This window comes from Diabrotica undecimpunctata, chromosome 7 (genome assembly GCF_040954645.1).
Source record: "Diabrotica undecimpunctata isolate CICGRU chromosome 7, icDiaUnde3, whole genome shotgun sequence".
Classification (NCBI taxonomy): Eukaryota; Metazoa; Arthropoda; class Insecta; order Coleoptera; family Chrysomelidae; genus Diabrotica; species Diabrotica undecimpunctata.
In genome coordinates this window covers 54,505,929-54,578,017 of record NC_092809.1, presented here as the reverse complement: position 1 = coordinate 54,578,017, position 72,089 = coordinate 54,505,929, and the positions used below count along the sequence as shown (strand labels likewise).

Here is a 72,089-nt window from a genome sequence, read left to right as displayed (position 1 = left end):
TTGTACTAGGTTCAGGTGTGAGCTCCGGTGACCTATGAAGGTCTCTCAATTCCTCTGCTTCATCCACTTCTTCGGAGGTGTTTTCAGATGTTAATAACTCCTCTTCCATATCTACTTCTATTTCTTGTAGGGATTTTCCTTTAAATTTAGCTGCCTGGCCCTTCTCCATCAGTAGTAAAATTTTTGTTATTTTTGCCGTTTGATAAACATCATCCGGTAGTCTGTAAGATTTTTTATGGACTTCTGACGTATGCCCCATAAAAGTAGACAGCTGCTCTAAATCGCTTTCCTTCATCTCAAATAATTGCGTTAAAGTGGCCATGTGTTTTCTAAGCCTTGTAGATGTCAATGCCTTAGGATTTTCTGCTTTACATGCCAAAGCATAATTTGACAATACTTTATACCCAATAATTGGTTTGTCATTATTTTTAACACTGGCGAAAAAATATCTGTTTTGCTGACTAATAAAATTATTCCTAGCATCGAGAATAATTTTAATATGTTCCTGTACATCGGGGCTTATTAAGACAGGGACGCCACGATCTCGTTTCCCTCTAATTACAATTCGTTTAAAGCTTTTCATCAGTAATTTTTCAGAAGGTAATAAAGCCTCCGAAAATTCCTCGTAGTTTTGTTGTTTGTCTTTTTCCGAGTTAAGGTAAGTATCTAAAAATAACCGTTGTAACTCTCCAGGTCTTTTCCTATTAAGTAGTATTAGTCTACAAAAAATTGTTTCTAATAATATCTTGTACGAATCCTTGTCGTTTAAATCCGATTTTAACTTTCTGGTAGTTATCTCTGCTTGCTTAGTAAGATAGTCCTTTAATAACTTGAGGTCTTTTGCAAGCGGAACAATGGTAATCTTGTTCCATTTTTGCATGTTTAAATGATTTGACGCTTCTGTTGAAATATCAAATTTCCAATTAGATTGTAAAAGCTGTATCATAGTTTTTAAGTCTGCTTCGACTTCAGCAGTGGCAACATTAGCATAAACACCCTTTTTCTTTAAAGCATATGTAATTGCGATATCGCAACACTGTTTTAGAGTTGTGCTTATATTCATCGCAAAAGTAGGCGATTCAAATATTTTTTTAGTTGAATCGTACTTGGCAATTATTTTAGTAGCTGTCACTAAATGGTCATAAAACTTTGGATTTAATGCGTCAAATAGTGTTTGAATAGTTGGTTCAATTTTTCTAACTTGAATTAAAATTTTTGCCAACTCTCTCATTTTTCGAGATGTAATATTTACAAAATGTTGTTCTCGATGTGTTTTAAGGTATCTGCCTCCAAATGCACAAATTAATGTATCTTTTTTAGCCATCATTGAGACTTCATCTAACCTCATAGTTGGAAACACTTTTGATTGTAGTTCGTTGTCGACCCCAAGTTTAAATAAAAGTTGACTTTTTATTGTCTTACTTTTGTTTAATCTTTTTTGACATACCTTTTTATGACGCCATAACTGCCTAGACACGTAAATCCCCAAACAAAATTCACATGGAATATAATTATCTTGATCACAAGGTATGTTCGATTTTTTCATGGGTTTAAAATGAACCTGCGAATTTAAATAATTTCCTTTTTTTCTAATTAGTCCAATTAATTCTTTTCTCTCCCTACTTTTGGTCGGTTTGGACAAAATCTCTTGAACTTCTATTTCCAAAGGGTGTGCAGTTACAAGATGTCTACTAAAATTTAAAACAAGATTTTCACAAAAATAACAATAATTCTTTAATCTGGTTTGTTTTGATTTAGTCGAAGTAGATGGGGCTGTACTTGTATCCATTTTTACTATTTGATTAATTTCACAATTACCTTCTACTACCGGAATGTGATTATGATTATTAACGTCATTATCTAAGATTAATTTGTTAATATTATGGATGTCTACATCTATTTCATCGGGAAAGTTTTGATTTTGTTTATCAACGTCTAGACCTTGGACCTTGAAAAATCATATTACATTAAAGACTGTTAACATAAAATTTCAACAGCTATGTTACCTGAAGCACTTGTGCTTTCTTAATACTTTGGCTTTCCTTGTGAGTTATTCTGTGTGACTTAGTCCAACTTTCCTAAAATTTAGAGTGTAAGTACTATGTGAAAATTATATATTTACCTGATTTACCTCTAAATTCTCGCTACTTTGATTACTTGGCGAATACGAAAGATCCTTTTCATAATCGTAGAATGAATCCTAAAATAATATTATGTTAAGATATTTGTAATGTAAATGTAAATTATATTTTTATTGTAATTTCGTATTATTTAATTAAATATTGTAAAAGAGGTTCATAAAAGAGTACAAGACAGAAGACAAGAAAAAAGAAGAAACCCAAGGATTTATTGTGAAAGAAGCACACTCTAAAGGTCGTGGCATATTATCATGCTCGTTGCATTTCCAGCACATAGCGTTTAGTTTCCGAAAAATATAATTTAAATGGTTTTAAATATGAACAACGCACACTGTCCGGAACATAGCGTTTTAGACACTTAACGTTTCCGTTCAGTATATTTGAAAACAATATTTTACTGATGCCGACGGCTACGTAACGAGTCATAACCGGTTGGTAAGGATAATGTGAATTAAATGTCCGTCGTTTTCCCCCTGTTGTTTATTTAGGTATTTATTTGATTTGGATAATTTTAATCAAGAGTATTTAAAAAAAATAATTGTCGAGGCTATTTTGTCATTTATGCATGTGTTTTTATTGCTTTGTGACAATTAATCGCGGAAGTGATAAACAATTAGGACTTTATGTAACAATAAAACACTAAAAACTTTGTTTTCAAAACTTCCACAAAATTTATTTTAAATTCTTATCACTACAGCTGTTTCGGCTGATTGCCTTTCTCAAGTGAGAAACTTTGCTTTCCCACTTGAGAAAGGCAATCAGCCGAAACAGCTGTAGTGATAAGAATTTAAAATAAATTTTGTGGAAGTTTTGAAAACAAAGTTTTCAGTGTTTTATTGTTACATAAAATGAATTTCCATCAAGTAACGGTCGAATCCATCAATTAATTAGGACTTTTGTACGGAAGTGAATCCTCTTCTTTTTAAAAATACTTTTGGTTTGATGTATGGCTTCGTTAAATGTAGTATTTTGTTTTTTAACTGAAGGTGAAATTAAATTTAAAACATATTTAAACTGAATCCTATTCATTCTAAAATATCCATAATATTTTTCATCGTCATCAATTAATTATCTGTATAAAGTCCAGTATTTACATTCCTTCTTCCTTTGTCTTAGCATTGGATGTACTTTAAACCTTATTTTTAACACAGTTTTTAATTCTTCATCGTTAAAAAGAAGAGCAACTGCACATAATTTTTGTCGAGAAAAGCGAGATCATATCTTTACCAAACCAAACCGAAAAGTTCTATGTATGAAAATGTGAACGAGCAGCCCAATTGCTGGAGTGGAAACGCTACGTGCCGGAAACTATACGTGCACGATAATATGCCGCGACCTTATAGTCAATGTTGTAAGCCCGATCCCGTACGAAAAAAAAAATCTGATTCAGTTTATTTGCTAGTATTCATTTGACTCTCGACCTGTACACATCGATACGAATTAGGCGAAAGTTTATAGTGGTGATTAAAAACGGGCTCCGGTCGCGTTTTTACCGTCATTATCGTGTATCAAGTGGATATACTATTTATAAACTATTTAAAAATTAAAATATACAGTTTTAACAATTAAAATGAGTGCTCCACCAGATTTATCGGTGAGTGTTCCTTTTTATACTGCTACTGTTAATGGTCAAATAATAAATACTCAATATCAGCAACAGCAAATTCAACCAGAATGCCCAAATGTCCTTTTTCCACAAAATTTACAACCAAATTCAGCACAAATTTTAAACAACCCACCAACAACAATATATTATGTTCCTAACCAAGTACTATCACAATCTTCCTCAAACTGTCAATACAATCCTAAAATAAATCCCACATTATCTTCACCTCAAAATAAAGCTTACGATTTGATTGAGATGACACGTACATTACAAAGTGAAGAATCTTCAGGGGACATCAGCGACATTGAGTCATCGGACATCCACGAATGGCAAACTATACAACATAGTAACAAAAAACGCAAAATTAATCCTCCGACACCAACAGAAAACAGTAAAGACACAGTAGTAACTAGCAATAAATTTCAGATTCTACAAAATGAAAACGAAAACGACAACAATAACAGTACAGAAAATACCAACGAAACTCCAGCAACCTGTAAACCCCCACCAATTTTTATATATGGTGTTACTGAATACAATAAAATGGTTAACAGCCTATCGGAAGTAACAAAAACAGAGACATTCTATTGTACAGCATTAAAGAACAACACAATAAAAATAAATTCCCGTGACTCAGAAACATACCGAAAACTGGTACACTATGAGGTGTCACACTATGAGGAAATAATGTATCAGACGGAAAAAATACAAGCTGCAGTAATCTGTATCAGTTCTCAACCATGGTCTTTTGACATTGCGGCAATGTACAGCCCTCCAAGGCAAAATATCACCACAGCAGAATATGAAGATTTCTTCAAACATCTATCAAACAAATTCGTAATTGGAGGTGACTGGAATGCCAAGCATACATACTGGGGATCAAGACTATGTACGACAAAGGGAAAAAATCTCAGACAAGCCATAGCTAACACAAACAGCTCTTACTTATCTACAGGGCAACCCACCTACTGGCCATCAGATCCAAACAAAATCCCAGATCTACTCGACTTCTTTATCCTCCATAACATGGCCTTAAATTATTTTGACATACAAGCATCCTGGGATCTGTCCACCGACCATACTCCCATAATTGTGACACTATCTACGCAAATTATAAAACGTTCGAATATCCCTAAGTTGACAACATCAAAAACCAACTGGAATATATTCGAGTCTTACATAAATGAAAATTTAAATTTAAATATAAGATTAAAGCAACCAGACGATATCGATAATGCTGTGCTTCTTCTCACCCAAACTATACATGCAGCCGCTGAAATAGCTACACCCCCTCAGAATGACAAAGAACCAAGTGACACCAACATACCTGTATATATAAAACGTCTTGTTGCACAAAAAAGAAGAGCCAGGCGCATATGGCAAAGAAGTCGCAATCCTATAGATAAAAATGAATACAATAGATTAACACGGCAACTTAAAACTGCCCTACAAGACGCGAGGAATGATACATTTGAACTATTCATCAACAGCCTGTCAAAAGAAGACCACAGCATCTGGAAAGCAACGAAATCATTCAAGACACCTACACAGCACATACCACCTCTAAGGAAAGCCGATGGAAGCTGGGGAAAAACTGAACAAGAAAAGGCATCAATCTTTGCTGAACATCTCTCACACGTTTTTGGTGCACCTGAACTTAATAACAATAATAACGAAGAACAAGTTAAAAACTTCTTAGACGCTCCATGCCCAATAATGCTACCAATCAAATGCTTTACTCCTAATAATGTCAAAGAACAAATTTCTAGATGCAATAACTACAAAGCACCAGGCTTTGACATGATCACTGGGCTAATATTAAAAAAATTACCGAGAAAAGCAATTGTCCTGCTAACAATGATATATAATAGTATCATAAGATTAGCCTACTACCCGATTAATTGGAAGTTCGCACAAATAATTATGATTAGTAAACCAAATAAACCACCAAATATTACTACTTCATATAGACCAATCAGCTTACTTCCAATAATGTCAAAAATCTTAGAAAGACTTCTGCTCCAAAGATTCTCAGAAGACATCGAAATTAATTCAGTGATCCCCACACACTAGTGTGGTTTCCGCGAAGCCCATTCAACTCTACAACAGTGTCATAGGATTGTTAAAAACATTAATGTATGCCTCGAAGAGAAAAAAATTTGCACTGCTGCCTTCCTGGACATAGAACAAGCCTTCGACCGTGTTTGGCATGATGGTCTCCTGTATAAACTTAAGTCATCCTTTCTCACTCCTCACTATCTACTCTTAAAATCATACCTCACAGAACGTCACTTTCAAGTCAGATTCCTTACAGAAACCTCTCATTACTATCCCATAAAATCCGGTGTCCCTCAAGGAAGTGTCCTGGGTCCCCTCCTGTACCTCATATACACTGCTGATATTCCAACAACAAATACGACCACAGTAGCCATGTTCGCAGATGACACCGCCATAATATCCATCGATGATGACCCCCAAGTAGCATCAGGAAACCTTCAAATACACATGAACCTACTACAAGACTGGATGAATAGATGGAAAATCAAAGTTAACCATACTAAGTCTAATCAAATTACATTCACCAACAGGAACATCATATGTCCAAGAATTAGACTGAACAACATATTACTACCAGTAAAAACAGAAGTCAAATACCTGGGAATGACACTTGATCAAAAGCTCACTTGGAAAGCACACATCTTGGCAAAAAAAATCCAAATCAACATGAAAATACGTCAAATGAATTGGTTAATAGGCCGAAAATCACAGTTATCTACAGATAATAAACTTCTCTTGTATAAGTGCATAATAAAGCCTATATGGACATATGGGGTGCAACTATGGGGCTGTGCAAAGCCTTCTAATACCAAAATCATTCAGAGGATCCAATCCAAAATACTCAGAATGATTTTCAATGCGCCGTGGTACGTTAGTAATAAAACACTACATGATGACTCTGGTATACCGTTCGTTGAAGACGAAATCAGCAGACTAACAAGAAATTATTTAGAACATCTGCCAGCCCACCCCAACGAGGAAGCAAGACAACTACACCTACAACCAGAAGTCAGACGAAGATTGAAGAGACAGTGGCCAACAGACTTTATTCACTAATTTTAATTTTAATTTTAATTTCCATTTCAATTCTAGTGTCAAATTATAATCCTACACTAATTTTATTTGTTAGTGTTAGTATTGGGAGTGTTATCAGTGGATAATTTCTCCTCTCATGTATTTGCAATACCCACATTTACTAATAGCTTGTAATAGCAGATTGTAAATTTGCAAAAAGTTTATTTGCTCATTCCTGTTCAAAGATATCCCCTTTAAATAAATGAGAAGGCTGCCGGAAGAAATTTTTGGGCAGAAATTGAAACAATTTTTTTAAACAAATTCAAAAGATTGCCTTCTTTGCCCCGGAAAATACGTTTTTATGTTTGGGTAATTTTAAATAAAAACGATTTCTCGTCATTTTTAAAAGTTTTAAAAATTTCTTAAAAAGTTGACAGTTTTCGGGTTATAAGCGATTTAAAATCTGAAAAATGCGAAAATACGCATTTTCGAGGCTTAAACACTCATGTAAATTATTATTTTTGAGGTTGCCAAGTGCCTAAATTGAAGTTTAAACATTCAGTTTCACGATTCTGGCGAATAATCGGGGTTTATTTCAATTTAGACCGTTGTTTTTTAATTGCTAATTATGCGAGTCCACTAGACGTTTAAGTAAAGACTTTTAAAATAATAATTTACATATGAGTTTTTAAGCCTCGAAAATGCGTATTCTCGCATTGTTCAGATTTTAAATTGCTTATAACTCGAAAGCTGTCAACCTTTAAGAAAAATAATGCTTATAACTCAAAAACTATCTACCTTTGAGAAAAATAAAAAGAGACCTTCTTCTGTTTAAAATGGCCCAAAAAAAACTAAAAAAATATTATCTGGAGTAAAAAAAGATAAGCTTTTGGCGCCCTTCTAATTTGTTTAAAGGGAACATTTTTGAACAGTAATCCGCAAAGAAACTGAATCAGAAATTTTTTCATACGGGAGTGGCCTCACAAAATGGACTGTAAGGATATGCTTTTCTAAAGACGAATAAGTTACGACCCTGAAGAGTGTAGGCGCAAAATTTCGGGCCAATGCTTTTTAAATGCATTCATTTTTTTCGAATCCTGAGAAAACTAATAAGCATTTTTTAAAAATTTAAACGCAGAATGAAAGATTACATTATTACCGAGGGCAGAAAGTCCCTGAAAACTTCTATAATATTTATTTTAGTCAGTTACAGGGGTGAAAAAAAAGAGACAATTAAGTGTGATTTTTAATTTCAGATATCTTATTCAAAAGAAACTTTTTGTTTATTCTGAGGGACTTTCGGCACTCGGCAATAATGTAGTCTTTCATTCTGCGTTTAAATTTTTCAAAAATGTTTATTAGTTTTCTCAGGATTCGAAAAAAATGATTGCATTTAAAAAGCATTGGCCTGAAATTTTGCGCCTACGCTCTGATCCAATATGATGACGATGTATAGAAAGACTATACATATTTGTTAAATTATATTAACAGCTTTAAGTTATTAATGTATTTTGAAATTGTACGTTCCAAACAAATAAATTTTAGTAAGGTTCTGAAACTATTGTCTTGTGGTATGTTTAAGTTAAGGGTTATGTTTATATGGGATTAGCCACAGTTGGTTTGTAATTATAAATACATTATTACCTAAAAAATACTGACTTTTCGATTTGCACTACGGAAATCGTTCACAAAGAAAGATTATATAAAATTAAAATAAATTTTATTGCGAACATTTTTTTAAAACACGTTTTTGGCTATGAATTTTGTAATTATTCTTTCAGCAATTTCTTATTATTAATTGGCATGTTTACGTAACAATAATTAATAGAATTAAGACTTTACAACTACAAAGAGTTGAATATAAAAAAATTAAAAATTTATTACTTATTACTAAGAACTATACAAAAATGTGTATAACATAAATGACAAATGTAAAAACATCCTGAAGTTATTATTGAATCAGGTCAAAAAATTTTGGTTTTATTTGGCGTAGAAAAAATATCTATACAAAAATAACAGAAAAAACTATTACAATTTTGTACTATAAAGTACAAAAAAACAATTTAAACAAGATTCCAATCAATAGGTACCAAACTAAAAATTATATTGTAATAAAAGTCCGGAATGTAAAATGTTAAATTAAATAGAATTTTGGCAAATGCAAGTAATTTTATTTAAGCGAAACTAAACAATTATTTGTTGTCGTTTGTTTGTGTTTATATAACTGCGGACACTAAATCCATTCGCCAATCTTACAATTTTTACTCATTTTTTCATTACTCATTGTTTCGTATACAATCTTATCCTAAATCTATTACTAGTATTGATCTCTAATAGTCTTTTTTTTAACGTTTCTAGTTTTTTTTTCTATTAGGTGCTTTTCAGTTATTTATATATAAAATAGATGATGAGGTCCTCAGAGTTAAATAATTATAATTAAGTGAAATTTAAAAGGAAAGCAAAGCTGCTTAACAAAATAGTTTAAAATATTTGTCTGTAATACCCAGAAGGGATGGCCTTACAAACCACACAAATTTTAAAAACATAAACATCAAAACTGTATTAAATTGTCTTTGCTGCCAATGCCAATAAGTTATAGAAAATGTCAAAATAGACAGAGTAGAAAACTTATAATTATAATTATAAAATGTATTTAACCATTGACCATGTCATTGTGATAACGACTTCTTGTCTGTAAGTGAAAACAGCAATAAGTATAAAATTAATTTTTCAAATTACAAATATAAATTTGTTTTTTTTTTCAACAAGCAAATAATTTAAATCGTTATGAGGAAATATCATTGTAGTTTAACAGGCAAAATGTGTTAAATATTTCAACAAAATTAAATAAAATTCGGTATCCTTTGGACTAGTGAGACATTATAGTACTAGTGTAATAAATGTCTCATAGAGAACCATTAGGTAAGCAATAATCTTAGTTATATTCCAGAGCATTAAACAGTTGAGTTATTTAATCGAAATTACTATTTAAAATCTAGCAGAACCAAGAAAAAAATATTCTGTGTAGTATCAGACAGCACAATAAATTGAAAATAAAAAATTATAATGTACTATTAGTGGATTATATTAGAATTTAAGGGAATTTTGAATGAAACATTTTTAAAATTCTAATTATGCCCGTACACATCTTATACAAGTATAATTGTAATATTTACCTCCAAAAGAAATTCCATTCCATTTATAGGGCTTGGAGGTGGACTCTCTTTTTTTATGAAGAGTCGATCGTTACTCTCGTGTTTTCCATTTCCTAAAAGTGCAAAGCATAAATTCATTCTCCTATGGTTGTGCGTGTTTGCAATATTTTTAACACAGAATTGTTAAAACAGATTTTGCAAAAAAAGTTAATTTTTAAACTAGGGATGTGTCTTTCGAAAAAACCTTACGATTATGTAAACAAATATATATTTAGTTTAAGTAGTTATTTAAAATTTTGGTAATTAGAAATATTACAGTAATAAAGACAGACTAAAATAAATCAAAATGAATTTTACCATAATAATACAAGTATTACTTACCTGTTGCTGCCAGCGCCAAAATTCGTTTCGTTCGATCACTCATGATTTTTCACAATTCTCTGAGAAAAAGTACCTGCTATATTAAATATAAAACTAAACTAGAATATATCTATTAAATCCGAGAACCCTAAACCGGTCAGTAAGTTTGTATGTCAGTCTTTGAACTCTACCCAAACCGATCGATATTTAAGTACCTACTGTGTTTCAAATAAATATATATATTTTGGCAACATCTAGCGATACTGTATTGACGCAAGAAACAATGATTTTACCTATAGAGGTTAAACTGTCTGTTAAGTGTGAAAAATTAAATATATAAAAAAATCGAAATATTAAAAAACTGACAACGGTGTTAAGCCTAAAAAGATACACTCAACGAATATACATGACTTCTAATTTGAATATGATAGCATTTCTTGGTGATGCTAAATTACTGCAACGTGAAAAGAGATTAAAATGATGGCGGGATGTATATATATATATATATATCGACCAGCAAAATATTGATAAGTTTACCGATTTTTCAAACTATTCAATAAACTTGTCTCACTGTATACTAGTGAATCGCACCAATTTATATTGTTAGGGGGCAAATTTTATGGGACTTATCTTATCTTTTCACTTAGTTACATGGGCGAAGCATACACAATAAAAATTACCCCAGTACGACATTACTGCTGACATTTTACATGGTTGCCGCTACCTTTTAGTTCAATTTGTAGATTAGTCACCTTTAATTGAAAATTGTCCGACTTATAGCAGTTGGTTTTATATTAATAAATTGTGAAATGGTACTTACAGTAATTATTCGCTGTAACTGCACTTTTTACACAAAATTTTTACAAACACTGCTGACTATTCGGCTGCCCCAATGAAAAACACAGTATCTGCAGACATATACTTTTCGAGAAAAACGCAATTAACTTTAAAAGTTTCGCCGTATTTATCTATAAACACTAATTAAGTGAAAAATTTTTTATTCAACTGTAAATAAAAATATTTTATGAGGTTGTCGTTTTTACAAATTTGTAGTTTAACCAAGTTTAAAGAAGATACTGTGTTTTACATTTTACCGGAGGTTAAATTCATATTTAAAAAAATAGTACAAAACCACAGTATATATTTAGAAAAACGTTAGTCTTCTTCAAACGACGTTATTAAAAAATCTGATGAATCATTATTTACCGAAATATTTTCCCAAAAATATCTTCGGTTTATCGCCATTACAGGAACTAAACTCTAAGGATAGCTTTTTTCTTTTCTTCTGGAATTCCCCTAGTAAGTGTTAGTGGTTTGGGTAAGTAGGGCTCAGCCGCATATTTTATTTTGCAAAAAGTCAAGTTCGGTGTAGTCTTCGGTAAAGTTTGTTTTGAAAAATAGTGTTTTTGATCCTCTTTTAAAATTCACTTCTACAACCGAATTTATTTGAAAGGTTTTTAAAACATCGTTATCTTTTCTTGTGGCTCTTCTCTTTTTCTCCCATTTATATGATTTTTCGATCTCTAAAACTTTTAAAGCCTTTCTTGAGGACTTAATAACATCTTTCAAATCAATAAAATCGTATACGTTTTCAACTTTATGTATTTTCTTTTCAATATTTCCATGGACCCCATCTGCTGACATATGGGTGTGACCTTTAGTTAAATATTTTATATTTATTTCATTTACAGATAAATCTGGACAGTTGAGAATCACAGTCAATGTCGAAAAAATCGTTTAATTTTTGTTTTGGGCAGTACAATTGTATGTCCAAAAAAGAAATTTTGTAAAATCACGTTTTCTATTTATAACTGTAAAAATGGAATCAACGATGTTGGGTGCCTTTCGACCAGCCATTCCCTCGTGCCAAACTACGCAGTAGTTATTTCACCCAGATTTCTTATAGATAGGAGTAAATGTTTCGTTAAAACATACTAATCTTCTGGCAAAACAAGTATTTTTAATCCCTGGCATTATGGGAAGCAAAATAACTTTTTGTAAGTCCATTGAGAAAAACTTTACATGTGCTGGTGAGGTTTTTGCAAGAATAACATCAGATTTATAGAATTCGTTAGCCTTTTTTGCTTTATCGATGTGAATTTTATAATTGTTTAGACTTTCCGGAGCTATTTATTTTTCTTGTCTGCTTCCTTTTCTAAGTTTTAAAAAACTTCACACTCTAGACATTTGTCCGATTTTGACATTTTGAAAGAAATGTGCATTTTCTTAATGGTAGACCTATACATTTCTATCGAACAATAGCCAGGATGTTTTTCTAGACAGTTTGAAAACATTAAAGTAATTGATATCTCTGGGTAAATACCTTATGTTCGGTGCGTTATGTCGTCTATAATGACTTACAATTGGATAAAATCTTTCAATGTGTGCTTTAATTATATCACGGTCTAATATCTTTTTTTGGTACTTACCTCTATTTTGTTTCACTGCTGTATCCAAAGAAGTACGTTCCATTGCATTGCACAATTCGGTAATAACTGAATCATTTGTATAACCCAAAGAGCGCAATAAAAAATTACGACAAACTTTAAGAGTGTTTCCATTGCCTTTGGGCAAATAAAAGTGACGCGTTTTATTTTTTTTGTATATATTTTCTGTAGAAGTAACTGCGTATGTTAACTGTTTTGATACAAACATGTTTCGAGAGCCATACTCGTCGCTAGCCATAGTTAGTCTGCCAATAATCTTTCCATATTTTTTTTTTGTTTCTTCATTAGAAAAAATCTTTGCATTGAGTATCTTTACATTTCCGTAAAGTAGAAGATAACATTGGATGTTTCTTTGTATCTCACAAAATTTATCTTCGTCTATTAAAATAGGTCTCTTAAGGTTTTCTTTCTTTTGTTTTTTAACTACTGGTTCATGCTCTTCTTCAGAATATGCCAAAACTATTTCAGATTCCGCGTTTACATGATGTATAGCTCCTTCAGCTGTTTCAATCCCCGACTCGTTAATATTTTCATTAGTCACGCCAGATTCTTGAGTTTCCATTTCCAAGATGTCAATATCAATATTTTTATTGGCTACGTCAAGTCCAATATTTTTATTGGTCACGTTAGGTTCTGTAAAACTCTCCCTTGGAAGCTCAGTTTCATCGGGAAGAAAATCTAGATCAGCAATGCTGTCATCATCATTCTCATCGCTTTCAAATTCATCATTGAATTCTTGCATTAAATTCTTTTGGATCCTTAAATAAAAAAAATGTATCTAGTTTGTTTATAAAAGTGGCAATATTTGCATTCGAATCGATTCTGATTACGTAGGTATATGATCGTGTTTTTTATTTAAATTCATTGCTTATATTTGGTGAAAATCTGTAATTTTTAATTTAGCTAAGAACTACCAAAAGGTTTAAGGTTTTTTTTAAATATATTCTAGAAAAAGTATATAAAATTATAGCAGTGTATTCATTTTAACTAACTTCTATGTAAGGTTACTATTAATATAGGTGTAATTAACAGCAAAATATACGACAATAAAACTAAGGGTTTTAGTACATAATGTGAAATAAAAATTGTATGTTACGGAATGTCTTTAATAACAATCGTTTATTCTGCAGCCCTAACCTTGATCCTGCACAAAAAAACTTACCGTAAACAGCTTGGCTCATTTTTACCGTCGTTAACACCGGTATTACTGTTTATCATAGACAATAGCCGTCTTGGAGAACTATGTGACATATTTTAATACTCTTTAGCACATTTTAAAAAAGATTTTATCTCAACACCTTCTCCTTTTTTAGCACTTTTACAACAGTTGATTGGTAGACATTTTTATCTAGTGCGACCTGCCTAGAACTGGTATGGTGATTTTCTTGAAACGCCAGTACAACGTCAAGTTTCTTGGCTTCGGATATTGATTTTCTACTACTTCTGGGAAGATCTTTAACATGGCCCGTTTTCCTATTTTTTTTTTAATTTCACTTACTGTTGATTGAGTAATTGGTTCGCGATTGGGGTATTTAGCATTAAATAAATTACGAACTTCTGCTTGAGTCCTCTCTCTATCTCCATAATCAATCATGATTAAAATCTTGATTCGTTCTGTTTCTGTTAGTTTCATTTTTGTAAATGCTGTTATTAATGTCGGCAAAAAACTAGAAGAGTAAAAATTTGACGTCTATTATTTGACAGATTCACAGATCATTGACAAACAAAGACGAGTCAATGACAATATTAATTTAAATATTTTTGAAAAATTACTTGGAATACTTACTACAATAATTAATTTCAGATTATAATGTAGCATTGTTAATTATCAATATATTGTTTTTTCGGAACCTGCAAAAAACACTATTTTGTTTTAATCCCAGTGGCGTTCCTTAGTGTATTTTAGTTCAGTGAATGAATATTTATTGTAAATCCATGTTACTTAACAAAGTTTATAATTTTGGTGAACCCTGTAGAAATAAATATTCAAGTAATTACATCGTTGTAAAGACGATAAGGAGATCTTTCAAATGAGCTGTCACGTGACCTCGGTTTGTATTTAAAGAAATCGTCGATTACGTCATTACGCCGACACTGATGACGTGATGTATAACACATATATGTCAGTTGATGGTCATTCAAAAATTAAAATTGACGTGTTTTAAGATTTTTTTTTAAAGTGGTCTGTTTCTAAAATAATGAATTTATTCCATACCTTTGCATCATATTGTATGACTCGTACTTTTCTATTTTATTTCTCTGGACTATAAATTATTCAAGAGACAGTGACCATGAATATTTGCATGTATAAAAGTAAACCGGTACTGACCTGTAACACCTACCTAAGATATAACATTTCTCACATTTACTTAATAATATGTCTGAACATCTAGACTGGATTATAAGTAAACAGGTTTCATTAAAAAATTGAAGCAGCTTTTAAATTGATATCACGCAACGTAAATCAATCATTTTTTACAATAACTTACAGTTTAAATTTTAAAGTTTTTGGTTTTTCTTGTTTATTCACATATTACCTGTCCAAATAAAAAAAAAGGAATTATGAAAAGTTGGGCTTATTTTTATTACGAACATTTTGATACCAATTTATGAGGTTGTCGACGAGTTACGGGTTTATCTAAAACTTATTGGAGGTACGCCGCTCGCTTTTAAAGCTTATACAATGATCACATCTGATAATAAGTACAAAATGGGCCTAATAATGCAATACGTACAGTCTTTATGAACGATCGATTCATTTCCCATATAAAAAGGATTATATTCAAATATATTTAATTGCTGATTGCGTAACTGACCTTCAACAATTATTGTTGATTTCTCCATACACCATAGCGATTTAATTATGTGATGTCATATTCAATATTTTCCAGTAAAGTGATAAATAATCAGCACAAACAGTGTACTGTAATGTAAGCAAAACTACATAAAACTATGTAAAATAAGTATATATTATATCAGATATTTTGCCGATTATTCTTGAAGTTGGCCGACTTAACACGATATATAAAACTTTACATAATTTGATAGAAGTTTTTGGTTAGAGACTTCGTAAACATGACGTGTATTTTAAATTGCAGTTCAGAAACTTCAGATCAACTTTTTGAAATGGCATACTGCCGTCATAAGCCAAAAGGGCGTATCTCAAAATTTTTCGATTTTTATATTATGGTTCTCAAGGAGCCCAAATATGATGTTTAACCTATTTTCTAAGCGAAAAAGACGCATTTTAACTCCATAGTGCCTAAAAATTGGAAATAAAATTAGACGCACCTTAAAAAAGAATACAAAATCCTACGCCGATTTGACGTATCTCAAATTCCCAAGCGAATATGACGGTTCTCAAAGATGCGCCTTTTTCACTGTAGTATATCTACAATAGTATATCAATAATACAATAGTACAAATATACAATATACATTATACTATAGTACAAATATACAATAGTATATCTACATAGTATATCTACAATAAATAAAAAGGAATTCTACGTTGTATACTTATACAATGAATAAAACTAAAACGAATTCTACGTCCCCGTCTGGATCCCGTGATGAACGAAGTCCTCGGCGAACGTCTATAAAAGAAAAGAAATTAATTAGTACTACTAATAAGAAACGAAATGGGGGAAATCGATCGCGCGCAGATTTATACTCGCTTTCGCTTCAATTCAGCGAAAGCTCCGAATATGCTCGCAAACAAAATATTTAGCTGTGCAGACCCATGGCAATGTCCAATACACAATGCCGACGGGTTCCGCTTGGCTAAGGACAGAGTATAATCCTCAATACGGAAATCTCTCTGTCCCGGTTGGTTCTGTGCAGATCCACGGTAATGCTCAATACGCAATACCGATGGGTTCCGCTTGGTTAGGGACAGAGTACGATCCTCAATACGGAAATCTCTCTGTCCGGAATGGCTCGAAGGTTCACTACACCGGCGAGTCAGGGAGCCTAGAGCGCTAGCTACAAGACTGTCTAATTCCGCTATTCACATGCCTTAAATAGCCGTTCTGAATCCCACTACGCCGTCACGTTGTAGAAGTTGATGCGCAAATATTGACACTCCCACGGTTCGAACTGTTAAACGATCAGAGCATCGTTACACCCCCTTCTCTTTGAAAAAAAAAGTAACATACCTTTTTTTGTGTATATGGTGTCTACAGCCTCGTGATGCCATCTATCCCTCTCGGTATCTTTATTACAATCTTCCTCCCATTGTTACAGCATATCCTGTATCTTTTGGTCCCCCTCTCAATCAGGTGTTTTGGGACGATCTCTATAAGATCGGCGTGTTTCCCGGGTTCTGGTTCTCCTGGAGTGGACGCGGATTGGGCTTCTTGTCCCGTTTTAGTATCAGTTACGCTCTTCTTCCTCGGTGGGGTTGGTGGTGTCCCAAAAAGTTCGTGGAACCTCTTCATGATCCTCTCCGCGTCTTTTCCTGGTGTCACGGGTAGTTCGGGTCTCTCTGGCGTTCCCAGAGGGGTCATCTCTTCCGGTATCTCTAATATGTCTTCCATGTTTGATGTTGATGAACTGAATTCTGCTTGCTAGCATTGCCACTTAAATACCGTTTGGTTGTGGTGGGGATTGGATTTCTGTAGTAACATTTCCCCCCTCCCATGGTTTTAAATCTTTTACATGCGCCGTCATCTGCTTGCGGCTACTACTATCGGCCAATTTCAGTTTTACTATTACTGGTGATATTACTGACGTTACTATGTATGGTCCTGAGTACTTCGGCGCTAGTTTGCTGGTGAAAGCTGCACTAGCTGATGATAGATGGTGTTCCTTTTTCATGACTCGATCTTCTGGATGTGGCTGCCAGTCTCTTCGTCTTAGATCGTAATGTTTCTTTTGTCCTCGAAAGCGTGTTCCATGTGCACTTTCGCTAGTTCTCTTAACGCTTCTAACTTGTTTAAGTTTTCTGCATACCCCTGTATATCTTGTCCATTTGTCGCCTCTGTTATGTCTAATTCCCTTCCGAAATTAAGAAGCGCTGGTGAAAATCCTGTTGAATCGTGTCTTGACGAATTTATGGGGTAGCAGAATTCTGGTATGAATTTGTCCCAGTCTTTATGGTTATCCTCCACGTAAGTAGCTATCATCGTTTTCAGTACTTTGTTCATTCGTTCTACTGGATTGCATTGAGGTGAGTACGGCGGTGTTAGAATGTGATTTATGTTATAGGACTTTAGGAACGCCTTAAAATTTCCGCTTGTAAATTGCGCGCCGTTGTCCGAGATGATTTTCTTCGGGATACCGAATTGCATGACTACTTTAGATCGTAGAGTGTCGATGATTGAGTTCGTAGATGCTGCTCTTATTGGCTGGGCGACGACCCATTTGGTAAACCGGTCTTGCACGACTATTAAGAAATTGTTTCCTTTTGCAGATCTTGGGAATGGTCCCATTAAATCAACTGAGACAGTATGCCAAGGCTTTTCTACAGTAGACGGTTGCATTTTCCCGGCTAGTTGCATTTGAGACGGTTTATATTGGAGGCACTTCGTACAGTCTGCAATTTGTTTAAACATCTTAGGCCAATAGTACTTTTGCGCTATTCGGCAAATTGTTTTTGCAATTCCTGAGTGGCCTGCTAGCTGTGGTCGAGTCATGATTTTCCTCCAAAATATCTTTCCTTTTATATCTTGGTACGCATAATTTCCATGGGTTAAGCAACTCTGGGTCGGCTAAATTACGGCTGCTCCAAACGTGTTTATATAATTTCCCGTTTGATATTTGTAAATCCGGGAAATCGTCTGGGTTCTGGAGTACATTCCTATATAAATTATCGTACCAACTGCATGATTCCAGTTCTGATGCTAATAATTCCGACTCTGGTTCTTCGCTCTGGTTTTCTTGTGGTTGTCGTGACAAAGCATCTGCTACCTTGTTGAGGACTCCCTTTCTATATATTACCTCGAAATCGTACTGTTGCAGTTCTAAACTCCACCTGGCTAACCGACCTGACGGGTTTTTAAGGTTCTTCAGCCATTTGAGGGACTGATGGTCTGATATGACCTTAAAATTGTATCCTTCTATAAACGGCCTCATTTGCTTTATCCCGTACACGATGGATAGACATTCTTTTTCCGTTGTGGAATATTTTGTCTCGGCTGGTGTGAGGGTTCGACTAGCATATGCAATTACTTTATTCTGGCCGTCGTATTTCTGTGTTAGTGCAACTCCAAGTCCACAGTTCGACGCATTTGTTTGCAGGTAAAATGTTTTCGAAAAATCGGGGCATGCTAATACTGGGGCCGATGTAAGTTTTGATTTTAGCTCTTCAAACGCGTTTTCCTGCTTATCGGTCCATTTCCATCTTATCTTCTTCTTCAGAAGCATGTTTAGCGGTCCTGCTATTGTCGAATAGTTTTCTATGAATCGGCGGTACCATGATGTTATTCCTAGGAACCGGCGGAGTTGACGCACATTTCTCGGTGCTGTAAGTCCGGTTATAGCGTTGGTTTTCTCCGGGTCGGTTTTTATTCCTTCTGCTCCAACCACATGTCCTAAGTATCTGAGTTCTGACTGTCAAAACGTGCATTTCTCGAAGTTCAGCTGTAATCTGGCTTCTTTCAGTCTTCGGAAAACTTCATGTAGGTGGTTTAAATGCTCTTGGAACGTTTTAGATATTACTACGATATCATCCAAGTAGACAAACGCGAATTCCATATCGGGAGGTATTACCTTATCCAGTAGGCGTTGGAAAGTGGCTCCTGCGGAATGCAGTTCGAATGGGGTGGTTTTGAACTGAAAATGGCCTTTTCCGGGTACGCTGAATGCTGTTACTGGGCGGCTTGTTTCTTCTAGGGGTATTTGAAAATATCTTTGTTTCAAATCGAGGGTCGATATAAAATTTGCTTCCTTAAGTCTATCCAGAATTTCCGATATTCTGGGTAACGGATATGCGTCCTTATCTGATAGTTCGTTGACTTTTCTAAAGTCAATGCAAAATCTGTACGAGTTATCCTTTTTCCTAACTAGTACAATCGGTGAACTCCAACCACTTGTGGAGGGTTCGATGGTTCCTTCTTTTAACATCTTGTCCACTTCTTGGTTGATGATCTGTAGCATTGCGGGATTGTGCCGCCTATAAGGCTGCTTGACTGGATCGCACTTTTTCTTCAATTTTATTTCGTGTCTTATTAAGTTGGTGGGTCCTGTTATATTCTCAAACTCCCTTAGTTCTTTTCTTAGGAACCTTTCTAACTCCGTATTTTGAGTGGAGTCTTTTAAAGTGTTACATGTCTCTTCTTGATGTTGTATGTATTGTTTGGTCGTATGTTTATCGAATTTAAGTTCGATAGAATGGTTCCTGAGGAATTCCACTCCTATTAATGCATCTTCCGTCAACCCTGGCATTACTATGAATGTTTGTCGGGTTTGTAACTTATCGATCTCGCATTCAATTGTCAACTTCTGGTTACGCTCGATTGACGCTCCATTTGCTAGTCTTGTTCTCCCGCTGTAGCTATCTAGAGAGTCCTTGTATATCTGAGCTATTCTATCACCGACGTAATTTTTAGTAGTTCCTGTGTCGATGAGCGCTCTGTATGTTCTTTGCCCTATTTTTAGTGATGCGAACAGTCGAATGTCATTGCTTGCTGGCTGTGTAACTTCTTTATTCGCTTAGGATTTTTGGTAAGTATAAGCACAGTGCGCATTTAGATGCCGTCCAAATTAATTATGTTGTTATATCGTAGTTTCTGTGTAATGGGTTCGTGGTGGTAAGAACACACGAGCAACCGGTTATCGGCTGTTTATAACCTAACTTTTATGTTAATTGTAGTAATCGTTGTTTCAACAAATTTGTTTTAACGCTGTGAGACTTACTAAATACAGTGCCTATTATAAAGTTGTAACAGAAGATATATCGGCTACAAGACCCTTTCGACAGGTAATTATTTTTAATTTTTTTTAGTCAATTAGATCGTATTTTTGCGAGCATCATGATAGAGAGACATCGATAAAGTAAAAAGCGCCTGAGAACTAATAACGTTTTAAGGTATTTCATTAGATTATATTACAAGTTTTGTAATATAATCTCAAAAATATTGGTGTTACCGTATGATAACACTAGCTGGTCCAATGAAACAAAAAATATTGTATGTGTATAAACGTCTTGCGTGTTGCGTATATGGTATACATTCAAATCGTTTGTGAAGAAAACCTGGACGTTCACGAAATATTCATCGAATCTCTTAATGCTATCGTCTTGACCGACGAGGATTCTGGTGATGAAGATGGTGGCGGATTTCTGAATAATTTAAGCAGCTGAATTGGTCTCGTGCTGTCAGAGCTTTTATCGACTTATAAACCGGATCCTAAAATTTCTAACTAAGAAATGAAATATGTAACTGGGATTATGATTGTTACATGATATATTGAGTTACCTGAAAGGCATTGTTACTGTAATTCGCAACAAGATAGTTCCCAACAAGAAACATAATTTAGTCACTAAATCTATGAGAACAGATCGGTTTCGTCAAATTTTAAAATATTTACACTGTGCCGACAACACACAGCTTGTACGTGTTGACAAAAAGTGGAAGCTACGATCACTGATGGGCATTTTTAAACGCCGCTTTGTTAATAACTCGATACCTGAAAGGAAGTTGAATTACAATGAGGCTATGATCAAATACTTTGGGAAGCATTTATGTAAACAATTTATTCGGTGTAAACCCATTAGATTTGAATATAAAATGTGGTCCCTAAACTCTGCTTCTGGTTATTTGGTGAAGTTTGATATCAATAAAGAAAAAACTTAAAGGCAAACAGTATTTACAAAAACGATTGTGGAAAATGTGCTGCTCCTTTACTTTTCATGATAGATAAGTTTTCGGATAATGTAAAAAGGCTCCCGTTTAAATTTTATTTCAGCAATATTTTCACAAGCTTCAATTTGCTATTTTCTTGAAACAACTGGGTTATGATGGTAAGGCAACTATGAGGAAAAATAGAATTCCTACATGTTGCGAGTTACCGAAAAAAAAAAACATTATTTCGAGATCGAAAAACAGAGGAGATATGATATCTATCATCGACAAAAAAAATAGGATAATATTAGTAAAGTGCATATATAACAACATAGTGACATTAGCAACTACATGTCATGGCGTTAATCTAGTCACTCAAGTCAAACGCTACTTTCGAACCAAAAAAAAATTATTTAAGTACCACAATCTTATCTTACTTTTGAATATAATCGGTTCATGGGAGGTACTGACTTTATGGACCAGCAGATATCCAGATACCGGATATTAATTCGTAGAAAATATTGATGGTGGTCAATTTTTATTTGGCTACTAGATGCTGCTATAGTTAATGCTTGGTGTATATCCTTGGTACTTACCAAATAGAATTCTAACGAGAGATTGCTCAAGCCTATCTGATAAAATATCTAAGGATATCTTTCAATAGGATTTTTAGATAACTTAATATATGACCAAACAGACCATTTTTTGACAAACATTCCTAACAATAAAAGACGTCGATGTGCTGGAGAAAGTTGTAGTTCAACCATTCGTACTATGTATGTCAAATGTGATGTAGGATTATGCCTAGAGTGTAGCATAATGCTTCACAGCCCACACATAATTTCCCGCTTTAAAAATGATTTATATACCATAGCCGGCTAGCTTTACCAAAACGGTAACGGCATTTTTTGAAAAACACAAAAAAAAAACAAAAAAAAGTACAAACATTTTGAGAAAAATACTTGTAGCAATATGTTTAATGAAGGGTTTGGACCAATATCTCTCAGGTTTTGTAAACTGTTTTTGCAAAAACAAATTTTGCCATTGAAGGGTTAACCCGAAAGAGTTTTACACCAGTGCAGACGCAGATATGACGGTATGGGGATCTCAGTAGGAGATGGCTAGTTCAACAGCATGAACTTTGAAGCACTTTGAAGATTACCAAGCTATTGTTGTTAATTTAATTTGTATGATCTGGAATTTATGCTAAAAAAGTATAAAGAACATATAAAAAATTTAAACCTTAACTTTTTATAGAAAAAATATTTAATGGCAAATCTGATGCTAATTTTGGAGTCTTTATTGACAATAACATGGAGATAACATAGTTAAAATCGTTTAAATTTTTTTTTAAACATAAATTTGAAAACATACGATATAATTACAGTGCTCAACAACTGATAAGGATTATAGTAATATTTACGTGGAAATCACCTTGAGATACTTCAGGCCACATAGTCAGAAATCAATTAGATTACATTATGATTAATAAAAACAGCATTAACATCAGCCAAGACATACCCAGGAGCCGATTTCAAGTCAGATCATAACCTACTGATTTGCAAAATGAGGGTCAGGCTAAAGAAGATTCGACGTAGTGTCAACTAACACAACATCAGGCTACTCAGTGCAGAACATGTACTAAGTGTGAAAGAAAGACTAGACACTTGGAAGAAATATGTGGAAGTAATATTTGCAGATGAAAGGCAGATTGCCATTGAAGACACAGAATGCCAAAGAGACCTCCCGATTACCATTGAAGAAGTCACGGCGGCTATTAGAAAAACTAAAGATGGTAAACCTAAAGACAGTAAAGCAGTAGGGTCTGACAAATTTTATACAGAATTCCTGAAACTTATGGACGAACAAGAAATAAAATGGATAACGACTATATTTAACAAAATATAATATAACTAGAAATATTCTCCAAAGCTGGTTTAAGTTGACCTTCGTAACTATACCAAAAAAATTAAATCCAAAAACAGGTGAAGACTACAGAATAAACAGCCTAATGAGCCACTTACTTAAAACGTTTTTAAAAGTGACTCATAGAACAATATATAAAAATGTGAAGAGCAAGTGTCATGGACACAATTTGGATTCTGCGGTACCTTAGGCACCCGAGAAGCTTTATTCGCTATACAAGTGCTTCTCCAGAGATGCAGAGATGTTAACTGTGATGTTATTTATTTTATCGACTAAAAAAAGGCATTTGATACCGTAAAACATAACAAAGCTCATATCCATCTCGAAAAAAGTGGGCTTGGATGACAGAGACTTGCGAATTATATATAATTTATATTACAACCAAACTGCCAACATTAAAGTGGATGACCAGTTAACAGAGACAATCTCCATAGATAGAGAAGTGAGACAAGGATTCATTCTGTCTCCAGTGCTATTTAACATGTACTCGGGGCGTATTTTCTTAGATATTCTGGCGACGCAGTAATTTTTGCAGATAGCCTAGATGGTTTACAAGCAATAATGCCGTGCATATTAGGTATATAAAGTCGAGAATATGGGCTGGATCTCAATACAAACAAAACAAAGTACATGGTAGTTAGTAAGAGCGAAATATTAAATACACATCTTTTGGTACACCAACAGCCATTTAACAACAACAGCTACACGTATCTTGGTACTAACATAAACAGTCAATGGGACCACTCTACTGAAACAAAAAAAAAACGCATAGGAAAAGCAAGATCATGTTCGTAAAGATGAAGTCTCTTTTCAGAAGTCCAGATTTACCACTAAGTACCAGAATCTTTATCATTAGATGCTATGTATTTTTTATATTATTATACGGAGTAGAGGCATGGATGCTCTCTAAAGCTTCTTTAGGAAAGCTCAAGGCTTTCGAGATGTGGTGTTTCATCATGGTGGCGCATCTTACGAATTTCATGGGTGGAGCGTGTGACTAATAATAGAGAGTTTTTGTGCAAGCAAATACGTAAACATAACGTATCTTTTTGATATATAGGCATGCGCATTAATGGTTGAACTAACGTATCTAGATATGTGTTACCTAACGCAACGGGCTGATACGTACGTTTATACACATCCCTATCGAGCCGAAAGTAACCGAATGAACAAGGGTATATTACTCGATTACCAAAATTTCAACATCCACATTTCATCAGCACACGTGGCACGTGCTTTTTCACATTTGTAGTGAAGTATATTTGCTTCAATTTTTATAAATAATGGAAAGCAGTAGAAAACGACTTCACTTCAGCAATGAAGACGATTTCTTTTTGTTGAAGAAAGTCGGAGGCCACAACCCTTACGATCATTCAGAAAGGTGAAATTTAATCCAATAGCGAAAAAGGTTTTTATATTGTATATCAGACATGGTATCTAAATTAAAGCAGCCGTATAGTCGTGCAAGATGTGGAGAAGAAGCTCATTTTCTATGTCCTCGTCTTGTTCATCATCAATAAAGGCACCTATATTTATTATTGCGCCCATCTCCAAAATTAAAAACTGTTCAAAAAAATATTTGTTAATCATTTTGAATATCAAAAATAGGGTTATGTGACGAGGACAAGACTGGCACTGACAACTTATGAGTTTACCACTAATTCGATGAGGGCAACACCATCGTTACGTTACGTGCAGAACTTTAACTCTCAATTTAACGTTCATCTCCTTCGATACGTTAGTTCTTTACGTATAGGGAGATACGTTACGTTAGGTAGTTATAAAAACTCCCTATTGAGGGCCTTAGTAAAATGGGCAAGAAATATGAGGTCACTAACACAATCAAAGAGTGCAAATTGAAATCTTGGCCATATTATGAGAAATAAACACAGAATGGCTTATTGCAACTCATTCTTCAGGGCAAGGTATTTGGAAAGAGGGGACCAGGGAGAATAAGAATATCTTGGCTTCAAAACCTAAGGAAGTGGTTTAATACGTCTACAACCAGACTATTCCGAATAGCTGCAAGTAAAGTTAGGATAGGAATGCGGATCGCCAACATCCGGAACGGATAGACATCGTAAGAAGAAGAAAGTAATATTTTACGCTAGAAATAGAAATTGTAAAAATTTAATATATTTAAAATTATATTAATACACTGACGTTGTTATCAATTTTTTAATAAAATAATAGTATGTTGTTTTATTAGGAGTAATAATGATAATTGTTATGGCGATGCTGTAGCGAGCGTAGCGCTCGCTACAAATTGGAACAAGTAGAAAAGTAGTTATACCATGTGGTCGCATTATTCAATGATACGAGCCCTAATAAATATTCGGCAGACTATTAATTATTAGCAGGTATCTAAAGCTACTTGATTTTTTTAATAAACAGGGTGAAGGCTATGGGCCTAAACTATCAAGGGTTTTTATGCGATATCAAGTTATTAAATTCTTGAAAGATCAGGGTGCTTTGTTACACGTGAAAAGTTTAGACAGCAAAACTCGAAATCAAGATCATTTACTACAGTAGGAGATGGGTATTTAAAACTATATAGAAAACATGCCGCTCTTCGTCCAGTTAGTTGCAATGAAAACCGATTTTTTTTAAAGTACCAGAATGGGTATGCTATCAAATGGTATTAGATATACGCAATATCGAGAGTGCTGCAAAGGAGGTTGCACCTTACTTAACCCTCCGGCGGTCGCGTCGGCGGTAAACACACCGCACAATTTGTTTCAAACTCTATAACACAAGAAGCGCTAAATTTCAAACTCTCTATTATAGTTTTAGGTATTCCTTCTTTTCAGTGTGCACGAGCAGCTAGTGGAGTGAAGTCAGATTTTAAATCGCATCCGTTGATATTACGTTTTTTGTGGGTATGTTACGTTTGCGGTGCAGTTGCCGTTTCGGGACCGATAATGTAAGTATTTTACTTTTTACAATTTTTAGGATATTCTAAACGATTTTTTGTTCTAGGAATCGAAGAAGTCTAAAACCTAACAAGTTGTAAAGGAAAGTAGAAATAATTTCACGAGAATTACAAAAAGAAAGGCTGAACGAACAAGAAAAGCACGGTGAAAGTAAAATAGACACTGACGATGATGAGTGTATAGCGAGACAAGTAGAATGTATAGTGAGAGAAGATCATAATAGTGGGTCCAAGCAATCTTCTAATGAAAATGATCATAAAGAATACATACCGTCCTGGAGATTACAGATTTTTTATTGGACGAGATGATGAAAATGTTTTTATTAGCAAACCTCTTACTTCAGGTAAGTCAAAAAATATTGTTAAAATATACCCGGACCAAAATTGTTGGGTAGAAACGCTTCAAACGGTGTTATTTAGCTTATTCATCACTGATAAAATGATCAGTGAGTAGAGAAGTATCAAAATCTAAAATAAAGGCTCTCTTTGGAGCTTTACTTCTTATTGTTGTTAAAAAAGGAGCACACACAAACTGTGCCTAGCTCTGAAAAACAGACGGAACGGGAATGAATCTATTTTGAGTATTTTTTAGCTACAACCGATTTTTATTTTAACTTAGAGCAATAAGATGTGATGATTTACGTACTAGAGACCAGCGAAAAAAAAAAACTGATAAATTGGCACCCATACGAGAGTTTCATGAACAATTTGTCACGAATTGTAACTCTCATTTTAACTTAAGCGAACTTGTTACAATTGATGAAATGCTACACGCCGGTAGAGGAAGATGCGGATTCATTGAGTATATTCCGGCTCGAGTACAAGCCAGCTCGGTATGGAATTAAAATGTACGCACTATGCGATTTAAAAACTTTTTATACATACAACTTTAAAATATATTGCGGAAAACAAGTCCCTGGGTCATATTTACAATTAAATAATGCCATCGATGTTGAAAAATCTAATAGAAATGTGACAACTGATAATTATTATAGTAGCTTCATGTTAGCGGAATATCTTTTGGAAAAATGACTCACATTTTTGGGAACTCTAAAAAAAATAAGAAGGAGATACCGCGAGAATTTTTAGAAACTAAATTCAGAGATTTTTAATCAGGCCAATTTGGTTTCCAATATGACAAGTGTCTAGTTTCAATGGTACCAAAAAAAAACAAAGTTGTACTATTTCTTTCCACGATGCATGATGACAAACATGTGGACGAAGAAACCAAAAAATCCGCTGTAAATTTTTATTATAATGCTACAAAAGGAGCGGTAGATACCGTCGACCAGATGTGTTTGTCCTATAGTAGCTCCAGAATTACCCGGAGATGGCCTCTTTCATTATTTTATAGACATCTAGATATAGTAGCAATAAATGTCTATGTTTAGCTAAGAGTATTTCTTAAAGATCTGGCATATGAACTTATAACTGACAACTTAAAATTGAGAGTAACATTAAAAAATTTCCTAAAGAAATTTATGTTTATTTGGAAAAATATAGAGATAATGACGAAACCGTTCAAGACATTGTCAAACCTGGAATTTGTTACATTTGCGGTAAACACAAAAATAATCGCACGAAAGCAATTTGTCAGCAGTGTAAAAATAAGGTATTTAAGAAGCAAAGCCACATCTCTGTTAAATGTATCCATTGTGATAATAATGAGTAACTGGAAAATAGCGATGGGTATGCAATCATAGGTAACTTGTTTGTAATGGTAATAAATTAAATTTAGAAACTAAAAACTTATTTTTTTTTGTAAATACTAAAGCAAACAATGAACTGTCTTCTTATGTAATGATCTAAAAATCGAAACTATCTAACGCGGTGTAAAAGCCGCCACGCGACTTACCATGGAATTTGTTTTGTGCGACCGCCGGAGGGTTAAAACTTTCGCGATTGTCTACGGCATACATCAGCCACACTACTGGTAGACAACAGAGCTGGAAATCGAGCGGTTAGAAATCGAGTAGTGTAGCTAAAGGTTATATTGAAGACTCGCTCCCCAATTAGCACAGCCTTAATATTCTACAAGACTTAATAAGCCTTAATATTCTACAAGTGGATCATCTTTGCTTCCATTAAGGCCAGTTAACCCAGATGTCGATGGCATAATATTGTGAATAAATTAAGCTAAGTTTTAAGTTATATTTTTCCTTCTTTTTTAAAAATAACATATTTTTGAACTTTTTTGCCTAGGCGTAAAAGTATTTCACTTTTATGTCTAGGCGTAAAAGTAACATTTTTATATGGTCAATCACGTTACAAAAATTAATACTTTTGTGAAGTTGGAAAAAAAATTTGCTATTGTGACCGTTTTTATGTTCCGTTTTGTTATGTTTATGATCCGTTTTTATGTTTTTTTTTAATACCGTCAAAAAGATACAAAGCCAAAAGTTTAATATTAAAGTCTTATATTGTCATTTGATATTAACACAGTTTATGTTAAGTTATTTTAAGTATTTTTATTAATTAGTTATAAACTATGCCTCGAAGTCATTTAGATATTTGTTGTCCAAATGCAACAAATTGTGAGCTGGATCAACGAAGGGTTGTGAGCTGGATCAACGGAACGTGAAGTGGTTAAAAGTGTAGGGTTTTCACAAAGTGTTGTTAATATTGCATGGAGCTTGGAATCGTTATGTCACAAATAGTGTAGCCTTATATGTTCATGTTCGAGGACAAACCATCGGAGTACCAACCCTGTTAATGACCAATATATGCGAATTATTGCTAGACGAAACCCAACATACACTGATTCTCGCATCAACAGATCATTGCATAACGCCACTGGAAGAATACTTTTAAACCAAACTGATAAAGAACGATGTATATGACTTACGAACAAGAAGGCGTTGATCTTATCTAGTACTAACCAGCTAACATCGCGGATTGAGAAGACTATGGGCTGAAGAACACCACAACTGGACAATCAACGAATGAAAAAACGTTTGTATTTACAGATGAGTCTAGATTTCGTACAACTTATGTTTGCTATGTTTGTATTTTGGTTTAGAAAGAGGATTGAGGTATAATGAACAGTATAAGGTGCCTACAACTGCTTTTGGGGAAGGTTTTATTTGCGTTTACCTTATTGACACAATGTCCGTCCCCACCGTACAAAAATTGTAAAAAGATTGCAGCGTCACGGTATTGACAGAATTGAGTGGCCAGCCTGGTCACCAGATATGAACTGCCTATAACATGTCTAGGTCGTTATAGCACTACAAATAAATATTGTTACGAACATACTTTTGGCATGGCCCAGGTAACGGTTGCATTGCATCTCTAATACTCTCGAAAGTTCGCGGCGTATCGAGTGCGAGAGAGAATAACCGGTCACGTAGGTGAATTAGAGGTGGGACAACGCCAGAATATTCTCGATACAGTAACTGTAGTATATATGGGTAACAATGTTAGAAGTAGAGTTAGTTGATAAGAGAGTACCGAACTGTAAAGTTATAAATAAATATATGTATATAAATTCGAACCGCTCGTTATATTTAATCACGCTACAGTGGTGTCAGGTGTGGGGTTAATTGATTTGTTTAAAAATAAATTCAGCAGTGACTTTTGAAAAAGACTTTTGAACATTTTAAAAAGTACGCGTGCCTGACCAAAGATGCTGCTAGTACAACTCTCAGTAAAACAGTTGCGTGAGCAGCTAGAAGAACGCGATGAAGATTGCAGCGGGTCCAAGAAGATCCTCCAAGAACGACTGAAGAATATTCTTAACAAGAATGGAGATGACCCAGAGACATTCCATTTTCAGTCAGCAGAAGAAGCAGTTTTAATGAAGATCGAAGAGAGTTTCAGAAAAAATGATAAGAAATTTGAAAACGTCTCTCAAATGATAGAAGAATCTTCTAAAAGAGATGATAATAAATTAAAGAATGTTCCCAAAAGATTCGATGAAACATTCGAAAATGTATTTAGAAGATTCGACGAGACTTCACAAATAATTAAAGAAATATGTATTCAAAACAATGAGAAATTTGAAGAAGTCTCAAGAACATTCGATAAAGTAGAAGAGAAGATCAAACAATTAGAGACCATGATAAGTAACACAAAAGTGCTACCACCAGTTAATACGGTAGCCTTAGATCCGGTAGTGAAAAAAGAATCACCGAGAGACGAAATGACACATCATATGAGATTCAAATTGCCACCATTTGATGGAAAGTCCTCTTGGTCCATATACCTTAGACAATTTGAAGCTATTGCGACAGCCAATCATTGGACAGAACAAGAAAAAGCTGTTTCCTTGACTGCTGCTTTACGAGGTGATGCTGCGGATATCCTAAGATCAATTCCTAAGGGTCAAGAAAAATGTTACCAGACCTTGTTCACTCGACTAGATAAACGTTACGGAGATGCCCATCTACAACCAGTCTACAAAGTACAAATAAGAAGTAGAATCCAACGAGCAAGTGAGAGTTTGCAAGAATTTGAAGCAAATATTGCTCGTATAGCGCTGTTGGCCTATCCAGAGGCACCAGACAACGTTTTGGAAGAAATCGCTGTAGATGCCTTCGTCAATGGGTTAAGAGACATTGAACTACAGAAAGCTTTACGACTAGCAAGACCGAAAGTTTTAGATGAAGCGCTCGCTATTGCCTTGGAACATGAAACAGCTAGTCAAGTTTCACGGAGCTATCGAGTACGAACCTCTGAAGAGAGCGACGAACAAAACGAGAAACGTCTGGAGGAAATCGTACGGAAAGTAGTTCGCAACATGATGCCGAAGAGACACGAAACCAGATGTTCGAATGATGGCGACGTAGGTCACATTCGCCGTAAATTGCAAGAAAATAATACAACAGTCAGAAAGCTAGAACAAATGGAACACAGGGCTGGAAAGAGTCATTCAAATGATGATGCTCAGTCAAGACGGGCATACAGTGCAAATCGTAATCATTGTCTTGAATTAGAAGAACGACTTTGCCCCGTGAGACGAACCGCCGTCATTAATGATCAATGGCAGCCTCAACAGCTACAAGACGCTCAAGCAGATGATCCATGTATAAAAAGAGTATTGGATTGGATGCGTCGAAGTGGAAGACCTTCTTGGCAAGACATTAGTGCATGTAGTCCAGAAGTCAAGTGTTACTGGAGCCAATGGAATTGCCTAGTGCTGAAAGATGATCTTCTGTATAGAACCTTTGAGAACGATGATGGTACAGAAACTAAGCTTCAGTTGATTGTACCTAAAAGTAAAGTGTCAGAAGTTTTACGTCAGTTGCATGACGGTTCATCAGGTGGACACTTTGGTATTACGAAGACTCTGCAAAAGGTTCGAGAACGGTTCTATTGGGTGAACTGTAAAGATGATGTAAGAAGATGGTGCCGGAAATGTGAACTGTGTGCAACCAGTAATGGCCCAGTTGGTAAAAAGAGGGCATCCATGAAACAGTACAATGTTGGTACTCCTATGGAAAGAGTAGCAATCGACATTGGAGGTCCACTTCCAGAGACGAATGATGGAAATAAATATGATTCTCGATGCAAGAGTGAAAGCTATGAAGTAGGTGATCTTGTTTGGCTTTATAATCCACAACGTCGTCGAGGCTTGTCTCCCAAACTGCAAAGACAATGGGAAGGTCCGTATGAAATTAAAAAGAAAATAAATGACGTAATATACCGAATTAAGAAGTTGCCGAAAGGTAAACCAAAAGTAGTTCACATAAATCGTCTTGCACCATATGCTGGTTCAAATGAAACAGAAGAAGCACGTACCCTTCAACATAAGATCAAAGATGACCGGCGACCAAGCTTTAATGAATTTATGTCAAATTACGCAGAGAGAAAGAGTGCTAGATTCGGCGTGACCACAGAAGTTCAGCAGGATCTTTTTAGTGTTCCGCATAACGTCTCTCTAGCCCACTGTGTTGCCCAAGATCTTGAGATGACTAAAGGAATCTCATCCGTATTTTATAAGAAATTCGGTCGTTTGGACGAGTTAAAAAACCAGCAGCCTAAAGTTGGAAGAGTACTGAGATTAGAAGATGGTTCTCGATCTTTGCTGTATATGGTGATCAGGAAGTCGTATACAGACAGGGCAAGCTACGAGGATATATGGCGTGCTCTAACTAATTTGAAGAAAATTGTGTGCAATTACGACATCAAGAATTTGGCCTTACCCAAAATAGGCCATGCACTAGATAATCTGGACTGGAAGATTGTCAGAAGCATGCTTGAAGTGATCTTCCGAGACACCGGCGTACGAATTACTGTGTGTTGCATTAACCCGATGGGATCGTATCCTTCAAAGTCAGTAGACTGTTATTTCTTTCTAAAGGGTTCATGCAGAGCTGGAGAGTCCTGTAGATTCCGCCATGCTGTGCCTACCGGAGTTGCTGATCGGGACGATCAGATTTAAGAGGGGAGCAGTGTTACGAACATACTTTTGGCATGGCCCAGGTAACGGTTGCATTGCATCTCTAATACTCTCGAAAGTTCGCGGCGTATCGAGTGCGAGAGAGAATAACCGGTCACGTAGGTGAATTAGAGGTGGGACAACGCCAGAATATTCTCGATACAGTAACTGTAGTATATATGGGTAACAATGTTAGAAGTAGAGTTAGTTGATAAGAGAGTACCGAACTGTAAAGTTATAAATAAATATATGTATATAAATTCGAACCGCTCGTTATATTTAATCTCGCTACAATATAATACTATGAATATAGTAAATAAATAGAGTAAAAAGTTTTACTCGTTTAACGTTGGAGGAGGTCCAACAAGATATTAGAATTTTTTATTTAAATTTTGTGGTCCAATTATAATTATCTCGTTATTCCGGATTTTGTAGAACACAATTTTATGATACTTTAATTCAATAAGGGATGTAGGGGATAGTGATGCGCAATACATAGCCTCTCCTATTCAAATGTCAACCTCACCTGCCCGTGGGATGATCTAGATCATGATCATCCGATACATTCTGCTAGATAACAAACGAGGCTCTAGCGTCCGAGTAATTGCCGGTATAAGCAATCCCCCACTTACTGACCAACAGCTTCGGGTGGAAGAGTCGGTAAGTGGAAGGGCACCTTCTTGCCCTAGAAATGGAAAATCGTTTCTAAAGGCGGACGAACCAGATATGGTCAACGGCGTGGAGATGCATAAAGCAACGGGAAACCAATGCATTCAAGGCTCATAAAGCATCCCTAGGTAATCATCATGACTAACAATATAACCAAACACTCTACTGATCATGAAACTCGGAAAAAAAGATGCGGCAGAGGAAGAAACTCACAAGACTGCAAGTCCTCCCCGGTCGTCAACATGCGAAAACCTTGCAAAGTAGCGACTTGGAATGTTAGAAGTCTACATCAAGCTGGAAAAGTACGTAATGCCGTTAAAGAAATGGAAAGGCTGAATATAGATATTTTAGGAGTCAGCGATGTCCAATGGCCCGACTAAAAATAAACAATAAAACAATATATTATTCAGGAAGTCAAGACGGTTCACATAGATCTGGTGTTCGGATAATATTAAAGAAAAACATTGATGAAGCTGTAATAAATTTCACTCCATACTCCAACAGAATTATACTCTTACGATTAAACCAGAATAAACCCAAAATAAACATCCTACAAGTTTATGCTCCAACTGCGGACAAACCAGAGAGCGATATTGAAACTTTCTACGAAGACCTAGACCACATTTTAAAATCCATTAAAATGCAAAATGTAACAATTATAACGGGAGACTTTAACGCAAAGGTTGGGGAAGAAAAAGTAGAAGAATGTACAGGAGGATATGGTCTGGGCAACAGAAACGAAAGGGGTGACAGGCATATCGAATTTTGCCAAAGCAATAATTTTGTTATAGCTAATACATTATTCAAAATGCCAAAGAGAAGACTATATACCTGGAAGTCACCAGCAGATCAAGAAGAGAGAATTGTAAGAAACCAAATAGACTATGTATTAATTAGACAAAGATACAGGAACGCAATTATATCCGCAAAAACCTATCCAAGTGCCGACATAGGATCAGATCACAACCCAGTAGTGACCAAAATTAGGCTCAAAATGAAAATAATAAAACGAAGAACAACAAATGCAAAAATCGATACAAGTAAATTAAGAAACTCACACATAAGGCAACTACTGGCAGATGAAATCAACAACGGATTAATGAATGTTTAAGAACAAATTCTTCAAAATACTGAGCCGTATAAAAAAATGGTTATTAATAAAGACAGAAATAGATAAAAGTCAAAAAGAAATTCTAATACCAACCAGATATAAAAAGAAGCAATGGATGACGAAAGAAATTTTAGATTTAATGGAAGAAAGACGTCAATATAAAAAGAAAGATAATCAGATGTACAAAAAAAGGGATAAACAAATAAAATACAGAATTAAGAAAGCGAAAGAACAATGTTTAAAAAAACAATGCGCAGAAATAACAGAATACCAGAAAAGACATGATAGTTTTAACACATATAAAGAAAATTAAAGAATTAACTCACAACAATAGAACAAGAAAACCGAGAATGCTGAAAGATGCAAATGGAAAACTTGTGTTGAATACTAACGCCAAATTAAAAAATGGACAGAATACATCAATGAACTGGATATGGTTTTAAAGATATTAAAAGAGGAAATCAAAACGGCATTAAAAATCAGCAAAAATGGTAAAGCAGTAAGTCCAGACCAAATTCCTATAGAAACCTTAAAATGCATAAATGATGAAACCTTAGACATTATAGTAGACTTATTTAACTCAGTATACAAAACAGGACACATACCGAAACAATGGTTACTCTCCACCTTTTTTGCTATCCCTAAAAATACAAACGCTAAATATTGCAGTAAATACAGAACAATATCACTAATAAGTCACATTCTCAAATTATTCCTGAAAATAATACATGGTCGTATAAATAAAAAACTGGAAGAAGGAATAGATGATAGTCAGTTTGGGTTCAGAAACGGACTAGGAAACAGAGAAACGTTATTTGCTTTTAACGTGTTAGCTCAAAGATGCATGGATATGAATGTTGATGTGCATGTTTGTTACGTTGATTTTAAAAAAGCAATTGACAAAGTAGATATGAAAAATTAGTCCAAATTCTAAAGACAAAAAACATAGACCATAGGGACTTACGAATAATAACAAACCTCTACTGGAATCAAAGAGCACAAATCGTAATAGATAACGAATCCAGTCCAAAAATTGAAATCAGGAGAGGAGTTAGGCAGGGATGTATTATGTCCCCATTACTATTTAATGTATATAGTGAAGCCATTTTTAAAGAAGCATTACTATCTAAAAGTGAAGGAATAATAATTAACGGAAGATCTATTAACAACGTAAGATATGCAGATGACACCGTGATTATGGCAAGCCCTGCTGAACAACTCCAATTACTGCTAAACAAAACAAACAGTTTCTGTTAAAAATATGGACTAAAAATGAATATAAAAACGACCAAATACATAATAATAACAAAGAAAACAAATATACCAACAAACATACATTTGGGAAATGTACCGATAGAAAGGGTTGATAAACACAAATACCTAGGAACCTGGATTTCAGACAATAATGATGAAACAACCGAAATAAGAGCAAGGATAGAAATAGCAAGAAATGCGTTTGTAAAAATGAAAACAATTCTCTGCAACAAAGACCTTAGATTAGAACTGAGAGTAAGAGCACTGAGATGCTACGTGTTTTCGATACTGCAATATGGACTTGAAAGCTGGACAATAAAGCAAAAACACATAAATAAGTTACAGTCCTTTGAAATGTGGTGTTACAGGAGGATGCTTAGAAAGGAGATGCGAGAAATGGGCAAAGAATGCGAAATAATAAACACAATAAAAATAAAAAAGTTACAATATCTGTGACACGTAATGAGGGGACAGCGACATAACCTGCTAAGGCTGATAATACAGGGAAATATAAGAGGAGGAAGTAGTATAGGAAGAAGGAGAGTGTCATGGTTGAAGAATTTACGAATCTGGTGTAAATGTAGTTCTATAGAACTCTTCAGAGCAGCAGTAGATAGAGTAAAGATAGTGATGATGATATCCAACCTCCAATCGGGAGACGGCACTTAAAGAAGAAGAATGCAATCAATTGTTTTTCTTCTTTTAGTTTATTTTTGCTTTTGATTATTTATATTTTGAAAAATATATATATTCTATCTATCTATAACCGACGAAAAAATACTACGACGTCAACAATATTTTAAAATATATGAAATAATATTTATGATCCTTATCAATTGTTGAGCAGTGTAATAAGATAATTTAAATTATTTTTTAAGCAATTATCTTTTAATTCTAAATATTAGAGCAAGGTTATTCATATAATAGAATAGTTTTATTTTGCTGATAAATATCTGACACAATAATGTGTTTTTATCTTTGCCTTATCTCTACCTGAAAATATTTGTGTTATTTTGTTATGCATTTATAATTATTTAATGAATTTTCTAAATCCGGATCTGTGTTTCACTTTTATAAAACATAAATGAAATAACCGCGACACTTATTCACATCGTAGTGTTCTGTTGTACACATACAATTTGTAGCAATGGAGCGAGTTAAAAATTTTGAAGAACTAATCAGCGACTATATCGGTCCTAACAAAACTGTAGTGCAAAGCAAAGCCAGCGATTTGACGGCGCCTGGAGAAAACTATTTAAGTGATATGATAAAAATCGATGTAGTTTTAAAAGACAAAATTAGTAATAAGACTGAAGATTTACATTTGGTGGCAAAATTAGTAACTGATAATCAAGTGATGGGGCCCACATCTAATCTGACTAAAGCCGAAGTATATTTCTACAAAGTTGTTATTCCAGCGATAAAGTCCTTTCATAAAAAGTATTCTTTACCGTATCCCTCGTTTTATCCAGACTTTATAGGAGGTAGAATTAACTTGACAGGGGAAGCTGACAAGGCTGATGAAGATGCTATTCTTATTCTGGAAAATTTAGTAACAAAAGGTAAGATTCATTTATTATTTATTTTTATTGGTTATTTTTTCACATTTTTTAAAGGTATTTGATAAGAAATGTAAGTAGTATAATATGTACAATTTTGCTACTTTTTTCGGTAAAAATAGTTGCATGTGTACTTAGTACAATAATTCAAGTAATGCTGCATTATTTAAGGATATTTCTTTGGCCAGCTAACTAGCTCACCACGTTTTAAATAATAATACTGTTTTTAATAGTCATAGCTTTTAATTACAAAAAACAAAGTACATAATATACTGCTATTGATAATTGAACAATGTTGTTTCTAAGTTATAAAAGAATCAAGTAATAATTAGCATATCATATTAGTTTTAATAAACAATTTTACCGTTATATCAACGTAATAAAATAGTAATTGTTGATATGTAAAATTATAGTGCGATAAATAATACAACCAACTCCTATCAATTATTGCTGAGTCAATAGAAGATAAATGGTGCATTATTATTAGATAAATATAAGAGGAAACAGATTTCGTTACAGGGACGGTCCAACATAAAATTGTGATAATTTAATTTTAACAGGTACAAATTATCTTCTTCTATAGGTGCCGTCTCTAATGAAGGTTGGCGTTAACTTCTGCAAATTCATCTCTATCCTTTTCTATGCTTTTCTTACTAACCCTCATAATACCATATTTTTTTATGACACATAATACAAATAAGGTCAATAGTGACCCCAAAGCTGTCCATCAAACAGTCTAATAATATTTGTAAAAAAATGGATATGTATTTATATGAAATACATGTAAATTTTAAACTCTTTTTTAGTAAATTATAATAAAAAATTAATGGTTTTACAAACTGTTTGTTGTACATTCCAGTGAAGTAGTTATGTGATAATCATCACAAACAAATCAATTGCACTTCTGACATCTCTAATAATATTTTGTGTCCAAATTTCTGGGGCATTTCCATCATCTACCACGTTTCAATTCTTCAGGTTTTCCCGGATGACCTTGTGATGTAGAAGCTTCATCTGCGCTTGTTTCAGTAACAACTAACTCTTTTCTTAACTGCTTAAGAAATTCGCATCGTTTGTAACCTTTTTTCGTTTTCCAGTCTTCGTTTAGATGACACCATATAAGAGTTGAATGCGCTAATGTCAATCATATTATAAAAAACTATCACGGACCATCTTCTTGTTTGCCTTTTGACTGTACGTTCCGAGAAGCTTGTATATGGTGTCTACACCTGACTTTGTTTTATTTTTATCAAGAACTCTTGCCGGCTTTTGTTTTTCATCTTTAGAAATTTTACCACTATTATGCATAGTTGATAGCGAAGTACCAATTTTCCCTTTTTTCGGGCAGTAGGAGGCTAACATAGCTTTATGTTGGAAACCATATTTTGTTGAATATACATCCCTCTACGTGCATTTTCTAATTCCAGGAAAGTTCTGGTTTATTTTTTCTAATTGTTTCAAGCAATGTTAAGTTTTGTATGCTCGATTCTTTTGCAAGATCAAGGCTTGTAAAAAAATTGTCGGTAGTCACATTTCTTCCTGATCTTTTCAGTTCATTTGCGGTCCATTTGCTTTCCGGTTTTCCCACTTTATATTTATCAATTATACACATGAAGTTTGACTGTCGCATGTTGTCCAGATCTTTATCCCGTACTTCTCTGGTTTTAAAGGAATACAGTGTAGGTAAAAGTTTATGGTCGGTATGGTAATATTTAACAGGATATCTAACACAGATATAAAATCATATTTTCAGCGAATAGACAAAGATAACAATCATATTTCCCCTTGGTCTCCCCTCCATATTTCTTATTGAAGCCCATTACCCATTAGTGAGACGATTAATTCCGATCAGAGATATTTTACATATCTCTGGTTTCGATCCTAATATACCTCAGAAACTAGAGGCTGGTCGTTGACATTTTAAATATACAAATAATACTTACATTTACATTACACATTATTAAATGGCGAATCGTCTAAATTGACATTTAAAAATATAAGTTTTTCCACTTTTATTTTTAACCGTGTTCTTTTTTTATTTAAAATTAAACCAGACTTTAAACATGTGTTCACAAGGAACATATTTTGTTACAAAACTACAATATTTTATCAATATAGTGGTTAAGTTAGGATACACATGGCGATGGTTTTTCCACCACTGTAATGGACAGTTCCAATCTCCGTTCGTATTTTTTTGTGGGTAATATATCATCAGACAAATACATGTCGACTTCTTTTATATCTCTCGATAAAGGTGTATGTTTAGATGAGTCATGTCGAATTTATCAAAAATACACCATAGACTTAAGTCATCATTTATCAGTTTCTTTTTCTTGTACTGGTTAATTTTCAATAGTAAAATCTTCTTTTTCTTTTTTTATAGAAGTAACCAGCTTCTTAGCTTCTTCTTTTGTTTTTTTACCTTCACTTTTATCAGAAAATCCCTGCATTTTAAATAATTATTTATCATTTACGAATCTACGGTTTCTCACTGGTAAGCCAGCTAGTTGATGGTTGATTCAAAAAAACTACGTTTTGTGTAGACATAATCAGAGGAGCAACGAACACTTTACGTCGACGAGGACGATTAGTTGATCTGAGAGACTACTACAAAACTAAAAATAACTCTTTCGGGACAGTGGACAGTCGGGCTATCGGTTAACGTTGAAAAAAAAAAAAAACTAGGTATTCTGATAAATGAATGAGTTTCGATTTACGATTGATCTGCATTTTCGAAGGTGATGGATACTTCCATTATTAAAAATATTGGTTTAAAACAAAAGAAACAAATAGATATGGATTTACTAAACCTATGCAAAGACTCGTTTCATCCGTTTTTCATAGTTGAAGAACGAGCTTTTACAAAGTTTGCAGAAGTTACAAAATATCTGTATTACTACTGACCTCTGGACATCTGGAGTAACTGAGAGTTACATCGCATTAACAGGACAATATTTAACCGAAAATTTAGAATTTAAAACGGTTTTATTAGGCTGTTGCCATTTTTCTGAAAACCATAATTCAGAAAACATCGCTTTTGAAATTAGTAAAATTATTAATCAGTGGGGACTAAACCGAAAAGTGCATTTTGCAGTAACTGATAATGCCTCAAATATGGTCAAAGCTATTAAATATGTTTTTGGAATGAAAACATTTAAATTGTTTTGCTCATACGTTAAATTTATTGGTGGAGGACGCACAAATGCTGTCGTGTACAATAGATAAAATAAAAAGTCTTTTTTCGACAATTCGTCAAAAAACACATTTCAAAAAAAGTACCTTATCTTCAGAAAGGTTTTTAAATATCAATTACAACATAACAAATTTCCCAAACGGCCAATCCAAGACGTGGAAACTAGGTAGAACTTCACCTATTACATGTTAAAAAGAATGACCGAGTTAGAATAGGCAATCCGTTCCACATTGGTATTAGTTAATACAGACTTAGACTTGGACCAAATCTAAATAATGAAGACTGGATTCTTTGTTCTCAACTTTCCCAAATTTTACGGCCTTTTAAAGAAATAACAAGTACATTGAGTGGCCAAAAATACTTGAAAGGTAGTTCAGTGATTGTAATGGTACACTGCCTGCAAGAATCTTGCAATAAAATTTTTGCAAACGGTAACCTTACATACATAGTATCGGACATAGTACAATTACTAATATCGGGTTTAGCAAAAAGATTTAGAGGGATAGAAGAGAATGGCACATTGTCATTATGTACATTTATGGATTCACGTGTTAAAGTGCAGGGATTTTCGCACAAAAATTAAGCTAAAAACAAAAGAAAGAGTTAAGAAGCTGTTTACTATTACAAAATATTGTAAATGTGAACACATGTTCAAAATTTGATTTAATTTTAAATAAAAGAAGAACACGGTTAACAAGAAGTAAAGTAGAAAAACTTATGTTTTTAAATGTCAATTTAGACGATTCACGATTTAATAATAACGTGTAATGTAAATGTAAATAAGATTTACTATTTGTATTGTTTAGTTTATTTTTCAAGTTATAATAAATATATCCTTCATTAGTTTCTTTCACTTCAATAAATATACACATAAACGATAATATCCATTATGTTTGTGTATGTACTCGCTTTTCCCCTTTTCTATTATTGTATATATTGTATCATGTATTTTCGACGATATTTAAAGGGCGGACCTAATATACCTCTCACTTTTTAAACATGTGTTTCTCACTCCATCTTACGTAAGGTCCATACCGACCATAAACTTTTACCTACACCGTATATACTTAATACTGTGTAGTAAGTGGGCTCCTACCACGGAAAGTGTAAATCTTGTAATATGGATATCCGTAATTCAAAAAATTTCTAATTGGTGATAATTTATCTAAATCTGAATTTCTTCTTTTGGCTTTAGCATTATTAAACCGCAGACATTGGGAAAATGTAGTGAATCTGTTTCTGCTCATAGTTTTATTTTATATTTTAGGCGTCCATCTTCTACATTCATAAATTAGTAATTCCTTCGTTATTAGATTTGTAAACTCCTGCTAATATCAATAAGCCAACAAAACGCAAAGCATCCTTAGCATCCATATTTTTCCATAAATCTTTGTGCTTAAGTTCACCTTCTCCATAAGTTCATTAAACTACTTGGTTTACAATATTTTCTTTAAAAAATAAGCAAAAACTACTGAAAATTGTGTCAACGTTTTGTTTAGCATGTCTTGTAGTCTCTCATTTTGTATGCAAAAACATTTGGTTCTGCTTGGCGACTTGTTCTTTGAGTTTGTGGCTCAAAGTACCATTTTTCAAGTTTATTTTTTGACCTGCAGTACAATATACATATTATGTATCTTATAATTGAAAATATGAATAGAAACTTACATGTAAAAATTAGTTTGTTGGTCGTCATTATCATTAGATGTAAAATCTGCGTGAAATGGGTCATATTCTGCGTGTACTTCAGCAAAATCTTCTTCATTGCTAACGTCAGAATAAGCAGATCAACTTTACTATCACTATCAAATTCTTCCTACTACTGCAGCAAAATGACCTAAGTGACCTAAGTAAACCGAACTTCTTCCAGCCATAATTACTAAACCAATTAGCAAACATAGTACGAATTGTCTAAACGCAAAACATTCAATAGTTAGATCGAATTAGGGGAACATGCAGGGAGAAGCAAATAGCATGAAGCAAATTTTCATCTCTAAAAGCCTCACCCTACCTCTCAAAATTCGACTTCTGAAATGTTATGTATTCCCGGTTTTGTTATATAGAATGGAGGCGTGGACAATGACCGCAACATTGATGAAAAAGTAGAGGCCTTCGAAATGCGGGCTTACCGACGTATAATACGTATATCCTGGACTGAGCACGTGACCAACGAAGAAGTACTACGCCGGATAGGTAAAGAGAAAGAGGTAGGAATAAGTATAAAGAAAAGAAAGTTCTAATACTTGGGTCACGTTATGAGACATAATAAATATAGAGTACTACAGCTGATCATTCAAGGGAAAATAGACAGCCGAAGGGGTCCAGGAAGGAGAAGACACTGGTGGCTCCAAAACTTGCGGCAATGGTTCGGATTGTCATCTGCTGAACTATTCAGATCTGCCGTAAACAAAGTCAGAATAGCCATGTTGATTTCCAACGTTCGGAACGGACAAGGCACATGAAGAAGAAGATGCAGGGAGAAGTAGGAAAGTCAGTGATTTCCAGTAAAAAAAAAACACCTGTTTTTTTTACCACCAACACGGAAATCGGGGAAACAACTTACTAGCAAAACATACGTTACAGAACGCTTCACTCCCAAAAAATGTTTAAGCATTAAGAAGAAAGTATCAAAATAAGAGTCACTGGAAACCCTCATGGTATAACGTGTAACTTTTTAATTTTTTAGAAAAATTATACAAGCTACATACAAAACTTGTGCTCGAACTAAACATAGAAAACAACATATTAGGAAAAGTCTTTTTTGTTTTAAAGTTCAAGAAAAATAGTGATCCCGTAGTATCATTAGGGTTGAGGTTTGAAGGTCTAGTCCTGTCCAGTTCTTGATGTAACGCAGCCAGGTCATTTGTCATGTGACAGGAACATGCTTTCCTTCTATTTTTCCTTTCATTCAGCATCCATTTAAGGTCTCAAGTATTCAGCAAACTCGATATTTAAACTATACAACATGTTCGATTAGTTTGTCATTTAGTAATATTTATGGTATTCTTTTCTGTGATTACAATTGTTTTTGTTTTCTGTGCATTCATTTTAAGACCATATTTTTTACCATTGCTCACTACTTTGTTTAGCAGATTTTGTAGTTCTTCTTCGCTTTCGGTAATTAATCTTGTGCCTCATCTAGAGCTTGTGGAAATATGTCCTCTTAGTACAGGTTAAATAATAATGACGAGAGTATACAACCTTGTCTAATAACTTCTGTTTGGACTTTTATTGGCCTAGTCTCCCCTATCTCCGTTCTAATAAATGCATTTTACTTCCAGTACAGTTCACGTATTATATTTATATCATTGGGATCGATGTTTTTTTTTGTAAACATTCTATTAGTATTTCGAGATAGACTTTATCAAAGGATTTTTAATCATTATTTTAGTAACGAAATTATTTGTGACTTTCTTATAAATGTGTATAATATATTAAAAATTTTTTGAAAATTTAAAATTTAAAATTTAAAAATTTTGTTGGTGGTAGATTGCTTGGACTGTGGCGCTCTAGCGTTCTATTTGCCTGGGGTCTCATAAGGTTCTTCGCTAGTCTGTTGGAGTGGTTTTGCAGTTGTCTGTTGTATTTTTGGGAGTAACTGGCAATTTATTCTTTGCAGTCTTCATTTGAAAATCGCAATTAATATATTTATTCGGCATGTACCACAGTGCATTTCTGATAATGAGCAAGGTCTTCGATTGGAATCTCTCCAGGATGTCGATATTTATTCTCAACGCAGATTTCTACAGTTGGATTCCATAGCTCGATATTGGCCTTATCACTTGTATACTAGAATTTTATTGTACAAGTTCAATTGTGACCTTTTCCTATTAGAAAGTACATTTTACTGAGTTTCAGATCAAACTGTTTTCTTTTCGTGACTATGTGTTTCTTCCACGATTCTTGTATGTACTTACTTGCTATCGTTTACTTTAATTCGGTATGTTTGTAACCAAGTCTTAACCAAGGACACTAACCTGTATCTTCAACTTTATTTGAATTTAAGTTAGTGCACTGATCGATCCTTTACTTACTATAAGGAAATGATGATCGTAGAGATAGGATTTGAGGATTAGAAAATAGTTGAGAGAAAGGACTTGGCTTATTTTGTATAGCAGGTCAATGTGCCAGACTTTATCAAAAGGCTGCGTCATTTTCTGCTAGTGTTTCAAAAGCCATTGACGTCACTGAAAGTAGACTGATAGGTCTATAGGACTTAAATTCTTGTGCAGCCTTGCCTGGAGATATTAAAATGATTTGAGCTACTTTCCACCAACGTGTATATTAACCAGTTCTTAATATTGCGTCAAAAATCTGTGTTAGGTGTTGCACTTCTTTTTTGGAAAGTTGTTTTAGAATTTTTGGAATGATTAAGTCGAACCCAGTACAATCAACGTTGTTGTTTTAAGCATGTGGTTGGAATACCTCGTCCAAGTATTTGGTAAACACTGTGGGTTTGTTTTTTTACTCGGTAGTTATCGTCCGCTACTGGCTCGGATAAGCGGATTAGAGAGTTGTGGTCGGTAAATCTTTCGTGTTGCCTTCCCTCGCGAGTATTCGGAGTTTTCCGTGGCAGATAGATTTTGTATATATCGTTTTATGTGGTTGTTTTTGTTGTCTAACAAAGTTTTTAATCGGGCTGTAGCTTGGTTAAATCTATTTTTATCCTGGGGTGTGCGGGTTATTTGCCATATTTTTCTTAGTCTTCGTTTTTCTGCGATTTTTCTTTTATTTCGTTGGGTGTGATTGCTTTTATTTGTGTAAGTGTAGACTGCCAGCCAGCTACTTGAATTATACTATTTAACTGATCTACTTCTTCGTCAATATCGCCATCAGATTTTAGTGTGATGGTTAAATCCAGTTTGTCATCAAAACAATAGCCCGGAATGTATTCCAATTGGTATATCTATTACGTAGATATGACGGAGGTACTGTTTCAAGAATATTTGTGGATATCATGATCAAGACAGGAGAGCAGTCGGATGAAAGATCGAAACAAGATTGTGCTGTCTGGGATTTGAGTGATATTCCTTTGGTTATACAGAAATTGACTTTGGCACTTCTTTCTTTTCTAGTTGCATGATCCCCAGCGCGGTTTACACAGCGTGGTCTAAAACGGCTGTATGACTTGGTATGTCCGTATCGCTGACATTTAGAGCATTGTGGTATCTCTCTTTTTAGTATGGTAATATAATTGTAATCTTATGGTTTAATCTCGGCATCATATATTTTATTATTATCAGAAGGTTCCAGGTCACTTTAGTTTTAGGGTGTTTGATGTTTCAAATATTTTTAACAATGTGACGTTTCTACACTATTTTTTTTTATAAGATCTTTGTCTATCGAGTAATGCATTTTCTTTAGAACAACCCTGAAACTGCGCTCGTTTTTTATCTGACAAGTATTAAACTCTGTATTCTTTTCACCTAGGGCTTTTGTTATTGTACTATAATAGTAATCAGCAGTTGTGGCTGAAGTTTAACTTTATCAAAGCTAAGAACCTTTAATTCATGTGTTTTAGTAATTTGGTTTAGTAATTCGATAAGTGGGGTATGTGTTAACTTCTTTAATAAATATTGGAGGTGGATGTCCTTTCATTGTCATTAATTTCATCATTTTTTGATTCACTATTTAGTGCCTCGAATCTGCGAGAAAACTAGACAAAACACTGTCCAGCTATGAATACCTAGACAAAGAAGTGAGAGAATAAGTACAAAAAGCAAATAGACTGGCAGGATGCCTTAATAACACTATATGGCGAAACAGACACTTTAAAACTGAAATGAAGTCAAGAATTTATAAAGGCGTTGTAAGACCAATATTGACATATGCCTCAGAAATAAGACCTGACACAGTCACAATACAAAGGCTACTGAAAACGGCAGAGATGAGAGTACTAAGAAGAATTACAGGAAAACATTAGAAGAAGAAGGAAAAGTAAAGACATTAAAAGGAAATGTAACGTACAGTATATAAAAGAACAGACTCTACATAGAAAAAAGACTGGAATAATTACACAAGCAGAATGGGGGATACCCGTGTCATCAAAATAGCAAGAGAAGTCACCAATCGGCAGAAGAAGTATCGGACGACCGCGCAAAAGATGAAGTGACAACCTTTCATAGAGATATTAATTAACCAATGAACAAGCAGAATTGCTTATAAAGAAGAAGAAGAAGAAGAACTAGATAAAGAATCTGTTAGAAGTTGGAGTCCGCGAGTTCAGCCAGTAATTGTTTTCTTTGTGTTTGTTTTACACTTCTTTTGTCTAGACTAGCTCTATGAGTTTTGTTGGAGTTTTCAACTTTTGGCACATTTTAATTCAAAGTGGTGGAAAGTAGTTTAATATATTGGGGTTTCTATAAGGATTAAAAGTAAGCCGTGTTTAAAGGTTAATAAATTTGAATATTACCTTGTAATTTTTAATCAGTTCACTTTTGGTATTGTGGAGCGTACGCCACTGGCTGCTGACTCGTAGTTGGATTCATTAGGTCACAATACATCGCATCGGTTCGTTGGATTGCAGAATATGCCGGTTTATCGCCTTAGGAGCGTAGTTTTTCATTTTCCATTTTCGTCTTTTGGGTTCCATTAACAATCGCTTAATTTGTTTCATTACAAAAACTGGATTTTTATGGTCCTAGTCCCCCCATTCTATTAGTATTTCAAGATAAACTGTTATGAAAGGCCTTTTCATAAATTATGAAACACAGTTATGCATTTTTTGTTGAACGCGACATTTTTGCATGAGCACAATGAAACTAAACACGGCCTCTGTGGTACCCATACCATTCCTAAAATCAAATTGTTTTGGGCTCATATCCTCTTTTAGAACAATTTTTGTGAATTCTGTTATAAATTATTTTCATAAATAACATTAACATAATGGGACCTGAGACTTAGCAGTCGAAAATTGTTACATTTTGCGTTGTTCGATTTATTAAGAGGTATAAGCTTACGTCTTAGCCAATCTAGTGGAATTTTGCAATTTTTATAAAAGACTATTGAAGATTTTTGCATGGAAATATACGTGTTCGACTTCTAAGAGCTTTAAAATTTCACTGTGAATGTTATCGGGAACAGGCAACTTTATGGATTTCATGTTTTTCAATGCGAGTTTTATTTCTGATGTTCCATCCATCCAATGGCGCTACAGCCCAAATCGGGCATTGGCCTCCTTCAACAGGCTTCTCCAACCATCTCTATTTACCGCTGTTCTTTTCCATGAACGCGTTCCCAGGCAGTTCCTGGCATCCTCATCGACTTCATCTTCCCATCTCTTTTTAGGTCTTCCAGCAGGTCTTTTTCCCTGCATTCTTGCATTTAATAATTTTCTGGGGATTCTATTCTCATGCATGCGGACCACGTGCCCTGCCCATCGTAATCTCTGCAGTTTAGTATGTTGTGCTTGAGTTGGTTCGCTATAATGCTCGTATATTTCTCTATTGTACCTAATTCGCCAGTTGTTGTTTTCACTTATTGGGCCCAGGATCCTACGTAATATTTTTCTTTCAAACACATCTAATGCATTGGCAGATTTCTGTGCCACCACCCATGTTTCGCAACCATAACTTACTATGGGCCTGATTATTGTTTTATAGACCCGGAGTTTTGTTTTCCGGTGTACGTCTCGCGATTTGAATATGTGGCCCATCGCGAAATAGGCTTTATTTGCCAGCACAAGCCTTCTATTTATTTCCGGTTCTTCTTCATTGCTTGCGACCAGATCCATTCCTAGGTATGTGAATCTATTTACATGTTCTATGTTTCTTATATTTCTGATGTTAGAATGAGTAAATTATTATCAGTGGTTGAAACGTCTACATATTAACATCTTGTTCCCTGTTATTTGAGAATAGATTTCGTATCTATATTTTCCATTCATCGTTTACTCATTCTAATGTTGCCACGACTCTATGATACATGCTTGTAAATACACGACACTGTCTATTATTTTTATTTCCAATTAGTTTTTTTTTATTTTCTAGCTCTTTACATGTTTTGTAAATATATATATATATATATATATATATATATATATATATATATATATATATATATATATATATATATATATATATATTTAACCTTTTACAGCATACATTATGTTTTAGATAGAATAACATTTTTTTTGCAAAATTTAAGATTTTGTTGTTATAAAGAAGTATATTTACCAAAGAATTTACAACAATTTTCTACTAAAAAAGAAAATAAAAAAATAAGCCATATATGGCTTCCTATGCAATAAACCTAAAATGTACAAAAATAGACAGGTCTAAATAGGGCTTCCTATGCAATAAACCTAAAATGTACAAAAATAGACAGGTCTAAATAGGGCTTCTTATGCACTTAAACTAGTTATTGTTTTTAGAAGTGAAATTCTACGAAACAATTTCTATCTTTGTTTAAACATAAAAATACGTTACATTTAGAACATCTAACAAATGATCCAAATTTACAGTCATTATAGCACAACAATCTTGTATCGTTCCACTGGGGAAAGTGGCCATTGGCGTCTATACGAACTTTATTGCTTGGATAATCTTGACGCACAGTAAGCCGCTTTTTTTATTTGTGAGTTTCTGCTTCAGTTGTGGAACTTCTTGGTGAATTAACATTTAATAATGATCGACCCCTTTTCTTTGGCAAACTATTCTTGCCCACCTTGCATAAATTTTCTACAATATATTGTTTGAAGTCAAATAATGGCATATAATTTACATTTTTTTGGCGCCACAGGATCCATGCATTCGCAATGCACATGCCCAATAGATGAAAAAATATTTTTTTGTACCATTTTTTTGAACGTAACTGAATCCTATAGAGCCCTATCATGGAATCCAATAGATCAACTTCTCCCATATGCTTGTTATAAACATCTATTGATTTAGGACAAGGAATTTCACGATATTTTTTGGCTTCTCGAAAATAGCGCTCTCTGGAAGTAATAAAAAAACTACCTACGTATGCTGAGAGCATGGTAACTAGTTTGTTGTACAAAAAAACACAAGAGATTTCTACTTCATCTATAAAAGCAGTTTTCTCTACCATAGTACCTCGACCATGTTTTTTTAACTCTTTTGGTGTAGGCAATTGGCAGTTTGCTACTCTGTTAATTTTAGCTGTCCCTAAGAGCAGCAGACCATTTTGTAAAAAATAAACTTGTAGGTTAGGGCTGTTGAACCAATTATCAAAACATACTTTATGATTTTTGTGCCGTGGGATTTTACTAGTTAGTTTTGTAACTATATTTCCACTTGCTCCAAGATCTGATGCACCATCAGATATAACATTACTTTGCTTTCCAGCAAAAATATCAAAATCGTAGCTGAATCCTGAAACTACACTAAGTATCAAATTTTTGGATCCCCATTTCTTGGGTTTTTTAGGATTGTATTGTTTTAGACTGTGTCTTGTTGTAGTAGGTATGATTTGTTCATCAATAGAGAGATATTCTTCTTTAGGGACTAATAATATTTGTTCACGTATGTTCTCTACGAGAGGTCTTATTTTAAAAAGTTTATCGTGACAGGGTAAACCAGCTCGTATAAACTTATTGTTGTCATTGAAATTTAAACATTTTTTATTCTCTTCCCACCGATTACAACTCATAGTTTCGTATACAAGTCGTTGGTCTAAACGTGACTTCCAGTAGAGTCTACTAGAGGGCCATTTTAAAATTGACATAAATACGCTGATTCCAATAAATTGTTCAATTTCATACTTCGTAATGTTGCCAGGTTTGTTGACGTTATCTTGCACTTATTTTAAATTTGACTCATTAACTATTAACTCCAATAAGTCGCCATTAAAAAAAATTTAAAAAAGTCTATAGAACTCTTCAATCTCTGCATGCATTCTGGTCATTCTGATTCTCCCAAGAAAGCATAATAATTTTCATAATAACTCTTCAATTTTGATTCCTTCTATAATATTTTCTCTTTCTTGTTTTGAGATGTGGATATTGATTTATTTTGTCTGCTGGTTTGAGTCCTATTGAGGTAGTTGCCCTTACATCGTCAACTTTTGATTTGGCATCAGATGTCTCTATGTCAGAATAATCAGTTTCAGATACTACTACGCACTGAAGACGTTGTTTTATAGACGAAGAAGGTAAATATTCTTCGTCTGAATTAGTATAATCATCGTCGTTTAACCCTCCATCATTGGGAATAGTGTTCACATATTTAGAACTGCTATAAAACCTTTGGGGATCCATTTCTGAAAACAAATAATATCTACATAAATTACTGTTCAAACGCATACAAAGCCATATATGGCTTCGACAAAATGTGTATATTTTTTACGATAATGCAAAAGAAGCCATAATTATATGGATGATCACTAAATGTCGTTTTCTCTGACAAACCCAAGTAAATATTCACTAAATATCATCTAACTTATAAAAAACAAACACCAATAAGACATGAAATACTAAAAAACAAACAGATGTGGAAGTTATAATTCTATACACGCGTTCGCCGTTACAAATTTATATGGGAGTCAATCTACACAATCATTACATTATGTAATGCTATAGGTAAGAGAGAGCAGAAAGAGAAAAAGAATTAGGTATATAGATATATGGTGCATCGTTTGCTGTATATAAACATTTGACCTGTAATAGGAGTATAGTAACTGAAGGATTGAATCAATATTTTAATAAAAATATATATTTTTATTTTCATATGTGTATAAAAGGAGCTGAATGCAAAAAATTTTTTTACACATACTCTGCAGTAAAATTCACTGTTTATTTTGTTATTAATATTAAAATACAATACAATACACTGCAACATAATTCAATATAATAATACAATACAAATTAAAATGCAATCTTCATAAGTATTTACAAATGACAATATACATAACTTACTTACGCATATGTTTAATTTATCATCATAATAATATTAATAAAAAAATAATAATATTAATAAATATTAAATATATTTACAAAAGGAATACTTTTATTCTCGAGAGAGAAAGAGAGAAAATATATCTTCTGTCTCTCTCTCACCTATATCTTACATATATAATGATTTTGCCGATTCACTCCCGTACAAATTTCCAACGTCGAACGCGGGTATAGAAGTATAACTTCAAAAAATGTTTGTGGAAGATAAAAATACAAAACCAACAACTCAAGTTATGTTGTAAATTTTCATTTTATTTTAAAATTCAGCATTTTTGCCTATATTACATATATTTAATAAGATTAACGTGAGGTTTTTAAATATTTCAAAAATAAAAAAGAAAATTTATATTGGGAATCGAACACACATATACCAGTCTATGAACCAAACACGTAAAACATTTGCCAATTAGACATGACACTAACGTATTTCAAAATTGACAGTTCTCGGTCATACAGTTATTTATTGTAATTATTATTTGGAAATCTAATAATAAAATAATTATGAACATTTAATAAATAATACAAAACATATCACATAAATAATAATATTAATATATATCATATTATATATTATATATATATATATATATATATATATATATATATATATATATATATATATATATATATAATATATATATATATATATATATATATATATATATATATATATATATATATATTATATATATATATATATAATATATATATATATATATATATATATTATATATATATATATATATAATACAAGGAGACACCATATCCCCTAAGCTCTTCACTGCAACCTTAGAAAATATCTTCCGGAAATTAGACTGGAACAACCAAGGTCTATGTATAGATGGAGAATACCTAAACCATCTTAGATTCGCTGATGACATCATTCTAATTGCTAGAAGTCCTGAAGAATTACAACTGCAAATTAATGACCTTAATACAGCCAGCAATGAGGTAGGCCTAAAAATGAACCTAGCAAAGACTAAAATAATGTGCAATGATCTGATCGCCAACGTGGAAATAAAAATTAATGAAACCTCGCTAGAAGTAGTAGATGAGTACATATACCTGGGACAGCTCATACATAAATCGGGATCACTACTTCCGGAAATCAACAGACGAATAAAACAAGCGTGGTCAGCATTCGGACGAAATTCCATAGTCTTCAAGTCCAAAATGCCACTATACCTCAAGAAGAGAGTATTTAATCAATGCATATTACCCGTCTTGACATATGGATGTGAAACTTGGATATTAAAGAGAGAAATAACGTCGAAACTCCAAGTAACTCAAAGAGCAATGGAAAGATGTATGCTAGGGATAACAAAGAGGGATCGTAAAAGAATTGAATGGATACGGAGGCAAACCCAGGTGACTGATGTAATCCAAAGAATAAAATCCCTGAAATGGCAATGGGCAGGACATATGGCAAGAAGAACAGATAACAGATGGACCACTAGAACAACTATGTGGTACCCCAGGAACGCTAAGAGACCAAAGAGGCGCCCAAATCTCAGATGGGATTATGATATTAGAAAATTAACAGGAACAACGTGGTCTCGAATAGCACAAGATAGAAAAATATGGGCGCAAATGAGCGCAAATTATTCGAACAACGTATAACTAAGACATCGTCGAATAATAATAAGAACATAGAATAACTTTGAAATAAGGGAGGCTGCACCGTAATTGGAAACGGTTGATAAAGCTGCACATGATGATGATGATATATATATATATATATATATATATATATATATATATATATATATATATATATATATATATATATCATATCATTTAAATAATTTTAATTAATCAAAAAAATTAATTAGCTAATTATTGCTTGGCGCACCAAGACTTTAAATATCACAATAATATATATATATATATACAATATTAAATATATATATACAAAAGCAACATTTTTATTCTCGAGAGAGAAAGAGAGAAAATATATCTTCTGTCTCTCTCTTACTCATATCTTACATATGTAATAATTTAATCGATTCACTCCCGTGCAAATTTCCAACGTCGAGCGCGCGTATAAAAGTATAACTTCAAAAATTAATTACTTACTTGGAAAACGCCGATGTTTGAAGATCAATTTTTCACTTGTTCTAAAAAATCGCAATGCACAGCACGTTATAACTAAAATGATTGGGTTGACTTGTCTAGCAGAGTTGCCAGATTTTAAAAATATATAGAGGTTTCCAAACAAATCTACGGTTCACGTTATGCTGTGCCTGCGTATGTGCTGAACTTTAAACTTACATACATACATAATACATGAATTTCCATGCGGTAGAGGGATATATATATATATATATATATATATATATATATATATATATATATATATATATATATATATATATATATATATATATATATATATATATATATATATATATATATATATATATTATTGTGATATTTAAAGTCTTGGTGCGCCAAGCAATAATTAGCTAATTAATTTTTTTGATTAATTAAAATTATTTAAATGATATGATTATGACTCTATCACAATTTTTTTATTCTTTTATCTCAGGGTTAAATTCGTGCTTCAACATCTATGCTATTACATGTGAAAGGTAAGGTCCAAAGAATACCGGAATAATAAAAAACACATATGATCTAACACTATATATTGAAATAAAAATAATGAAATACTTCACACTCAATAGTTTTCAATAAACAAATCTCATATAATGATTCTCAAAATTTTGTTCTACGTACGTGAACAATTCAAAATTAATGGTACAAACAATATTAATTGAAATCTCAAAATCCCAAACTATTCTAACTCTCCTAATCAAAATATTTATATCCTTTCTAAATTAAGTGTAAAGATTGTGTTATCAATAAGAAAAAAACTGCAGAAAACAAAAATATCTCTCTCTGATGATGAGTGGTCCAAATCCTTGTTCCTTGTAGACTATATTATCTCCTCTCAACCGCTCCCTATGTAATCAGCAATCTTACAACAGATTGTTGCAAGTATATCGTCCTTAATGATCTCCTTCAAAAGCACAAATCATTCAAATTATGATAGCCTTTCTCCTCTCGATAAACTGAATCTCTCGTTGGCCCGAGTGAAAAATGACTCTTGGAATATCTTCTCTTTACGATAAACTGAATCTCTCGTTGGCCTGAACAGTGACTCTTGGAATATAAGTAGAAAAATCTGACTTACAATATTTTGCTGCTTCAGCTTCTGTCAGATACACTATCTCCACAAAAACTCACTAACATTCAACACTACTGCCTGCTACATCTCGGGAACCGCCAGAGAACAATCACTGTTCGTCTTACAGACTTGAAAAACCAACTGATTTTCTTTTCTCTCTCCTAAATCTAGCTGAACTTTCATTCCTACATACCTATCCTACCTTTTTCAATCTCGCCAATCAAAACTCGTCACAATTCCCCCATTTTTTCATTTCGATAACAAACAAATTTTTACCTATAATCATAAAATTTCCTAAAACTTATTTACAAATAATATTTTTCTATAGTTCTTAAAAACTAACAAAAACCTCTTTCTAAAATCTCTTCTATTGTCTTTAATCAACGCATTAATGTATTTGGAAAACCCGGTTCAATTGTCTTTGGATTTCACTTAAAATTATGCGGGTCACTCAAGTATAACAAAGAAATAATTTATGTATAGCTTACATTTTGTTTAGTACAGGTAATCCAAGAATTTAATAACTTTCCTTCTTCGAAATGTTTGTTGGTTATACTTTCAGAATTATTTTACTGTTTTTTGAAATTTGAAATATTTTAAACAAACCAATATTTTTCTCGATTTTACATATCATAACAATATATATATATATATATATATATATATATATATATATATATATATATATATATATATATATATATATATATATATATATATATATATATATATTATTGTGATATTTAAAGTCTTGGTGCGCCAAGCAATAATTAGCTAATTCATTTTTTGATTAATTAAAATTATTTAAATGATATGATTATGACTCTATCACAATTTTTAATTATTTTATCTCAGGGTTAAATTCGTGCTTCAATATCTATGCTATTACATGTGAAAGGTAAGGTCCAAAGAATACCGGAATAATAAAAAACACATATGATCTAACACTATATATTGAAATAAAAATAATGAAATAATTCACACTCAAAAGTTTTCAATAAACAAATCTCATATAATGATTCTCAAAATTGTGTTCTACGTACGTGAACAATCAAAATTAATGGTACAAACAATATTAATTGAAATCTCAAAATCCCAAACTATTCTAACTCTCCTAATCAAAATATTTATATCCTTTCTAAATTAAGTGTAAAAATTGTGTTATCAATAAAAAAAAAACTGCAGAAAACAAAAATATCTCTCTCTGATGATGAGTGGTCCAAATCCTTGTTCCTTGTAGACTATATTATCTCCTCTCAAACGCTCCCTATGTAATCAGCAATCTTACAACAGATTGTTGCAAGTATATCGTCCTTAATGATCGCCTTCAAAAGCACAAATCATTCAAATTATGATAGCCTTTCTCCTCTCGATAAACTGAATCTCTCGTTGGCCCGAGTGAAAAATGACTCTTGGAATATCTTCTCTTTACGATAAACTGAATCTCTCGTTGGCCTGAACAGTGACTCTTGGAATATAAGTAGAAAAATATGACTTACAATATTTTGTTGCTTCAGCTTCTGTCAGATACACTAACTCCACAAAACTCACTAACATTCAACACTACTGCTTGCTACTTCTCGGGAATCGCCAGAGAACAATTACTGTTCGTCTTACAGACTTGGAAAACCAACTGATTATCTTTTCTCTCTCCTCAATCTCGCTAAACTTTTTCCTACATACTTATCCCACCTTTTTCAATCTCCACCAATCAAAACTCGTCACAATTCCCCCATTTTTTCATTTCGATAACAAACAAATTTTTACCTATAATTATAAAATTTCCTAAAACTTATTTACAAATAATATTTTCTATAATTCTTAAAACTAACAAAAACCTCTTTCTAAAATCTCTTCTATTTGTCTCTAATCACTGCATTAATGTATTTTGGAAAACCCCGTTCAATTGTCTTTGGATTTCACTTAAAATTATGCGGGTCACTCAAGTATAACAAAGAAATAATTTATGCAAAGCTTACATTTTGTTTAGTACAGGTAATCCAAGAATTTAATAACTTTCCTTCTTCGAAATGTTTGTTGGATATTATCCTACTTATCTGAATTATTTTAATGTTTTTGAACTTTGAAATATTTTTAAACAAACCAATATTTTTCTCGATTTTACATATCATAACAAATCCCCGCCATTTGATTTGCCGAAAACTCTTTGTTAAATTTTAAAAATGACAAAAGTTTTCTAGGATCAAATTATTTCACTATGTTATTAAAATCTATTCATGATATTGATAGATGTCGTGAATGTTAAAAATACCTCGTATATTTCCTGTCTCTATGTGCGCTAATTCATAACTATTTACCCCATTTTCCGTATTGACCCTATATGGACCTTCAAATATCGGCATCAATTTAGCACAAATACCATTTTGTAAATTCGACACCCTCAGTGCCTTCACTAAGACTTTATCTCCTTTCTGGAATTTGATCGGCCTTCTTCTGCGGGTTCTCTCTTGTCTTTGGAGATATTTCTCTCCACTTCGTCTCAATCTTCTTTGAACCAACTCGATCACTTCTTCGTATTGTCTGGGGGCGGTGTCTTCCCACGGTCTTGTAGGCATTGTTCCTTTCATTATATATAAAGGCGTCTCTTTGGTAACCGTATTTGAAGCACAATTCAAATAGGTCTCGATCTCAAACACTTTTCTGTCCCAATGTCGATGATGTTCTTCCGCGGCAATTCGTAGAAATTTTGTGACTTCTTGTATAAAACGCTCCGATGGGTTGCTCTGTGGATGACGGATGCTTATAAATTTTGTATCGATGCCCCTCTCTCTTAATTCCCTTTTAAAACGTTCATTCCTAAAATATGTCGCATTGTCCAATAAAATATTGTCTGGTCTTCCCACCGTTTCTATAAAATTGTCTATCTTCCTAAGTATTTCAATTCCTTTTGTGGTTCTGCATGCGTACAATTTAACATATTTTGAGAAAAGATCCACCATAACTAATATGTGTTTATTCCTTTGAGTTGTTGGTATCAAATCGCTCAACATATCAATAGCAACAATATCCAGTTTCTTCCGAGCTACGACGTTTTTTGTGACGTTTTCATTTTTAAAGTTCCTACTTTTACACTTTTGGCATGTCACACAATTTCGAGTCACCTCTTTGGCTATTGTATAGTCCTGTCGACAAATGTAGTTCTCCCTGAACATAAGCCACACCTTTCTACTTCCAATATGTCCGTTGTCACAGTGTAACTTTAAAAAAACTTCTTTTGCCATTTGCTCCGTGATTACATAGAGTTCTTTACCATCGACCCTCTTAAAATATAGGTTATTTTCTTGTTCAGCCCTTTGCTTTTCTCTTTCATTCAATTCTTCCTGATTTTCCCTGATTTTGGCCAAAGAAAATAAGCCTGCTTCTTCTCTCATTATGTTCATGCCTACGTGGAGAGTTTTGTGATCCTCTTTGCGGAATTGTTCATCTCTCGTCAACGCATCAGCCAAAATATTGTCCGTTCCTTTGATATATTTAAATTCAAAATCATATTCTTGGAGTAAAAGAATGCCCCTATGAATTCTATTATTTACCAACCTATTTTTCATTATGTGTACCAACGCTGCATGATCCGTTTCAATGGTGAATCTTGCCCCAAGTAGGTAAAAACGTAATTTGTTTACACAAAATAACACACTGGCAAACTCTAATTCAGTAACGCTGTATTTTCTCTCATACGTTTTGGTTACACGGGAAACAAAACATATTGGCACCTCTATATCGTCTTGTATCTGTGATAACACCCCTGCAAATCTTTTTATGGAAGCATCGGTCCTGAGAATGAAAGGTTGCTCATATCTTGGGTGGTGCACTCTTACAGCTGTGGAAAACGCTCCTTTTAAATTTTTGAAAGCGATTTCTTGTTCAGTTCCCCATTTCCATCTGACATTTTTCTTAAGTAATGCTATTAGCGGTATTTCTTTTGTACTGAGGTCTGGTATCAGCTTTTTGAAATAGTTTACCATTCCTAAAAATCCCCGCAAAGTTTTTAAATTGGTTGGCCTAGGGTAGTTGTTTATGACTTCGATTCTATCTTCTGCAAGACTAATCCCTTTTGTGTCTAATTTGAATCCTAAATACAATACCTCTTTTTGGAAAAACTGACACTTTTGAATATTTAATTTTAATCCGGCTTGATCAAGTTCTTCGAGAACAGTATGAATATGTCGTAGATGGCTTGTTATATCCGGTGAGAAAATTAATAAATCATCTATGTAATGTACAACAAATTCTCCATGCCTATTTAAAATTGTGTGTAATGCGCGAACCAAAGCAGCGCATGCACTTTGTAGTCCAAATGGTACTACCCTAAATCGGTACACCACTCCGTCGATAGAAAAAGCGGTATAATTTCGACACTTTTCTGCCAAAGGTATTAACCAAAAACTGTGTTTCAAATCGATTTTGGAGAAAATGTGTGATCCTGTGATTCGTCCAAAAATGGCTTCTATGTTCAAAGGCGCTTCGTATTGCGCGATTGTGTGCGAATTAATGTTTCTTGCATCTAAACATAATCGCAAATCACCATTTGATTTTTTTACGCATACTATCGGGTTGATATATGGAGAGTCACATCTTTCGATCACCTTGTCTTTGATCATATTTTCAATTTCCTGTCCGACGCTTTGCCTGTATTTATACGGGATTGGATATGTTTTCGATTTAAAATTTTCTAAGTTTTTAACTTTAAAAGAATGTTCATAATTTAACTTTCTTCATTAATAAGATCTCCATAATTTTCTAAAATCTTCTCTATTTCCTTCTCCATGTTTTCTCCACATATTATTTTTCTTTCATCCTCAGTTTGTTCACATGTGTTCACTGTCCGTATTACTTCTTCACAAAATTCTGGATTCTCGTCCATAATTGCCATTTCTTCTCTGTCCTCTTCCGTTATTTCTTCTTTTATTTTTTCTTTATCTTTAATTTCTATCTGGTATTCCGAGCACCATGTTTCGGCTCCTTCGATTTTTCTGCTTATAACTTCCTTTTTTTCTGCTTTCTTTTCGAACTCTTCTTCTTTTTTTTTATTCTCTTTTCCTCTTCGGATTTATTTTTTTCTTGAGCTTTCGATTTATCCTCTACCGTCATATTGATTTCTTTATGTTTTTCTTGTCCATTTATCCTTTCAGAAAATTTTCTCCTATCTGTTTCCTTTTCTTCTTCTATGTTGTCTGGTTCTGCTCTGATTTCCAGTTGATTTTCCGAAAAATTGATGGTGATATGTTTTTCACTCAATTCATCAATTCCCGCTATCATATCATGATTTAGATCTTCGATCACCACACATTGCATAATATAGAATTGGTCTCCCACTCTGATCCGTACTCCTAAACCTTCGTTTTCTGTCGTCAATTTTTTATTATTTGCACCCACTAAAGCAACCCTCGGAATCTTATACACAAATCTGTCCATATTTAATTCTTTTACTAGTTTTTTATTGATTAACGAAATTTCCGATCCAGAATCAATCAGAATTTTAATCGCTTTATGTTTTATAAATGCATCTAAAAAAATTAGATTGGAATTAGAATTTTGTTTTTCGTTTCCCGCCAACTGTATAAACTCTCTCGGGTGACAAAATATACCGGAGAGTTTTTTACTTTTGTTTAGTGGATGCCTTATTGAAAATCCTGTCTGGATTCATTGAATACTTCTTCTTCTCCCTTTTCTATTGCTACATGATTCATCTCTCTTCTGTTTTGTCGTTGGAATCTCTGATTATTTCTATCGTCCCTTTGTTCGTTCGTGTTCCTATTCGGAGGATTTTGTGCATCTCTATTCCTGTTGTGATTTTCATTTGTTCTATTTTGTGTATCATTCCGGTTATCGTAATTTTGTTGTCTATTGTAATTATTGTAATTTCTCGGCCTATATTCGTTTGTTGATCTGGGATGTCGGTTTCTCTGGTCATAATTTGATGAATACCTTCTTTGCGGTTCATTATATTGGTCATGTTGTCTTCTATTTCTCATTTCTTTTCTTTTCGCTTCTTTTAATTGAAGGAATTGGCACAAACTATCAATATCTTGATAGTTTCTCAAAATCACGTGATCTTCCAACGTTTCCTCAAAATGTCTGCTGATCATTTCTACCAGCTGTTCGGTAGAATATTTGTATTCTAGATATTTTGAATTGTTATATATCTGCAAAGCATATCTTTCTTCAGATATTCCCATTTTTTCGTGATATTTTCCATTCTGTAGCTCTTGGTTGATTTCTCTCTGTTTATTTTTCCCCCAGAAATAGTTGAGAAATTTATTTTCAAAATCTGTCCAATTTTCAAACTCATCTTCCTTGCTTTCATACCATAACGCTGCTCCTTCTTTCAAATGGTTTCTAATTGTTTCTTTGCAATCGTCAAAATATCTAATATGTTGTAATTTGGTTTTCAGATTTTTAACAAACGGTACTGGGTGTGTTTTTCGAATATCCCCGCCAAATTGTATTTTGGGCTCGCTTGTTCCATGGATGATAACTTCTTTTCTCTCTACCCCTCTTAGTTCAATTTCTGCCATTTGTTTTTCATTTTGCTTTAATCTTCTTTCTACTTCCTTCCTGTCTTCTTGTAGCGCCATTTCAAATTTTTCTTCTAACTGTTCTAATTCCTTTTTCTGGACAATCTTTATTTCCTTCATCGTATTTTGGATATCTTTTATCTCTGTCTCTTGTTTTGCATTCTTTATGGTTATTTCTTCTATCTGTTGTATCAGTTCTTTCTTTATCCCCTCAACACATCCTTTAATTTCTTGTTCATAGTTTTCCAAACGCTGCTCTATATTCCTGTTATTTAGTTCTATTGCTTGTCTTGTTTCCCGTTGGTTTTCTTCCATTGTTTGTTTTGTTTCTTGTTGATTTCTATCCATTTTCTTTGATGTTTCATTCATTGTTTGTGTCTGTATTTGCATCATTGCTAATAATTTTTCTATTCCTGATAATTCTTTTTTCTCCTCAACTATTGTAACATTTCCTTCATTATCCGATCCTTCTTCAACAATTGTTTCCTCTTCTCTGTTATCCTCCTTCCTTTCTTGCATTTTGCTTTGACTCCTTGTGGTCGACTTGTTGTTTCTTTTCGTTACTGTTTTTGTCCCCGCCAAATGTGAAATTTTACAACACTCTATATGTTTCAGAACACGACAATATTTCTCCCCAAATGTATTAAATTTTCACGACAAATATCAAATATGCAATCAGTAAAATTCAAATAATTCAAAATAAATATCAAATGTACGATTGGTAAAGAAAATAAAATCAAATAATTCAATAGCAGTAAATATCCACTAACTACGATCAATCAATAAATCAAATTTATATTCCCTGGAAAAATTGTCAAAATACTTTCAAATTCAAATTCCCTCAATGTTATATGTTTTATCTCTGGATCACCTGTACTTATTCCAGATCTCTTTCCCTTCCTTCAAATGTAAAGCTGCGATATTTTCAAGCCCCACGTTTTGGAAGCCAGTTATTGTGATATTTAAAGTCTTGGGGCGCCAAGCAATAATTAGCTAATTCATTTTTTGATTAATTAAAATTATTTAAATGATATGATTATGACTCTATCACAATTTTTAATTATTTTATCTCAGGGTTAAATTCGTGCTTCAATATCTATGCTATTACATGTGAAAGGTAAGGTCCAAAGAATACCGTAATAATAAAAAACACATATGATCTAACACTATATATTGAAATAAAAATAATGAAATAATTCACACTCAAAAGTTTTCAATAAACAAATCTCATATAATGATTCTCAAAATTGTGTTCTACGTACGTGAACAATCAAAATTAATGGTACAAACAATATTAATTGAAATCTCAAAATCCCAAACTATTCTAACTCTCCTAATCAAAATATTTATATCCTTTCTAAATTAAGTGTAAAAATTGTGTTATCAATAAAAAAAAAACTGCAGAAAACAAAAATATCTCTCTCTGATGATGAGTGGTCCAAATCCTTGTTCCTTGTAGACTATATTATCTCCTCTCAAACGCTCCCTATGTAATCAGCAATCTTACAACAGATTGTTGCAAGTATATCGTCCTTAATGATCGCCTTCAAAAGCACAAATCATTCAAATTATGATAGCCTTTCTCCTCTCGATAAACTGAATCTCTCGTTGGCCCGAGTGAAAAATGACTCTTGGAATATCTTCTCTTTACGATAAACTGAATCTCTCGTTGGCCTGAACAGTGACTCTTGGAATATAAGTAGAAAAATATGACTTACAATATTTTGTTGCTTCAGCTTCTGTCAGATACACTAACTCCACAAAAACTCACTAACATTCAACACTACTGCTTGCTACTTCTCGGGAATCGCCTGAGAACAATTACTATTCGTCTTACAGACTTGGAAAACCAACTGATTATCTTTTCTCTCTCCTCAATCTCGCTAAACTTTTTCCTACATACTTATCCCACCTTTTTCAATCTCCACCAATCAAAACTCGTCACAATTCCCCCATTTTTTCATTTCGATAACAAACAAATTTTTACCTATAATTATAAAATTTCCTAAAACTTATTTACAAATAATATTTTCTATAATTCTTAAAACTAACAAAAACCTCTTTCTAAAATCTCTTCTATTTGTCTCTAATCACTGCATTAATGTATTTTGGAAAACCCCGTTCAATTGTCTTTGGATTTCACTTAAAATTATGCGGGTCACTCAAGTATAACAAAGAAATAATTTATGCAAAGCTTACATTTTGTTTAGTACAGGTAATCCAAGAATTTAATAACTTTCCTTCTTCGAAATGTTTGTTGGATATTATCCTACTTATCTGAATTATTTTAATGTTTTTGAACTTTGAAATATTTTTAAACAAACCAATATTTTTCTCGATTTTACATATCATAACAATATATATATATATATATATATATATATATATATATATATATATATATATATATATATATATTGCTGCAAATAAAATCAGTTTTAATAAAGATGTGAAATAAATAATCGTAGCGCGATTTTTGTCATATGTTACGATTCTTACGTGTTCAATAAAATGTATCAATATAATTGACTGGTCGTAGAATTTCCATTGTTAGAAAGCAATCCTGAAAACTTATAAAATAAAATTGTAATTTTGTGTTTTGACAACAAATATGAGGGATAGTAAATATGCCTAAAAATCGCACAGACGATGTACAGATGTGCACAGACGACTGCACGCCACTGTAAATACCTCCACGTAAGTTTCTAAAAACTTATTTGTACAATCAAAAAAGGCAATTTTAAAAGTTTTAAATCGTTTTCAATGTGAAAGTTTAAAAATTTGATGTGAAATTTCATACTATAGAAACTATAGTATAAAATTTCACAGAAGAACAACTGACAGAATTGTTCTGTGATTCCAGCCTAAAGCTTCAATAAGACAAGGACAAGCTGATTGCATTTTGGAGCTCACTTTGTCATGAATATCATGCCATCAGCACTTCTGCATTAGAGGTTTTATTACCATTAGCGACTTTGTTTTTGTGCGAAACGGGCTTTTTTGCAGTTGCAGGAATTAAAAACAAGTACAGGTTAAACATAAACTCAGAAAAATAGATGAGAGTGCCAATTTCTAAACTGGAACCCCGGTTTCATCAGCTGTGCTCAAAAAAGCAAGCACATCACTCACATTAACCAGACAGTTACATAAATAAATACTTCTTTTCATTTTTGTGCCTATGTTTTGATTTCGTTCTTAACTTTTAATAAAAAATATAAATGTTCAAATAGTGTTTTTGTTATAACTACAACCTGTGACTAGGCAGTTACTAAAATTGGTAAGTATTATTATGGGTTGGGTTGAGGGGGCGTCGCAAAAAAATACCAAAGTCCCAAGGGCGTCACAGTACAAATAAGTTTGGGAAGCTCTGCTATAGGTTTTGAAGATTAGACTGTAGCAAATGAATTTTGACTTTTGATGATAGGTAGACTTCGGCAAATACGCATATTGCATATTTTGCATATTGTGCATATTTTATGCAAATATTTCATATTTTGGCATATTTGTATAAAAGTTTGCATAAAGTGCATAAAAGTTCAGATTTTTATACTGTATTTGAAAATTTTTAAACATACCAATTTATTTCAATTCTTGTATAAAATTTTGTAGTCATTTTAATCAAGAAATGATCTAAGTACGTAATCTCTACAGGTACAAAACATTTACAATTTCAAAGAAGATCAATTTAAGTAGCCCTCAACATTCTTAGAAAGTCTCGGTCACTGAGGCATTCAGTTATTGGATAATCGCTAAGGGTTCGCTCATTTGCATTTTATGATCTAATCCCCAAATCTATCTACAATTTATTGTATCTTAACAGCAGGTAAACAGCTAATAGTTTTGTTCCTTATTTAGGGATTTTCCAAAATCTCCCAGTTTATTGAATTAGGTACCTAAACATTTCTAATTAGATGCTCAGATTTGTAAATCATTTTTGTTTTGATATTCAAAGCGTAAACACTCGTTGTGCGTAACAAAAAGGAAGATTGTGATTTTATAATGCCTAAAACAACCAGTGCTTCAACTTGGATTAAACCTTATAAAGAGCTGTCTATGGATATGGGAAAAATCTACTGTTCAGTCTGTGGCAAAATTGTAAGTATCTAATATTTTCTATTAAATATCTAATATTTCATACATACAGGGTGTTTCCAAATGACACTTACAACGTTTGACTGTAGATACTTCTCGAAAAATTGAACAAAACGATATAGTTAATGAGGGGTCAAACTTATTTACTTTTCGAGATACAGGGTGTATCTTATAATCTTATAATCTTATCGTATAAAAAATTAAATTCTTTTAGTTAATAACAACAATAACTTTAAAACCAATAAACGTATTTACTTGAAATTTAGTACTCGTAGGTTGTTTTTAAATGAAAAATAGCTTCCTTTAGTGAGAAAAAATTGTCCATGGTACAATACAATGCTGTGTATTTAGAAAAATTTTTCACCTTTACTTTTTTTTATGAAGTCAGCTATTCTAAAACACAATTATTTTTATTCAATTATTTTTATTGTAATTGAATTAACAAAAAATAAACTTTTGTTGAATTTTAAAATAAGTTATATGATGTACTAATGGTTAGTAACAAAAACTAATTTGTGGATTAATACTGCATTTAAAACACTTAGCGAGTGTTTTTTTTCCAAACCAGTTATTTGATTAACCAAAAACACCTTGTATATTTTTATATTTTAAAGGTTGGGTTAAAATAAAGGTTTTTATTTTTATTTATAGATAGCATGTGAGAAGAAATTTCAGATAGACCAACATGTGAGAACTGCTTCACACATTGCAAAAAAAGGAAAAATAGGAGGAAAACATCAAACTTCAATGGCTAAATGTTTCCAATCTACTTCAAAAAAATTAGATGAGCAAGAAACTTTTAATGAAGACTTGTGTCGCGCATTAGTGTCTGCAAACATACCGCTTTCAAAATTAGCAAATGTAAATTTTAGTTCGTTTCTAAAAAAATATTGCAAACTTAATGTTCCAAGTGATCGGTCTCTAAGAAGAAATAATGTGAACGGGCTATACTCGTCGGTGTTAATTAATATTAAGGAAGAAATTGCAGATAATTATTTTTACATATCTGTAGACGAAACCACTGATTCCTCAGGAAAGTATATTGCTCATTTATTGATTGGTGTTCTTAAAGAAGATACCTTACCAAAATCTCATCTTATTTCATGCCAGCAACTTGAGAAAACAAATGCTTTAACAATTTCGCGTTTTATACAAGAAACATTTGCAACTTTTTTTCTTCCGACAACTATTCCTTCTAATAAATTACTGCTTATTTTATCGGATGCTGCTCCTTATATGGTGAAAGCAGGACAAAATTTAAAAATATTTTTCCCAGATTTAATACATGTTACTTGTGTAGCGCATGGATTAAACAGAGTTGCAGAGGAAATACGAAAAAAGTTTCCTCTTGTAAATACCATGATATCCAGTGTCAAAAAAGTATTTCTTAAATCTCCTATAAGAATTCAACTTTATAAAGAAATGCTACCTAACATTCCTCTTCCACCACAACCTATTTTAACGCGATGGGGAACATAGTTAGAAGCAGCTAATTTTTATGCAGATCATTTTGTTAAAATAAAGAACATAATTGATACGTTAACAAATGAAAGTTCCCAATCTCTTTTGGATTCTAAACAAACTTTTCAGAGTAACTTGCTTCAACAAGAACTTTCATTTATAAAATCAAATTTTAGTTTTGTTCAAAAAACAATTGCTCAGTTAGAATCACCAAAACTGTCATTGTTCGAAAGTACAGCAATAATAAAAGAATTTGCGTCATGTTGTCGGAACGTTAGAGGTAATATTGGAAAAGATATTTTAAAAAAATTTGAAGCTACTATGGAAAAAAATAAAGGTTACCATATTCTTTCTAAAGTAGTCAGTGTTCTAGCTGGAAATATTTCGAAAACAATTAATTTAGAACCAAATGTTTTGGTTAGTTTGAAAAATGCTCCTGTTACATCAGTTGATGTTGAACGAAGTTTTTCCATATATAAATATATGTACTCAGACAGAAGCCACAAGTTTTTGTTAGAAAATTTTGAACACCACTTGGTCATTTATTGTTACCATAATTCTAAATAAGTTTATTCATACTTAAAAATGATGTAGTTACTTAAAATAAATGTAAATCTTAATAAATAGTAGGAAATATTTAGTTATGTACACTTTTTTTTTTTAAATAAAATTGTTACTATTTTACGATTTTTTTATTTATTTGTATGCATATTTTGTAAAATATTTGCATATTTTCGGGTAAACACGTGCATATTTATGCGCATATTTTCTACATTTTTATTTGCATATTTGCCGAAGTCTAATGATAGCAGACTCTGTTTGGAAGATATTGAATTTTTACTGTTTACCGCGTAACTGACATTAAAAATCTCCGGTTGTTTCAAGCGTTGATTGTGACAGAACGGTTTAGTCTATATAAAAAGTGCTAATATACATTTTTGTTTAAAATTATCTTAGCTACATTTTTTATTTAAAACATTTTTTTCTACGGCGTAAAAATTCTTTATAAATCGTTTTTCACCCTATACGAGGAGGTGTTTTAGGGGTAAGCCGGAAAGTAAAAATGGTAAATTTTTTTGCATCTTTTTTGGGGTCTCAATACTGACTGGAGTACTAAAAAAATATATCTTGTGACATAAAGGCTCAGCATTATCACAAGGTTTTATAAAATGACACATTTAGTATTTCCGAAAACAAGGTTGTGAAATATAGTAAACTCTTTAATACTAATTTGAAATAAAGTTAAACTTTTTTAATATTTAAATTTGTTTTTTTAATTTTTTAGGTTATAAAAATCTGGATAGGCATGTTGGATTTGATTTGGATACCTCCAAACTCATTTTGAAAGATTTAGCAATGTTCCATGCCGTACCGCTAGCAATGAGGCTATTAGAACCTGAAGAATTTGGAAATTTAACTAAAGACTTAAAACTTCCATTTCCAGAACAACCACCTAAAGAAGAAAACGGAAAAGAAAGACCAGATCCGCATATTTTTAATATATTAATAAAAATATTTAATGAAAATAAGAGCCAAAAACACGTAGCTGCCAAGTTTATTAAAATGACTGAATATCATAAAGAAAAAATGACAGGGCATAAAAAAAATGAAAGACCAATTGGAGCTTTTTCAACAATAATACATCACGATATGTGGCTCAATAATACAATGCAAAAGGTTGTAAATGGAGTTTCAATTAAAAACAAGTTTTGTGACTTCCAAATGTGTGAAGTCAATTCCCCAACCATCGACCTAATTCTCTTCCTTTTTAGCAGTGTTGAATTAAGCTGCCTTGAAAATAATGTAGACAACTTGATTAAATATTATCACGAAGAATTTGTAAATATATTAAAACGGCTAAATGTCTACAGCGACGAATATTCTTATACAAAATTTTTGAAAGATTTTACAAATAATTGCCAAGAAGGTATCTTCCAGGCGTTAATGATGATACCCACAGTTATTTTTGGAGAAAAGGGGAAGATATTTAAGATAGGATCACCTATGGAAGTTGAAGACGTACCTCCAATGGCACTTAAAAAACTTATTCTTATGTGTGAAGAAGCTGCTGCAAGAGATTGGTTTTAAGGTTATTTTTTATTTCGTAAAATAAAATTATTAGGTATTATTATGTGCTTTTTATTTTATATACAAATTACCTATTATTTGCTATAATTTATGTTTAGATTTTAAATTTCTTTTTCAACAATGGCAACACAGCCCAAATAGATACTTGACCTCCAAACTATGCCTTTAACCCTGCCGTTCATGTGCCGATCTTCTCCAGGTTTTCACCTCTAGCAAATTTTGCGCGTCCGCTACCACTTCATCCTACCACTTTTCTCCGTGGCCTTCCTTTTAATCCTACGCCCTGCATTTTACTATCTAGGGTCTTTTCAGAAATATTTCAGCCTTGTTCTCACTACATTAGCTTTGTTTCCCGTTACTAATTTCCTTTGTATCTCAGATTCTTTTGTTCCATTTGTGCTTAATGCAACTCCCAGATATGTGAGACTTTCTAGAGTTTCAATATTATCCTATAATTGACCAAACTGTGCGTCTATTTCTCTGAGCTCTTACCTGTGTTAGCTTTTTTGTCTTTTGAATATTTATTTCTAGTCCAGTCTATTTTGCTTCTGTTTTTAATAGTAAATATATTTCTGCCGCCTCTTTCACTTTGAAAGACATAATGCTATGGCATATGTTATTGGCATAGATGGCAATCTGTATTCATTTATTTGTTAGAAGATTAGCGTTTCCAATATTTAACTGTCTTATCACATATTTGGGAGACAGGTTAAACAGTGTGGCACCATCCCGTCTCCTTGCTTTAATCCTTTGACTATAGAAAAGTATTCAGTGAGCTTATTTTGTATTCTAACACTTGTTGTTGATGAGTCTATTGTTGCTTTTCTAGTAGACGAATTTTTTTATATAATATTTTAATATTTTCCGACAATAAATTTGGTTAATTGTTGAAGTCGTATGTTTAGTAGGTATGTCATAATCTTTTGGTACATTTTAATAATTAGAATCCCCTCTTTTGCTTTCTCTTCTCTGTGTTGTCTAGATGCTTGACCTTATTATAAATTTTGGTACTATTTGTTCATTCATACTCTAGCTAAGCCCTAGTTAGCTTTGGTGATGTATCTAATATCCGATTTATTAAAAAGCTTTTTGGTTCCTCATTATTTCTTCTTTAATCGAAATCTTCACCCTCTTCACCTTTATACCTTAATAGAATCCTCTCAAAATTTTCTGCCCCATTTTAAACATTACAATTAATATTACTTTTCCTATTACTGGTGCTATTTATACCATACGTAGTTTATTTTTATCCTTAATGACAGCTTCATCTCCATTTAAGCCTGCTTCGAAATATTTTTTGCTTATTTTAGTGACTTACTGAAGAAAGTCCATAATGCAATATTCGTTTTTTCTTATTAATTAAGAAATTTCCAGGCATCTATGATGACACAAGTCCGGAATGTTCAAACAGAAAAATTTAAGAACTTGCATGGGAAAATTTCGCAAAAGAAATGAAAACAACAGGTAAAGTGTAGTAATAATTTTTACTAATAATATACTTTTTATAAATAATATAATATTTATTTCTATTATTTATTATATACCGTGGCTCAAATTAAGGAAACATATTCGGAAAACAGTAATAAAACGCAGTTATCGTGGTATGCACTGCGGCACTCCGCTGTATTACCGATCAAAAGTGTAATACGTGTAGTTATTACTGTCTATTTTAGAACTGCTGTAAACTTTAGTTTCGTGTTCTCCCGGTGAAACTGTAACATTTCGTGTTGCTACTCTTATTATCGGAATATTTGCCAATATTTCCACTTTACGTTCGGCGAAAAGTGTAATATTTGTAGTTATTGCTGTTTAGTTTGGAAGAGTTTACACTTTTATTTCGCGTTTTTCGAGAAAGACCGTAATATTTCGAGTTGTTACTCTGATCATCGGAATATCTTTTAGTTTTATCACTTGACTTTCGCCGAAAAGTGTGGTATTTTTATATAATACTATTTTCTTCGGTAAGTTCTGAAAAATCTATTTATTTTATGTATTATAATAATGCAATAATAGCATAGTTCTATTGGAAAAGCACAAATCGTGCTTCTTCAATCAGGATATTTTAGTAGCCACAATTTATAGGAATTAATACCTGCGACATCAATGGGGAATTCCCCATTTAAACATGTAAAGTCCTTACGTAAAACGATAGTACACTCACAGTCGGTATATATATATATATATATATATATATATATTTATATATATATATATATATATATATATATATATATATATAATATATATATATATATATATATATATATATATATATATATATATATATATATATATATATATATATATATATTTAGGGATTCTACAGTATTCACTGCCTTCCCTCGCTCAACCGTTTCCATCTCTCTCTGTTGTTCCATTCTCCATCGTTTAGGCCTCTCTTACTCATGGCGTCGTCTACTTCGTTCCTTCAGGATTTTCGGGGTCGTCCTCTTTTCCTCCTTCCTATGGGGCTCCATTCGGTTATTCTCTTTATCCATCTGCTGTCGCTAGTTCTTCTTACATGTCCATACCACTTTAATCTTTTTTGTTCTATATATGTTAGTATGTCTGTTTCTGTTGATGTTCTTTGCTTTATTTCGTCATTACTTCTCCTATCCATTCTTGTTACTCTGCAGCATCTTCGCAGGCATTCCATCTCTGTTGCTACTATCTTACTGCTGTTTTTCTTGTTTATGATCAAATTTTCAGCCCCATTCTTCATATTTAGGTGTCTATCCCGCCATACTGAGTTAAGTTGTCGGATTGCTGTTCTTGTTTGTCCTAATCTTTGTGTAATTTCTTCCTCTGTTGTTGCCTTTTTCGTGATTATAAACCCCAGGTATTTGAATTTATCCTTTCCTTTGATTGTTACGTTGTCATCAATCTGTAGATCTTCTATGTCTTCTTCACTTGTAGATAGGTACTCTGTTTTCGCGAGGTTAATATCTAGGCCAGCCTTGTCACAGTCGGTACTAGTCCATAAAATCTATGGGATTTCCGCATTATAAAACTTTTTTAGAATGCATTTTATTTGACATAAAAAATCTGGCCGTTGAAACCCCAGGTTATAAACTGAAGTTGAAATTTAATCTAACCGTTAAAGGTTCTTGTATGCAAAATTTCTTCTAATTCTTCACTTGTAGATAGGTACTCTGTTTTCGCGAGGTTAATATCTAGGCCAGCCTTGTCACAGTCGGTACTAGTCCATAAAATCTATGGGATTTCCGCAT

At 33.1% G+C, this 72,089-nt stretch overlaps 1 protein-coding gene across 1 annotated transcript; it reads left to right on the top strand.

Annotated features, from left to right (window-relative positions):
• The first annotated feature begins 36,925 nt into the window (after positions 1 to 36,925).
• LOC140445367 (uncharacterized) lies at positions 36,926 to 68,903 on the top strand. The gene is made up of 2 exons (XM_072537346.1): positions 36,926 to 37,393; positions 68,057 to 68,903. Exons 1-2 carry the CDS (start codon positions 36,979 to 36,981, stop codon positions 68,857 to 68,859), a joined length of 1,218 nt encoding a protein of 405 aa, XP_072393447.1. The 5' UTR covers positions 36,926 to 36,978; the 3' UTR covers positions 68,860 to 68,903.
• The last annotated feature ends 3,186 nt before the right edge of the window (positions 68,904 to 72,089 follow it).

Bases quoted from the DNA above. Each gene is read 5' to 3' on its own strand.
- LOC140445367 (XM_072537346.1), top strand. From the start codon at position 36,979: ATGGAGCGAGTTAAAAATTTTGAAGAACTAATCAGCGACTATATCGGT. The intron at 37,394-68,056 runs GTAAGATTCATT...TTAATTTTTTAG, and splicing joins GGAAAATTTAGTAACAAAAG to GTTATAAAAATCTGGATAGG.